Source organism: Onychomys torridus, chromosome 15 (genome assembly GCF_903995425.1).
Source record: "Onychomys torridus chromosome 15, mOncTor1.1, whole genome shotgun sequence".
Classification (NCBI taxonomy): Eukaryota; Metazoa; Chordata; class Mammalia; order Rodentia; family Cricetidae; genus Onychomys; species Onychomys torridus.
In genome coordinates, this window is record NC_050457.1 from 62145431 (window position 1) to 62217519 (window position 72089).

A 72089-nucleotide genomic window follows, 5' to 3' on the forward strand; every position below is an offset into this window, starting at 1 on the left:
TGACTGCTTATTCTTGGATTATGAATTGTGAAGTTTTAAAAATGCTGCTTTCCTCTAAACATAAAATGATTAATTTTCTCTTAAGTTGTTTATTTAAAATGTAAATCTGTGAGATCAATTTCATTCTAAGTTCATGTCTACATTCTCAGTGCCCAGTACGGCAACTGACACTGAAAACATACTAGATATTTACTATTGAAGGGCAATTTCAGATAAGATTTTGTTTGAGAAGATGCACCTGTAACTCATAGCCATCATTAAATTAATTTATTAAATTGATTTCATTGATAAAATAGCTACCATTCAAACGAGCAAGTAATATTCAATAAAATACATAATTAGATTAATGCAATGTATTTTTAATTAAATCGTCAAAGGATGTAATGAGATTTAGTGGAAGGATATACCCTGTTTATGACTGATAAATCTCAAACCTGTTTCAAAATAACTTACCATTCAAACCTATTCACTAAAAATAGAAGATGCACAAATCATAATATTTACATCTATAGTTTATTGAGTTATTTAAACACTAATTTTCTATGATGCACTCAAAGAGATTGAATGGGAAATTTAAATTCTGTTACTTGGATAATGACTAAATGAGTGTTCTCTATGTATATATTAAACATTTTAAATTGTTATGTTTATATAAAATTAAAAATCTCACTACATGTGTCAAACATACTACTTTGTAAATGTCCACTTTCATCTAAATGCCACAAATGATAGAATTTTATTTTGCTTACAATGAAATAAGAAGAATATGATTTTTTTCTTTTAGTTTTAATACCTTTACATAGCAATTTAATTATGAGAAACTGGTTACTACATTTCATTAATAAACATAAGTTAATTTAAATAAGGATGTTCAGATATTTGGTGTCTTGTATTTTGATTTCAGATCCAGAATGAATCATACTGGGTGACAGTTAGAACCCTCTGTGATCTTAACTGGCCTTGAATTATCTTTCACAGATGGTCAGGTTGTTAAGCAGATGGAAATTTCCTTGACCTTTAAAATCTTTGTTTTTCTCTTCATAATTACCTGTGGCTTAAAATGGATCAAGTTCTGCATTTTATATAATTGACTTTTATATTACTAACCTATATCCACTGTGCAATATTACTTATATGAAGAAGATACATAGTTGTAAATCAAAGGGTTTCATAAAATGAAATTTCTATTGCACAAGGAATTTTGCATTAGTTCAGCTTTCAATTAAAGGTGCTCATTTCCTAGAACAACATGTAGATGGACAAGATGTTTTTTTTCTTATCAAATTGGACTATACGTTTTCCTAGAACATGGTGTGAAAGAGAGGCTAAGGGTACTATTACAGAAGTAAAATGTCTATCTGCCGTAATGAAACAAAGGTTTTTGAATTAGGTTCTCTGATTTGATCTGACTGTTGAAAGTAAGCATTGTGCTCCCCAGCCTTAGTGCTTCATGAAATCCTGTGGACTACACTGGAACTGGTAGGCATGTTGTGTTTATAGACTAGCCATTGTACAGTGTTCACTGATTAATTTCATTCAAGTCCAAAATATGTTGTTAATTTGATAATCGTCATTAACAGTGGTATTTGCAACTTTCTCTTATGTATTAGAGTGTGCTACTTTCTTTACACTTACGTTAGAAAATAGCATAAACCGTGTATTTATACACAATGGAAGTTTAATTTTATGGCTTAGGAAGTTGGGAGTCCATGATCAAAGCACTAGCAGACTGGTGATGATAACTCACTTCCTGGTTCTTTAGAGTACTTTCTCTGTTCTCACAAGGTAAGGAAAGAACTGGTCTCTTCATCCAATTACTAGAGTATCATTTGAATAATGAGTGGTTAACTTTCATGATGTAGCCACTCAATACCACACCCTTCACTCTGCAGTCTGAATTTCACACCTGAAATTCCTACAAAGACAACATTTATAACAGACAAGAATTACAAGCAAAGGAGGATTATGGGAATCATTTATATCTTTACTAAAAGAAACTAGTAAGACAGCAGATGCCTCCTGATGTAAGCACAAATATCTCACAGATATACAAATGTCTTTGTTGCACAGATGCCTAATTCATTTTTTAAAGTAATAGTGACTCTACAATTCCCATAGTGTTCCCATAGGCTAAAAATAGCATGGAGAAATGGTCTATCACATACTAAGTTATGGTGAACATAGGGAATGATGCAATACAAGCCAGATAGAGCATTACCAGTACACATGAAACAATTCATTTAGATTGCATTTCATACTTGCAGTGTTTTCTTACATAATATATTTTTAGATTTTATATAAACAACACATCATTTGGTTTGTGATGCCATCTCCCCCAATGCTTTTTTTTCTTTTTCCTTTATTAAGAATTTTCTACTCACTCTACATAAACCACCCACAGATCCCCCTCCTCCCTCCTCCCACCCTCCCAGCCCTCTCTCCAAAGCCATCCCACATCCCCACATCCCCCAAATCAAGGTCTCCCACACTGAGCCTAGGCAGGTCCAAGCCCACTTTACGAAGGCTGTGCAAGGTGTCATGTCACAGGCACCGGATTCCAGAAGCCTGCCCATGTACCAGGGACAGATCCTGATCCCCCCTGCCTGGGTTTGAGCCAAACAATTTGAGCCAAACAACAGTCTTCCATATCCAGGGGGCCTAGTCCAGTCCCATGGGGGGTCCACAGCCACCAGTCCACAGTTCATGGGCTTCCACTAGTGTGGCCGGTCATCTCTGCACATCCTCCCATCATGATCTCAACATCCCTCTCCTGCAGGATCTCTCCTCTCTCTCATCAATTGGATTCCCATAGCTCAGCCTGGTCCCTGGCCGTGGATCTCTGCATCTGCCTCCATCAGTCACTAGACAAATACTCTATGATTGACAGCTAGGTTATTCGCTAAACCAGTCACCAGAGTAGACCAGTTCAGGCACCCTGTGGACCTCTGCCATCAGACCAAGGTGGGGTCATCCTTGTGGATTCCTGGGAGCCTCCCTAGCACCCTGCCTCTTCCTACTCCCATGATGTCCACATCTATCATGTTATCTTCCTCCCTGCCCTCCCACTGTGTCCCTGTTCAACCTTGACCCTCTCATTTTCCTACGTTCTCATCCCCCACTTCTCACCCTCTGCCACCCCCCCAAACCCAGTCCACTCATGTAGATTTCATCCACTTCTCCTTCACAGGATCATCCATGTGTCCCTCCTAGAGTCTTTCCCTGTTAGCTAGCCTCTCTGAAGCTGTGGGTTGCAGTCTGGCCATCCCTTCCCTCACATCTAGGATCCACTTATGAGTGAGTACATACTATGTTTGTCCTTCTGAGTCTGGGTTACCTCACTTGGGATGATATTTTCTAGTTACATCCATTTGTCTGAAATTTCATGATATCGTTGTTTTTGTTTTTGTTTTGTTTTGTTTTAAACTTCTGAGTACTCCATTGTGTATATGTGCCACATTTTCTTCATTCATTCTTCAGTCGAGGGGCATCTTGGTTGTATCCAGGTTCTTTCTATTATGAATAATGCTGATATGATAGTTGAGCATGCATCCTTGTGGTAAGATTGAGCATTCCTTGGGTATATGCCCAAGAGTGGTATAACTGGGTCTTGAGGAAGACAAAATGACAGCCTACAGAATTGGAAAAGATCTTCACCAACCCCATGTCTGACAGAGGACTCATATCCAAAATAGATAAAGAACTCAAAAAGCTAGACATCAAAATATTGAACAGTCCAATTAAAAAATGGGCTATAGAACTCAACAGAGAATTCTCAACAGAAGAAGCTCAAATGGCTGAAAGGCATTTAAGGAATTGCTCAACATCCTTAGTCATCAGGGAAATGAAATCATAACAACTCTAAGATACCATCTTACACCTTTCATAATGGCTAAGATCATAAACACGGAAGACCGATTATGTTGGAGAGGATGTAGAACAAGGGGAACATTCCTCCACTGTTGGTGGGAATGCACACTTGTACACCCGGTACTTCTGGAAACTAACAGCTTCCGTTTTGTGAAGTGGTATAAACTAGTTCCTGCCAAGACTTTCTCTCTCTCTCTCTCTCTCTCTCTCTCTCTCTCTCTCTCTCTGTCTCTCTCTCTCCTTCTCTCTCTCTTTCTCTCTCTCTCTTTCATACATATATACATTTGCATGAATAGACTAAACAGTAGGTGATTACTGAAACATATTTTCTTCTGTACTATTATCAACAATACTTTATAGGTCTAAATATATTGGAACTTCATAGGCCATTCTCTCACTGTTCATCTATCCATCTATTTGTCTATTATCTATCTATCTATCTATCTATCTATCTATCTATCTATCTATGTATCCATCCATCCATCCATCTATCTATCTATCTATCTATCTATCTATCTAATCTATCAATCATCTATCTGTCATCTATCTATCAGTTATATCCTCAGGCATACATACAAATTGGATTGTTTTATTTAGTTCTTTATTTTATGTATTCATGTTTTTCTTGACAGGCTTATGTAGCCCAGGAAGGCCTTGAACTGGCTATGTGTGTGAGGCAAACCTTGAACTTTTGATGCTCCTACTTCTATTTACTGTGTGTAGAGATTACAGGGATGTCCAAAAATATCTGTTTTATGACAGTAGGAAATGAACCAAAGATTTCTTGTTTGCTGTACAAGCATGATATCAACAGAGCTATAGCCTCGACTTTTGTATAATCTTCAAAATGTATCATACTTATTAAGAAGGCATAGTAAAGATTAATTATAAGTACGTTCATTCTCAGCATATGTATTCTAAATCATTACATGTTTGTTCACTCACTGTTTTATTATTTTCTTTTTTTCATTTACTATAATAATGTATTCCACAAAAGTGCATGTTTTGGACCATGATATAGACTTCAAACTCACCATTTAAAAAATACTCTCTACTCATTTATTTGTATGGCTTTAAAAGCTAGAATATGCCAATGACTTTCAAATTAAGGTAAAATAAATTACATTCAATTATATGTGCATATTTTTCTAAACATTTCTTCCTTAGCATAAGCATCAAAATGCCTAATCAATATGCCTATTTTACTTCTTCAGAAATGCAGAAATCTTTTATCCCCTTAATCCTGTTATAATATAAATTCTCATTCAAAATGGTAAAACAATATCACAATCTCCTTAACATCAATCAAAATGATGGTTTGTCCCCTTCTCTCATTTCAAATGCAAATAATCAGAGAGTGATTTTTCTCAAAGCCTCTTAGCCCCAATTTTATTTTAAGTTAAAACTATCCCACCTAAGTTCCATGGAAACTATCTTTGACCTGAAAGTCACATTTCCTTTGCCCGATTCCAATACCAACTTCTCTGCAGGATGACCAAAGTCACTTACTGAACTGTATATTTTCTGCAACAAATTTCCTAACTCCTGATTTAAATTGAAATGCCTGTGAAATCCCACCTCGTCTGTCTGCACAGTCCTCCTTCACCAGCATCCTTTATCAAAAACCTGTCTTTGTTCCTCTCATTTGTGATTTCCATTGGAACTAGTCATCTTCCCTGTGTTTCACAACAGCAGACTGTGCCTCTAAGTCTCTGTCATTGTCACGTTCCTATCACAAAAAGCAGCGACTCAAAAGTTGTGACTGTCTACCTATTCTGAAACGTTTAGTTAACTCTTTTTCTGGCCCATATTCCATTTTACTCCTTTATCTGAGATTAAGAGATTAACTCAATTGGATCATTGCTTATTTGGAAATTGTATTTTTTTTTTTAACCAAAGAATCCTTCCATAGATACCAGGGATTTTACCACTCCGAATATTATTTCATTTCTTCAGCATCCTCATTAATGTTATAAAGAAATTATGCACTTGAAAATATTTATGTTTATGAATGGAAAATAAGCCAATATTTCTCAGTATTTAAAAATCATAATTCATTTATTTCACAAAGGAATGTTTTAACTTAGTGTTATCTGAATATCTTTTTGACATTGCTTATTTATTACATTTTTATCTTCAAGTTATATCAAAACTATTATTTCAATATAGTATTTGCACAAATATATTTTTGTATTTATGAAACTAATGCTTGATGTGTATCTTATTGTGTAAACATTTTAACAATAAAATTATGAGAACAATACTTATTGATAATTATCTTTTATTTACTGTTTTCTGTGTATGCACCCAGAATGATTTTTCTTTATTTCAAGTGACTTTTGTCACAGTAAGTAAACCAGGATAAAAGAAAATTTATCATTACAAACAGATTATAGAATCTTCTCACAACAGTTATAAAATGTAAACTTATTTATGTAATTGTAATAAGCTACTTTATTAATTTGCACAATGCTGTTTATACATAAAAATAAGACAAAGATATAAATATACTATCTTAAAAAAACCAAAAGCTATTGTTTTTTGTTTAGTTTATATTTATTTTGTTTAGTGTGACTATAACATCTTATCTATTTGTACTTTCAAATCTGAATCCCTTAAAATGAGGACTGTGAATAGAGTATTGATTATGATTTTTTTAATATGACTAGAGGCTTCTTATTATTCATTTATCATCAAATTGTTTAGATGATGCTTGCATGAAATAAAATAAAATGAAACACTAAATATAGGTTAACACTGTGTTTGGATGTGAAAAAATATATTTTTGTAAAAAAAAATTACTTACCAAATCTTTCAAGTGTGACTTTGTAACAGTGTATGTAAGCTTTTCATTAGCTAAACTGTGGTCACATACATTATAGCATCCTAGTGAGAAATTTGGATTTACTGAATATGATCATCTACTCTTACTAGATATGAACCTAAGACTCTATTTGTAATTATCTGTTATAGTTAGTTCATGTTCATCCTCTACTATTATATGTGTAGTGCAACCTGCAGAAATAACTAAATAGATTCTATAGCAATGGGGCCTAGACTTTCTTCTGCTTAGTAGTCTTTAAAGCCATGTGTTGTATAAAATACACATTTATGTATTTAGAAAATATGTTTCATTGTGGTACATAAGAGAGGCTATGGAAAAGAGTACGCCTGAATAAACTAATAAAACTAAAAATATATTCATGTTACTAACTCTCCATTTTGCTTGTTTTATTTTTAACCCATTAAATTTTAAATTGCAATTAAAAAATAAGTTTATTGTCTTGGCTATGCTTTTCATATAAAAAAATCTTAAGATAGGTGAAAGCCAACTAAACCATCTGTTATGGAAACTGAACAAGGGTGGATAATCCCTTCTCTTTGGCAACACAAAACCTGAACCCATTGGTCATGCCTTCCTTTCCTCCCAATATGGAGACATTAAACCTTGAGTAAATGAAGCAAAAACATCATGACATTTAGAGTTTGGATAACAGGATCAACAATAAGGGGTATAATGTCCAATTCAGCAAGTCACAAGCACCTACTTAGGCATGGCTCCAACTGGACATCTTGATAGCTAGCAAGGATGATATAAGGTGCTAGTCTTGGCATTTCTGTACCTATGTTTTTATTTAATATTTCTCATGTTACATTTCCAGCAGTATTTGTCAGTCTTAAAGACAATACATTTCACTTTTAACTAAGATAACAACGATAATAACAATACCCACAAGTAGTGTTATGACAACTTTAGAATTATATCAGAATAATAGTAATAGACTAGAAAATGTAAAACTCTAATTGATTTTAATTGGCAAAAATCTGGCACTCCTCGATAGGCAGTTTGGAAGAAATAATGGACATCAACTGAAATAATATTCCAATTGTGGTCATTCTTTTGAGATCAATAACTTCCAAGTCATTGTAGCCCGTGAGCCTTAGGCATGGAGAACACTAGAAGATATTTTAATAATTTCTTTTTTCTAATGCTGTTTCTAATGCAGTACTACAGAATATCTAAAGGGCTACTTATAAAAAAAAAAACAAATTTGTTTTGGCTCATGTTTCTGTGGTTGAGGGCTGGCAACTTGTGATGGTATTCTTGATGGTTTCTCAAGGCAGTATAGGGGACAGTAAAGGAAACCAAAGCATCTGAGAGAATTTAAAAAACCAAAAGCAAACAAACAAACAAACAAAAAAACCCCATTGATTTCAATATCCCATATATTCTAAAAGTATCACAGTACTCCTTCATGTCATTAAAACACTAACTGTAGCAAACTAATGTAACAGGTATTCTCAAACTGCCAGTCCTGAAATCATAACACAGAGTCTTAGCATTAGTTATGATTGCTCAGCCTCATCGTATGCTTGTCCTACCAGCTCTTATAACTTAATTTAACCTGCTTCTCTTCATCTAAATTTTCACCTTTCCTTCATTCTGTATGTCCTGCTTTCATGCTTCCTCCCTATCTGTCTGTCTGGTAACTGCCTGGCTGGTCCCTGGCACCTCCCTTTTTTTTTCTCCCTCATTTTCTCTCTCTTCTCCCTAGCCTACTGTGGTATGATATCTTCTTTGTGTTCTGACAAATAAATCTTGCTTGGATATCAGAGGGCAGAGCTAGTCTTTTGTTAACCATAAAGGCCAGGCAGTGGTGGCACACACCTTTAATCCCAGCACTTGAAAGGAGGAAGCAGGAAGATCAGGAGATCAATGCCACCCTGGACTAGATGAGATTGAATCAGTCTAAAGGTGGAACAGAACCAAGCAAGCCAGTATGCAGCTGCCCTCCAGGGCCTTTGCATCAGCTCCTGTCTCTGGGGTCCTGCCATGTTTGAGTTACTGTCCTGACTTCCTTCAGTGATGAGCAGCAATGCTGAAATGTAAGCCAAATCTACCTTTTCCTCCCCAACTTGCTATTTGGTTATGGTATTTCATCACAACAACAGAAATCCTAAGACAAATTGGAGCCAGTGAATTGGGTTATTGCTGTGATAGACCTGACCATGTTTTGGTGAGGATTGTAGAGGATTTTGGAGCCTTGGACTAGAAGAGTCATTGAGTGTTGAGGGAACTCAGTGAGATGTTCTGTGGGAATGTTGAAGAGAAGAATATTGAAAGGAGTGCAGAAGATGGACACCTGGCTTGTGAAATTTCAGAGGGAAGTTTAAAGGCTCTATCAGGACCATATGTTTTTTCGAACTAAGATCTTGTGGTTCTGGTTAGCTGCAGCTGAAGAATCAGCTGTGGTTAACAAGAGAGCAGAACTGCTGAAGTGGAACCTTTATATCACTGGAAAAATTGATACCAGTCAGCTGGAGCTAAGAAATGAGCAGTGATGAAGAAGAGACCAGCATCACTGAGGTGAATCTTCTGGGAAATGTTTCCCGAGGGCACATAGAAGCTGTGTTCCAGAGGCAACCAAGGTTGTACCTCGTGCTTGTGGCTGAGCTTGGTAATGTGTGAGCATCACCAAGGTGGTACTGGCTTTGAAAGTGTGAAGGGGTCGTGGGGAGCAGCTGAGGCTTTACACCATGAAGAGAGTGTGTAAGAGTCTATTGGTGTAAGTGAAGCTCAGTTGCAGCAGAAGACCTCAGGGGTTTGGAGATGTCAGTATCATGGGGTGACCACCAACCATCAGCAGCAGCAGTGGAGTGGAGCCAGACAGAGCCTAGAAGACAAGCCGCATATACTGCAGAAGGCACTAAGAGAAGTGACCCAAGCCCTTTGGAGGAGTGTATCCCAGATACTGGATACCTTGGAATTTCATTTTGCTTTGATTTGATTGTGACTGTGCCCTAATTTTTTCCCCTCTTGAAGTAAGAAAGTATTTTATTAGAGCCCACAGTTGAGAGAAACTGAATTTTCAAAGGCTTGAGATTTTTAAAGACACTGGAGACATTTTAATGCATTTGGATTTGTAAAGACTATGGGACTTTTAGTGTTATTTAGGATCAGGGCAATAATTAAGAATGGAAGGGTTGTGGCTTAATAATGATGTGTCTGTGGGTCAAGTTGACAAGAGCTCAATTGTACTGGGTGGTTTTGTGTGTCAACCTGACACAAGCTAGAGTCATCAGAAAAGAAGGAGCCTCAGCTAAGGAAATGCCTTGATGAGATCCAGCTGTAAAGCATTTTCTCAATTAGTGACCAATGAGGGAGGGCCCAGCCCAGAGTAGATGGAGCCAAACCTGGGCTGCTGGTCTTGGGTTCTGGAAGAAGGTGGACTAAGCAAGCAGGGAAGCAAGTCAGTAAGCAACACCACGCCCATGGCCTCTGCATCACCTCCTGCTTGCAGGAGCCTGCCCTGTTTGAGTTTATGTTCCGACTTCCTTAAGTGATGAGCAGCAATGTGGAAGTTTAAGCCACATAAACCCTTTCCTCCCCAACTTGCTTTTTGGTCATGGTGTTTTGTCACAGCCGTAGAAACCTAAACTTAACTAAGACAAGGTCATGTCTAATCTCATCTCTAGTTGTTCATTTTTTATTACTTTTGAGAGGTACCCTATGTTTTCCAGGCTGTGTTGTATGATATTTTATATGTGTTCTGACCAATAAAGTTTGTCTGGAGATCAGAAGGCAGTGCTAGCCACTAATTAATCATAGAAGGTAGGTGGGAGGTGGTAGTGCACACCTTTGATCCCAGCACTTGGGAGGCTCACACTTTTAACCCCAGCACTGGGGAGGTGGAGACAGGAATATAAGGTAGGTGGAGGCAGAATCCGTCCCCCATATGGTCAAAGGATCCAGAGAGGTAAGAAGCCACTAATGGCTGCTCCTTTGCTTCTTTGATCTTTCAGCTTTTCCACCAATATCTGATTCCTGGTTTTATTTGATAAGACTAATTAGGATCACACTTCAAGGCTGTCCCTCAATTAGGGGCTTATGTGATCCTCCTGCCTCAGCTTCACAAGCAGCTAGGACTATAAAAATGTACCACTGAGTCTCATCCCACCTCTTAAGGTTTCAGAATTAAATTATAACACAAGTTTGGGAAGCAACAAAACATACTCAAGCTATTTCCCAACTGGGGCATGATTTGGAAGTGGTCAACAGTCTTAATCCATGGTGTTTCTGGTTTGTTTCTCTTTCCTGACTCAAATTAATGCTGGGATACTGAAGGTGTGATAGGATACAACAAAATAGGACTTTATAAACAAGTAAGTAGAGAACGTAGTATGTAATTAATCAGGCTAACACACTTTTATTTCCTGAACTGTTTATATCACTCTGCTATAAGTACTGACACACATTGCTACTCTATTAAGCAGATTTGTGAGTCTACTTTATGAAAGGCCTCTGAAGAATCATTGTTAAAAATATAAGATACTTCAGTGGCATTACTTGCTATGTACCTGGGAGACAAAGATTATATACCCTAAATTCTGTGAGCCTCAACAATAAAGTCTGAAATGATTTCTTTCAATTAGTAAATTAAAACATGGTGACATGTTTTACACTCTCAAAGCACTATCTGAAAAATAATGAAAAAAAAAAAAAGAATAATTAGGATCCAGAGACCCAGGAATACCCTTATATTGCTAAGAATGCAGGTAAGCTGCTGTATCTCTTCCTGCCTACAACAGCTAGAGCTATAGGCTGCAGAAAAATATCATAAGAACTCAGCTGGTTAGGGCAAAATCACTACCTGAAGGGATCAAGGAATTCCTTTAGAGGAAGCCAAATTCCAAGAAGTTTTTGGTGTTACTTGGCTTGTTATATATCAGCTGTCTTTTGTTATGAAAATCGTGTGTGCCTTCATAGTTTTCCCAAATGATTTTTCCCTAAGAAAGGCTAACAGTGTGGACTGATCACTCTCTGAACATACACATTCAAGGTATTTGGAGAAGAGCCTCAGGAAAGGCTTCCTCCCCACAGCTCATCTGTTTCTTGCCTTTCAGCACTGGAATCAGATATCTCCCTTAGCCACTTTCAAGAACTAACAGAAATAATAGTCCACATGCTAGTCTCCAGATTTAAGGTAAATTCCACAAGGAGACACCGCCTAGGTCAGGTGGACCTTAAGTAATAGCTTTACACAGTGTAGCTTGGACCCTCCTTTCTTACAGCCTTACTAACTTTATAGACCCCTAACTTCTTACCTAACCACTTCTCTGAATGTAGACTGAGCACATGGCTGGCCTTTTTCATATACTAAGTGGTCATTAGAACTCAGTTGACCCCTTCTTTTACTGCTCCCATTTTGTATTGTAAAAGAAAGCCTGACAATCACTGCCTGAGGAAACTCTTACCTGCCTTTATGACCTTGCAAGAATTCAGGCCTGGTGACCTGGCTGGAGGGGAGGACTGTGATTGTTTGGGTATATAACTGTAAAGCTAGAGACTGAATGAGGAATTGAAGTGAATGGGAATTAAAGTGAATGGACTAAAGAGCTTGGTGTGCTGAGATTCTATTTTCCTGAAAATAGTCCTCACCTTTTGTCATTTCTCTCCTGAGGCCCTGGGATATATAATATTAAGGCTAGTCCCTCTAATATTATACAAGAAGCTAGATGCAATTTAACTTATGACATAGGAGGCAAATGGTATGTGTTGGAGAACTCTGATGAATATATTTCTTTTGGAGAATAGCTGGGGGTTTTTGGTGCTTTTCGTAAACAGAAGTGAAAATCATTTATTTTTAGACACTGCTTTTGCCTGTTTGTACAGGAATAGCACCCATAGGCTCATATATTTGAATGTTTGGTCATTTGGTAGCCACATTAATTGATAGGAATTAGGAACTGTGGCCTTGTGAGTGGGAGTGTGTCATTGCATGTAGGCTATACGCTTTGAAATTCTAAAGCCAGGACCACTGTCTCTCTCTCTTTATGCTGCCTGCCAGTCTGGATGTAGAACTGTTAGCTTCTTCTTCAGCACCCTGACTGCCTATATGCTACCATGCTTCCCCGCAATGATAATGGACTGAACCTCTGGATATAAGCACGCCCCAATTAGATGTTTTCTTTTATGAGTATTGTCATGGTCCTGGTGTCTCTTCATAACAATAGAACAGTTACTAAGTACTACTTTGGGGTTGATTATGATCTCTGGCCATAAAAAATAAATAGAACAGAGAAACACTTCACAAAACCTTTTCTGTCCAGTGAGAACTCTGGTTAACTGTCATGCAAAATCAAACATTCAAGTATGCCTTGAACAACTTCATCACTTTGCACATGCCAGTTATCTAGTGGGTATGTGATACATCCCGAGGGGACTCATGAGCAGAATTCACAGTATGTGAAGGACAACAGCATTCCTGACTCTATGATGGATCCCTCTGCAGTTGGCTTCCCTTTATCCTAGCAAAGGTCAAGCAAGGAGAGCACAAACTATACAAGGTATGTCAATGACATGAAGATTAAATTTAAATATTCATTGGAAAGATAAGACATACAAATAAAGCACCAGGATTCCAGATATTGGCTGCAGTGGTATTTCACCTTTGGACATGCTCAAAATCCAGACCATTTGATATATCAAAATTTGGAGCTATTTGAATTGGAAGTTGGTGATGAATCGTGAACTGCAAAGATGAATTTATAATTGATAGCTTGTGGCCTAACTTTGAAACAACATAAAGAAGTAAAAACAAGTTAAAGATTGAAGCTTATTCACATAGGTGGAAGGAATTACAGAGAAGCCACACTCAACTCTAGGTAATTGAGGATATTTCAAATTGGGTTATTTTTCTCTTTTGGAAGGAAATTTGATTTCATATTTTAAAAGAACAACTTCTTATTTTTAAAGTTATTCCAGGATATAATTACTTGTATGTGAAACTGTATACCATAATGTTTAGGATATGATTATTCATAAGGCTAGAATAGTTAAAAGAGATTGCTGCATTCACATTTTGGGTTATCATTAGTGCTGTGACCTGAATCAAAGCACTTTACTCCTTTGTGACATTTTTTTCTGTGTCATAGAAAAGAATAGAGCTTAGTAAATTAGTGTCCATTTGGTAAATGAAAATGGCTAAGATATCTCTCATACACAATAAATCCTGAGTATTTTGTATGCCCTTTGCACACTTCCCTGTATGTGCTATGGTATTCTTTTTCCTCAGGTGAACAGTCTATAAAACGTATTTGGCATATTCTAGTAGAATGATTTGATTCATAATTTTAAAGTTTATTTCAAAGAGTTAAAATGTATGATGCAATAGAACTAATTTTTGAAATTTTTTCCCTGTTATGTTTCACTCATTGCATTATAAATGTAAAAGTACCTTTACTTTCAATTATAACCTTCAACCCTAGATTTTATTTCAATATCAGAGAACCATGGACTTTGGTTGACACTCCTTTTTCAAATGAATGCAGGGAGAATGCCCTAAAACTTCCCTATCTTCCCTTCAGTTTAGTACCATGTGGTATGTTGACTGTCCAGGTTTTTCTATATAGCCTACAGAAATTATGTCAAGTGCATCCAATGTTGACTTAACTTAAGCCTGCTTCTTGTGGCTGTAAAATCTTTGAGGCATCTTGTCTCTCAGAACTTTATTCTCTCCCGTGATATTCCTTGATAAAGAAGCTGTGATGTAGATGCATCCAGTGGGGTGGGATATTCAACAATCTGTTAACCTCTGAATTCCACCTCTTGGGTTGGTGCTTCCAGTGGAGATTGATAGTTTTGCTTCATCTTCTATTTTATTTTGTCATGTTCAGTTGTTCTCTTAGAGGAGTGTTCATTTCTATGAGAGACAGAAGGGGAGTAGATATGGCAGGAGGGGAGTTTGGGAGAAGAAGAAGGAGGGAAATTATATTAAGGAAACACTGTGTGAGAAAATAATCTATTATTAATAAAAGAAAAAACTGTAACTAATTGCTGTGGATGATTGATTGATAAAGAAAACACTGATTGGCCAGTCTAGGCAGGAAGTATAGGCCAGACAAAGAGAGAGGAGAAGTCTGGGAAGTAGAAGGCTGAGTAGAAGAGATGCCAGCCTGCTGTTCAGGGAGCAGCATGTAAAGACAGCAGGTAAAGCCACAGACCATGTTGTGACATATAGATTAACAAAAATGGGCTGAGTTTAAGTGTAAGAGCTAGACAGTGGTAGGACTGAGCTAATGGCCTAGCAGCATACAGAGATGAAAACTCCAAGAACACATCAAAACAATTATCCAACATGATCAAGTAGGCTTCATCCCAGACATGCAAGGGTGGTTCAACATACGAAAGTCCATCAATATAATATACCATATAAACAAACTCAAAGAAAAAAACCACATGATCATCTCACTAGATGCAGAAAAGGCATTTGACAGAATCCAACACCCCTTCATGATAAAGGTCTTGGAGCGATCAGGAATACAGGGAACATACCTAAACATAATAAAGGCATTCTACAGCAAGACAACAGCCAACATCAAATTAAGTGAAGAGAAACTCAAAGCAATACCACTAAAATCAGGAACAAGGCAAGGCTGTCCCCTCTCCCCCTACTTATTCAATATAGTGAAGTTCTAGCCAGAGCTATAAGACAACATAAAGAGATTAAGTGGATACAAGTTGGAAAGGAAGAATTCAAGCTCTACCTATTTGCAGATGACATGTTAGTATACATGAGTAACTCCAAAAATTCAACCAAGGAACTGATACAGCTAATAAAAACCTTCAGCAACATTGCAGGATACAAGATCAACTCAAAAAAATCAGTAGCCCTTCTATATACAGTAGACAAATAGGCTGAGAAGGAAATCAGAGATACATCACCCTTTACAATAGCCACAAATGATATAAAATACCTTGGGGTTACTCTAACTAAGCATGTGAAGGACCTATATGACAAGAACTTTAAGTCCCAGAAAAAAGAAATAAAGAAGATGTCAGAAAATGGAAAGACATGCTCATGGATAGGCAGGATTAACATAGTAAAAATGGCAATCTTACCAAAAGCAATCTACAGATTCAACGCAATTCCCATCAAAGTACCAACACAATTCTTCACAGATCTGGAAAGAATAATACTCAACTTCATATGGAAAAACAAAAAACACAGGATAGCCAAAAGAATCCTGTACAATAAAACAACCTCTGGAGGCATCACAATCCCCTACCTCAAGCTCTACTATAGAGCTACTGTAATAAAAACAACTTGGTCCTGGCATACAAACAGACATGTGGACCAATGGAATTGAATTGAAGACCCTGACATTAACCCGCACACCTATGAACATATAATTTTTGACAAAGAAGCCAAAACTGTACAATGGAAAAAAGAAAGCATCTTCAACAAATGGTGCTGGCATAACTGTATGTCAATGTGTAGAAGGCTGCAAATAGATCCTTATCTGTCACCATGCACAAAACTTAAATCCAAGTGGATCAAAGACCTCAACATAAATCCAGCTACTCTGAACCTGATAGTAGAGAAAGTAGGAAGTACTCTTGAACTCATTGGCACCAGAGATCACTTTCAAAATATAACGCCAGTAGCACAGACACTGAGAGAAACAATCAATCAATGGGACTTGTTGGAACTGAGAAGCTTTTGTAGAGCAAAGGACATGGTCAACAAGACAAAGCGACAGACTACAGAATGGGAAAAGTTCTTCACAAACCCCACATCTGACAGAGGGCTGATATCCAGAATATATAAAGAACTCAAGAAATTAGACACCAAAATGCCCAATAGTCTATAGAACTAAACAGAGAATTCTCCACAGAGGAAGTTCAAATGGCTGAACGACATTTAAGGAATTGCTCAACATCCCTAACTATCCGGGAAATGCAAATCAAAACGACTCTGAGATACCACCTTACAGCTGTCAGAATGGCTAAGATCAAAAACACAGAAGACAGCTTATGCTGGAGAGGACGTGGAGCAAGGGGAACTCTCCTCCACTGCTGGTGGGAATGTAAGCTTGTACAGCAGCTTTGGAAATTAATATGGCGCTTCCTTAGAAAATTGAGAATCCATCTCCTCCAAGACCCAGCTGAAGCACTCTTGGGCATATACCCAAGGAATGCTCAATCAAACCACAAGGGCATTTGCTCAGCTATGTTCGTATCAGCTTTGTTTGTAATAGCCAGAACCTGGAAACAACCTAGATGCCCTTCAACTGAAGAATGAATAAAGAAAATATGGTACATATACACAATGGAGTACTACTCAGCAGAAAAAAAAAATAACATCATGAGGTTTGCAGGCAAATGGATGGATCTAGAAAAAAATCATCCTGAATGAGGTAACCCAGACTCAGAAGGACAAACACTGTATGTACTCACTCATAGGAGGATACTAGATGTAAAACAAAGATGACTAGACTGCTACACAATTCCAGGGAGACTTCCTAGAAATCAGGACCCTAGGAAAAACCCAAGGATGACCCAATGACAGAGAAATGGATGAGATCTACATCAACAACCTGGACAACAGTGTGAGTAATGAAGGGCAAGATTTGAGGGAAAGAAAGCTTAGGGGAGCAGGAGATCCCAGCTGGATTAAGAACAGAAAGGGAGAATGAGGAATAACAGACCATGATAAATGAAGACCACATGAGAACAGGAATAGGCAGAGTTTTGGAGAGGTCCCCCAAAATACACAATGATAAATCCTCTATAGACTGCTGGCAATGGTCGAGAGAAAGCCTGATCTGACCTAGTCCTGTGATCAGATGGCTAAACACCCTCACTGTCTTGCTGGAACTCTCATCCATTAACTGATGGAAGTGGATGCAGAGTTCCTCAGCCGGGCCCTAGGTGGAGCTCCAGGTGTCCAACTGTCGAGAAAGAGGACTGTCAGCAAGAGTGTGAATTGTTGAAGCCCAAGATTGAAAAAAGCACAGGGACAAATAGCCAAACTAATGGAAGCACATGAATTATGAACCAAAGGCTATGGAGCCCCCAGCTGGATCAGGCCCTCTGGATAAGTGCGACAATTGAATAGCTTGAACTGCTTGGGAGGCACCCAGTCTGTGGGACCAGGATCTGTCCTTAGTGCATGAGCTGGCTGTTTGAAACCTTGGGCTTACACAGGGACACTTTGCTCAGTCTGGATGGAGGTGACAGGACCTGCCTGTACTGAATCCACCAGGTTTAAATGAATCCCCAGGGGTGCCTTTACCCTGGAGGACATGGGAATGGAGGGGAGGGGCTGGGGGGAAGGTGGGGGGGGGGGCAGGAGGGGAGAGGACAGGGGAACCCATGGCTGATGTGTAAAATTTAAAGCACATAATAATAAAGAAAAAAAAACTTGTGTGCTACAGTTGCCTGACTTATTTGTTTACTTATAATGGATGTTCTTTCTTTCTTTCTTTCTTTCTTTCTTTCTTTCTTTCTTTCTTTCTTTCTTTCTTTCCTTTCTTTTTTTTTTTTTTTTTTTTTCTGAGACAGGATTTCTCTGTGTAGCTTTATGCTTTTCCTGGAACTCACCCTGGATCTCAGGCTGGCCTCAAACTCACAAAGATCTGCCTGGCCTTGCCTCCCAAGTGCTGGGATTAAAGGTGTGTGCCTGCTTAAAGGCTGTTTTTTTTTTGTTGTTGTTGTTTTTTTTTTTTCTCTCTGATCTCCAGACAAGCTTTATTTATTAAAGCACAAATAAAATACATTTCAGCACAAATAAAATATCACCACTAATATTCTCCAATTTCCTTCCTTCTTTTAGTCTCTTATATTTTAAAAATGGAAATTGGTGTACTAAAACAGTATTATTGAATATGTATTCAAATATAGGTACTATTGTTTTATTTATTACTTTGTGAGCCATCTACCCAGTCCCTGGCTGATATTTTAAGACAAAACTACTTTAAGGACATAGAATAAGGAACATAACTGAAAAAACAACACACAATATTTCAAAATATTTTTCTTGCAATTTTACCTTAGGCAACTGTATGAAAGACTAAATAAAGACTAAATATTTATAATTTTCTTATGTAACAGGTGTTGTATTGGTGACTTTAAAAACAGTGTAACTATGAAATTCTAGTTTTAATTTTTAATTTTTAAATATATTTAAAATTTACTGTTTGAGGATTTTACATATGCATATAATGACTAAATGACATCCCCCCAACTACTGCTACTTCATGTGCTCTTTTATAAATTAATAAATTTCACTTACTGCTGTCAACATATACACAGGAGGAGCATGGGTATCCTATCAGGGTTCTATCCATGAAGAAAATTGCCTCTCTCTTTCCTCCAACACTGATCAGTTACCAATATCTCCACACCTAAGGGAGAGACTCTGTGAGTGTCCTACTTCACCTGCATTATTGCAGGAATTTGGTATCTTGATCTTGTCTAGGTCTTGTGGATGAAATCATATCCCATGTAGGTTAGTGTGTGCAATGGCACCTTCACTTCCAGCAAACACTACTTCATTACAGAAGTGGACATCTATCCCTGGCTCTTACCATTTCTGCCTCCCTTTCCATGATGATCCATTAGCCTTGTGGGTGGAAATGTGATATTGATGTCCCATTTAGAGCTTATAGCATTCCAAAATCTCTTAATTTCTGAATGTTCACCAGGTGTAAATTTCTGCATTAAACATCATCTACGCAAAAAGAAGTTTCTCCGATGGAGGATGAGAGACATACAATAAATGGGCATAAAGGTAAAAAAAAATTAGGGGCAGGTTATTATTATGTATGTTCAGCAGAAAACCATATTAAATTTTTCTCCTAGGGCATATGACAGTCAATGACCAGTGTTTGTCTCAGTTAATGACAATAAATATGTAGAAGGCCTTACATAAATTCTCTGAATGTCTACAAAATTGAGAATAAGCATTTAGAAAAGAAAGATAGGCACACCTGCATCCCCAAAGTGTAGAAGGTTGATATGGAGGATCAAGATTTCCAAGTCTAAATGATCTACTTAGTTACAGGTTGGGAGTGGAATAGTAGATTTTCCTTTCCATGAGCAATGAACTTAAAAGCATACCAACCTCACTTATAGCTATTATTTTCTGGTAGGGGAAGCTAATTTTTGAGACATTATTTAATGTGAAAAAAAATTGAAATTAATCTAAACTTCATAAGATTGATGGTGCAAATTTAATTATCTACTGGAATATGCATATTTCCATATTTGATGACATTTAATGTTATATGTTCAGACAAAAGAAAACATTTGCAAACAACAATTTACAAAAAGAAAAACTCCCCAACAAAAATATCTTAATTACATTAGATTCAATTTATAGTTTTTTTCATGAGTATTTCATTTACTTATTCCATTGTTTCAAAAAATCTTATGGAATTAAAATGAATTGAATGATTTTGTTTTAGTAGTTACAATCTCCCGATTTTATATTCATTCTTGTTTATTGAGTATCTTGTTGGTTTCCAGGAATATGAGAAATGTAACTTCTGAAAATTTATTTTGAATTTTAAAAGAAGTATTAATATTATTCTTTTTAAGTTTGCTAAAGTTTGCAGACATGCTTATTTTTAGAGAGATTCCTACCAATTACCTTTCTTGTATTTCAGAAATAAGCAATTTAGGAGTAAATGTATTCTAAACAGCATCTTCAGAGGGTGCACCTGAAATTACTGTCGATAGAATGTGCCCTGTGCAATTATTTTATTAACTTAGAAAACTGCTGTCCTTTACAAAAGAAGCACAAGATTTTTAAAAACCAAGTTTAAACATGGGAGAGTGGTTTTGCCCGTATCCTAGGATAATCATTGTACTTCTTCCTGTGCATAGAATGCTTCCAACTCCTCTTTCCACACACATTTGAATTATGTGCTGGGAGTTGCAACTCTCCTCTTGTACAGGTTTTATATTGTGGCTCTCACACCTTCTGACTTACTGGTTTGCTTTTGTTGTTGTTGTTTTTTATCAACTTTCAGATTTAAAGGTATTTGTATTAGCTTGGTGGTGGTGGCACAGGCCTTTAATCCCAGCACTTGGGAGGCAGAAGCAGGTGGATCTCTGTGAGTGTCCAGGACAGGCTCCAAAGCTGCAGAGAAACCCAGGCTTGAAAAACAACAACAAAAATGCATTAACATTTCAATAGTCTTATATAATTTGGCTTTATCTTCACAAGTAATTGCTTTTCTGTTTATGTTATTTTCACTGCTGAATCTGGAACTCACAGTGCGTGAGTCTTTATGCTTAGTTTTTCTTCAAAGTACAAAAAAATATATATCAATTATATTTGAATTAAGCATCTACATTAATTCAAATGACTCAAATAAATGTGATAGATAGTTTATTGTTTACCTCTCTTAGATGTGAACTCATTTGCATGTCATTAGTGAATTTAAAATTATATGTACACACACACACACATATACATGTATATCCTTGTACTTTATAGTTTGGGGACAACTTTTCAAACTGTTCTACATGACTTAATTAAAAATTCAGATACCTATCTAGGGAGAGACAGTAAACTGAAATAATTTACTACTTTGTGAATATAATCACTTGAAAAATAATTCTGATATTTTGATTTGGCCATCTTAGTAATAAGAGTACTATATTTCAGATGACTTTTAATATCTGGCTCTTACATTTTTTCTGCCTTCTTTTCTACTATGTTCTCTCAGTCTTGTACTGTTGGGATTAATATTGATCAATATCATACATAGGGCTGAGTACTCAGTCACTTATTCTTAGATCTTTGCTAAGTTCTGTGTCTTTCCATTGATTATTGTCTACTACCAAAAGAGTCTTCCTCAACAAAGCTTGAGATGAATACAGATCTATACACACAAATATTTAGAAAGTAAATTGACATTATGACCATTTAGTAAAATGACAATATTAAGTTTAACATCAGGACCTGTGACCTCTCCAGCCTATTGACCATACCAGACAAAAAGTCCACACCTGTGTATCAGCCCTCAAATCCAATCAGAAATCTCTAAGAAAACCCTACAACTGCCACGCCACTACTGTAGAAGTAATTACAACATGTGTGGCAGCTGGGAATTGTAGAGTTATATAAAAATAAGGGAATTGAGTGCTGGGCAAGACAATTGAGTTATTTTCTCTGCAAGGGTCTTCATAGGACATTTTTGAACCTTGCTAGTTCAAAGAACCTGTTCTTTGTTGGTTTGCAAAATATTGTTCTATGTCCTATGGTCAAATTGTGTTGTGTCTTTATTATAAGATCTTACTATAAATTATGGTGAGTAGCAATACCAACATGAAACAAGTGGGACTTTCTTGACCAATAAATTGTAGTGAGACAGTCTATGCTTTGTACTGAAATTGCCATTTAGTAACCCATGCCTATAATATCATAATTTTTACATTGAAGTTACAATTGAGGAAAGACGAGGTTTCTGTTAATTTGAAGTATATTAAAGGTAAATTGATTCAAGCATACAGTTTTTGAAATCTCTCAGTACCATATCCATTTCATCCTTTGAGTGAGACCTTTGCTCCAATCCACTCTAAGTGGTTCTTTTTCTCTTTGCCTCTAATAAAACTAGCTTTTAAGAATATCAACTGTGCTTTACGTCCCTATTTTTAGCATTAATTGTACAGAGAATAACATGACTTGCATTTATCTCTCTGGGCATCATTAATAATGATATGGTATGACTTTATAAACATGATGACACATTACTAATTTTCTAGCAATCTCAGCTACAATCTTTAACTCACTTTCAAACGTTTTGTAACTTTATTGGTAAACATCTAATAACTGTCATTGAAATTTTGTCTAATTAGGTAAATGAGGTTAAACAAATTACTCAAAAGTCATTTGTATGAAAAGAATGCTTTTTTATTCTTTATAATTGACCCAATTTCATTTATAGTTTTCATCCTTGGGATTGCAAAAGAGTAATGAAGCAGTAAACTTACTCAAAATTACCAATGCTCATCTTGAGAAATATTTCTAAGTATCATCTCTGCTCTCTTTGTACCACACAGGGGGTCATCTTTGTAGTTGCAAGAATCTACAGTTAAAACATAACGAAAATATGCCATAAATGTGTGAGCTGTGCTGTAGTTTGCAATCCATGCCTGTATTCTGTTTAGAATAAAGTTGAAAAATATATTGGAGACCAGACTGGACAACATAAAGAGTTCCAGGTTAGCAGAGCTAAGTAATAAGACACTGTCTTAACAAAATAAAAAAAAAAAAAGTACATTCTACATATCTTTTTCTTTTTGCTATGTGACTGAATTCCTTCAGTTCAGATCTCTGAGTCCTTACTCATAGAAGGTAGCTGCTTCATTCCAACTCTAAGTATTTGACACAGACACTGAATTTCTCACCATTTGCATTTCTCACTGTGGTCCTCTATCGGAAATTTCTTCTCCACTGTGCTTAAGCCAAGAAAGAAACAAACCCAGGACATAGCCACAAGTGTGCAATGCTACCACAAGCTCCTCAAAGAGGGGTTGGTGTTGGTTAATTATTAGCATCTACCATACTAATTTCTAATTATTTAGATCAGTTTTTTCCTAATATACAACAGCATTTTTTTCTGTTTATTATATGAAACTACATATATTGTCATGATGATACCAAAAAGTCCATTTGCATTTCTTGCCTCCAAAGTCCATGAAAACTTCCCACTAGACAGAAAAGCCATAACAGGAATCTGGAAACCTCACATGCTGCCTTAGTTACTTCTATATTGCTGTCATATAACACCATGATTAAGGTAACTGAAAGGAAAGGAGCTTTTTTTAAACTTTATTTACTATATTTGTGTTTTAATTTTACACATCAGCCATGGGTTCCCCTGTACTCCCCCCTCCTGCCCCTGACTCCACCTTCCCCCTATCCCCTGCCCTCCATTCCCATCTCCTCCAGGGCCAAGACTCCCCTGGGGATTCATTTAAATCTGGTGGATTCAGTATAGGCAGGTCCAGTCCCCTCTTTCGAGGCTGAGCAAGCCTTTGGTTCATAATTCAGGTGCTTCCATTTGTTTGGCTATTTCTCCCTTTGCCTCTCGAATCTTGGTCTCAACAATTCACACTCTTACAGTCCCTCCTCTTTCTCTACAATTGGACTGCTGGAACTCCACCTGGGGCCTGGCCAAGGATCTCTGCATCCACTTCCATCAGTTATTGGAAGAGAGTTCCAGCACGACAGTTAGAGTGTTTGGCCATCTGATCACCAGACTAGGTCAGATCAGGCTTTCTCTCGACCATTGCCAGCAGTCTACAGAGGATGTATCATTGTGGATTTTTGGGGACCTCTCCAGCACTCTGCCTATTTATGTTCTCATGTGGTCATCATTTATCATAGTCTGTTATTCCTTGTTCTCTCTTTCTGTTCTTAATCCAGCTGGGATCTCCTGCTCCCCTAAGCTTTCTTTCCCTCAAACCTTGCCCTTCATTACTCCCACTGTCATCCAGGTTGTTCATGTAGATCTCATCCATTTCTCTGTCATTGGGTGATCCCTGTGTCTTTCCTAGGGTCCTGTTTTCTATGTAGCCTCCCTGGAGTTGTGTAGCAGTCTAGTCATGACCCAGCTATAATACTCCTGGGCATATACCCAAGGAATGCTCAATCATACCACAAGGGTATTTGCTCAGCTATGTTCATATCAGCATTGTTTGTAATAGCCAGAACCTGGAAACAACCTAGATGCCCTTCAACTGAAGAATGGATAAAGAAAATATGGTACATATACACAATGGAGTACTACTCAGCAGAGAAAAACAATGATATCAAGAGGTTTGCAGGCAAATGGATGTATCTAGAAAAAAATCATCCTGAATGAGGTAACACAGACTCAGAAGGACCAATATGGTTTGTACTCACTCATAGGAGGATACTAGATGTAAAACAAATATGACTAGGCTTATATTTTCAATGCATTAGAGTCTTTGACCACCATGGAAGGGAACATGGCAGCAGGCAGGTAGTTATAGCACAGGAGCAGCATCTGAGAGCTTGAATCCTATGATATAACCATGAAGCCTAGAGAGCTCATTGATGTGGACTTTAAAACCTAAAGGCTTGTTCTCAGTGACGAACTTCCTCCTATGAGAACATACCACACAATCCTTCCCAAAGAGTTTCCATCACCTGGTGACCAAATATTCAATCACATATTTGTTTTTAGTAAAATAAATTTAATTGTGATAAGACACCATAATCAAGACAACTTAGAGAAGAGTTTACTTGATACTTAAATTTTCAGATGGTTAAAAAATGACAGGAAAGACAGTAGCAGACAATTAAGAATAGCATTGGAGCAATATCTGAGCACTTTCATCTTTAAATAAAATCATGAAGTAGCTCGAGCTAACAGAGAATAATGTGGGCTTTTGAAACCTCAAAGACTGCATCCAGCAACATTACTCCTTCAAGTCCAGACATCTTCATTCTTCCCAAATGATTCTACCAACTGGGTCCAAGTGTTCAAATATATGAGTGAGTAGGGACCATTTTCATTCATACCATTGTGTATATTTTCTTTCTATTTCCTTCCTTTTTTTTTTTTTTGCTCTAAAGTCACACAACCACAGCTAGTAGTTTTTCATCACTTCCAAGTGCATGAAATGCCAGATCCTCAGGTAATAATATGCTTACATTTCTTATCAATGGAGAAACAATACATTTTAATAATATTTCTGTTACATCTTCAATGAAAATCGTATTTTTAAAACCTTGATAGATTTACATTACTTGTCATTGCTTAAAACAATAACACTGTTTTATTTCTTTGGATACATATTCCTCAACTGGTGTGATTTAATTTTAACAAATTAACTGTTCAACACTTAACAAATGGATTGCATATGTCTGATTTTATGGGTATATATACATATATATACCCATAAAATACACACACACACACACATATATATATATTCTTTTATATCCTGTTATTTGAATAGCATGAATATTTCAAGTCTGATTTTGAATGTAAAATAGTCCCTTGGGATGTAATTAGTACTTAGAAGTATTTATCTACAATCTCTTCTAATTATGCGTACATGTTATTTAGTTATGGTCATTCCAGAACAAAAAAGAATCCCATGGGGAAGAACTATTTAAGGTGCTTAAAAAATAATTTCCATCATGGTGAAGTCTTGATAAATTAGTGCAAGAATGCGCTAATGAAGTAGATATGTTTGTATTTGTCTCAAGAACAACCTACATTCATTTTTACATACTCAAAATGAAAAAAGCCATCAACATGTAACATATTATGCTGTTATATTTATAGTTAATTCATTTGGTATGTTTTAGTATGTATTGTATCATTATTTTAAAAATTGTATACATGACCTATTCACTTGATTATTTTAACATTGTTATAAAGATAACTTTTTTATGCTATTAAGTGATTGTTACCAAGGCTGACAATCTGATTTCATTCTATGGGTCATATTAGGCAGAGAGAGAACCAGTTCTTACAAATTGTCCTCTGACTTCCACATTCATGCAGTGAAACCCTTGCTATGGTAAGAGGATGCAGACATGTGAAACATAGAAACAAAAGTAATATAACAATAAAATTAATAAAATAAATTTTATGTAAAATATTTTTATTATGTGTTAATGACTTCTGTTTAATACATACTCTAGTAACTCCTAAAATAGACATTTGATACAACTTATTATTTTGAAAGGACTCTCTTAAAATAGATTAGCCAATTTTTGTTAGAATATTCTGTTAAATAATTCTGTAATGAACTACCAAGTGGTAAATATTGTGGGAGTGCTAACTTAAATTTTGAAAAAATAAACTATGATATTTTGCCACAGTCAGTAATAAAATACTGAATAACTTAACAATAAAATAATATAATTGCAATTAAATATGAAAATCAAAAATTAAATTGTAATGTTAAATAGATGTAACATTATTTCATTGAGAATCAAAGAAAGTCCTGTAGTCACTGTAATATTAGTGTATTCTTTTAGTCAATATTAAGTCATAAGTCATGTAATATAATAGTAAAACATATTTTGACAAAGTTTTTGTTACATGATTTTATACAATAAACATTTTTACTTATAAAAATAAATATAATTCTCTTACAAGTTCTATTTTACCTGATAACTGTAGTGAGAACCAATAATATTGTTTAGTGATTGCTTTCACAGATTTATTCTCTTAAATGTAACACTTTTTTTTATTATCTATGACATTCTCTAGCTTTTCTTTTGGTTATTTTCTGCTTCTCCTTGATTGCAAAAACAAATATTTTTAACTTTTTTTTACTTGACTTGTGTCTTTCACATGATGCATCTGTATCCCATTTATTTCCCAGTATCTTCATATATGCCCTCTGCCCTTGAAACCTCCCCCCGCAAAAAAAATTAAATTAAATTCAGGTAAAAAAAAAAAAAGAACAAAAAGAAAGAAAAATCATTCTCATTGTGGAAGCTGTAATATGACACAGTGAATCATGTAGTAAACTCTTTTGTCAATACATCTTTACTTGAAAATGTTCAGAGTCTTTGGTCTGGTTTGAGACCTCTGGTTTCTGCTGCACTGTAGATCCTGGACCCTTACTGGAACTCCTCCTGGTTATCCTGTTGTGTCATGGAGATCCTGAAGCTTTGGGTCTACAAGACCAATCCCATCACTTGTTCTATCAGATCATAGATGGGGAGGATGTTCATAACCTTGATTCTGGGCCTGAGTAGTTAGAGGGTGAGTCAGCCCACTAGCTCTTTCTTATCCTCACCACCAGCGTGAGCTCTCTTGAGTTGCCCTGGCTAGTTCACCCCTTGCAGCAAGGAGCCAAGGACAGGGCCAGTTCTCCTGCTTTCACGTCCTTAGGGTTGCTGATCTCACACCTACATCTTCAGGGCCAGCTTTACTGTGTTGCCCAGGCATGGCTTAGGGGCCACTCTCCTGAGTGCTGCAGCTGATGAGGGTCAGGGAGAGATCACTCTTATGACCTCATGGCCAGTTCTCCCACCTGTCTCAGGCATTGATGGATGGGGGTGGGGTAGGAGAAGGGGTTGGAGAAAAGGCATCTCTTTCCCATCCATACTCCCACATGATAGATGAGTAACAGGGACAGTTCTCCCATCTCCCATACTTATATCTTTGGAGCTGGCTCAGGCACACCTCCACCAATGCAACTGGCATCTACTGCCCAGATGAGTTGCAGGACTTTCTTCAAAGTTTTTCAACTGGTAGGGGTAGGGGCAGCTCTCTGTCTCCTGTGACCTCAGGGCCAGCTCTCCCATATGTCTCAGGCATTGATCGGGGAGGGCATCTCTCCAGCCCATGCTGCCATACAACAGATGAGGGGCAGAGCCAGGTCTCCCATGTTCACCATCCCAGGGCTGGCTTACCTGTGCCCATCAACAGGGTCAGCTCAACTGTGCTGTCCAGACAAGAGGCAGGGCCCGCTTCCCAAGTATTGCATCTGGTTCAGGGGTCAGCTTCCTCATAGCGGGAGACAGTAGAGGTATCTTTCCCTTGTTCACACTACCACACTGCAGAGGAGGGAGGTGGTACCAAATATGCCCCTCTTATGCCCTTAAGACTGGCTCAACCACACCCCTGAGTACAGGATAAACTCTACTGTGCTTCCTAGGTAAAGATCAACACTACTGTCTGCCTAGGTGAGGTGGAGGGTCCGTTCTCTCCATTGCTACAACTTGTAAGGGTTTGAGTCAAGTTCCACACCTGTTGCAGGTGGTGAGGGGCAAGTGAGGGCATCTTTCCCATACCACATAGCAGACAGAACCTGCTCTCCCCTTTTCCCACTCTCATGGCCAACTTGCCCTTGCCTACAGGTTCATCTCTACTGTGCTGCCCAGGTGTAAGACTTTCTGTTCTGGGTGCTTCAGCCTGTGAGGAGCAGAACCAGTTCCCCCTAGACTTGAGTGAGGGGGCAGGGCCAACTCTGTAAAGGCCTTTGTTTGTGGCCTTTGGTGATATCAGGAGCCATAGACATCAAAACAGACTGCTGTTGCATCAGAGCCACTGACCCAGATATGCAGCCCAGGCCCAGATATCACCATGGCCCTGGGTGGCAATCATGCCACTCCGGTCAGCCCATTTTTCACCACTTTCAACTGTATTTTTTCCTTCTTCCTCACATTGAAAAGCTGTTGTCTGCTTTCTACCCACATGGGAAAATGGCCGCTTCTTGGAGAGCAATGTCAGGTAGGAGGAGGAAAGAAGCTTCTAATTTCCGTTCTTTCCGTATGACAAACATCACTCAAGAGAATGTTGCTGTATTATAAAAGTATAAAAGAGATATGTACAGGTAGAATGCAGGTATTTAAGTCCTCAAATTTAGCTCTATAAGACTGAAAATGAAATCATATTGTTAAAAATATTATCAATGAATTTTATGAACTAAGTATGCAAAACAGAATTTTCCCTTTCTCTTCCAGCATATTATAGAAATAAAACAAATACATAAAGTAAAACAAGAGAAATTTTCAGCTGAAAAATTTAGACTCATAATACATATTAAGAATTTGAAATTAATTGGTGTCTAGCAAATTAGTAAAGACAAATTCTTCTTAAGAAAAATATGCATATTAATCATGGCATTCAATTATATAATCAGCAAACTAAACTAATGAATGAATATGATTGCCTTATATTCATCTATAAGCATTCTGGTATACATGAATATAAGAACTTTTATAAAAGTACTTTGCAAATGAAATTCAGGACACTGAACACAGGGACATTATGGGGCTAGCTGAAACTATTTTATAGTTTCAAAGAGAAGGTAGAATTTAAATTGTGGCAGCATCATTCCATAGCTGACATGTCTAATGTCTTAATATATACTGGTTTCCAAGGCTGCTTTCAGGGTCACAATTATTTAAATGTAGATTTTAAAAGAATAAGTATTCATATCAATTGACTAAATAAATCACCATAAAGTGTTCAGTGGAATATACCTAGATAGCTGTCCAACAAGAGTGAGGTAGATTTAAGTCTTGAAAATGATTAACTGCCTAAATAGATAGTACATACAAACTATACATACATACATACATACATACATACATACATACATACATGCATTCATACATACATATATACAAAGTCTTATAACATCATTTGTTATAAAAATGATTTGTTTTTAGGAGTTTTAAATTTTGAAAGGGCTCAGATGAGCTTCTGTATAGGCAAGCAGTAGAACTACCTGCATTTGGAGCACATGTGCTCTCAACCAAGGCTCCAACCTCTCCAACACACACGTACACATACGTGTAAAATCTGTATTGTTCTTTAAGTTTTTAACTTAAGTTTTAGGACAACATATTTTCATCATATTCTTTCCCCTACCCCAAATTCTGTCATATCTCCACTGCCTATCAACCCAATTTCCTATCCTTTCTGTGTTAAAAACAAAACTAAAGGACAAACACACAGACACACACACACACACACACACACACACACACACACACTCTTCCACACACAATTTTGGCAGCCATTTTGTGTTGATCAACTACTACAGAGCATGAGGCCTGCCTCAGAGTATGAGAGATACATCTAGTGTCACTCCTTTGAAGAAAACTGATTTTCACTCTCTCAGCACATATTAATTGCAAATAGCTTCTTAATTAGAGGTTGGAATTTGTGCCCACTTCTCAGAGCTTGGATTTTGTTTGACTTGGAGTTCCATTGGCCTTGGGTATGCTGTCATAGTCTATAGAACTTCATGTGTGTATCAATCCGGTTGTAAAGGAAGATGCTATTTCCTTGAGTCACTCACTACCTCAGTCTCTTTTAATCTTTCTGCTTCCTTTTCTACATAGTACCCTGAGCCTTAGTGGGAAAGGTGTGGCAGATATCCCATTTAGGGATGAGTGCTCCAAAGTCTCTCATACTTTGTACTTTGTCCAATTGTGAGTGCTAACTTCCATCTACTGGAAGAAGAAGTTTCTCTGATAAGTGTAGAGAAATGCATTAAACCTGTGTCATCCAGTATAGATTAAAAGGGATTGATAAGCATAATTTTTGTGACTACTAGTCATTGTAGTTTTCAAATGAATGCAATTGCATTTTTCATAAGTAATGGAATGTTTTAAAATGCACTTTTATGTATTGTTTGAGAATTTCAATTTGTTTGGAGCAAACCCATACCTTATCCCACCCTCTCCATCCCTTCATATACTGTTACAGTTTCTTCCTCTTGAGCTTGGCTAAGGGATCATCATGACAGAAGGTGTATATTGGAAGAGTTACCAGTTGCAGAGGGCTGCTGTGAAAGTTGTTTTCAGATGTAACAGCCCTTCATTGCACATAAGGACTCACAGTGGCCATGGCTACCCACAGAAGACCTGTCATTCCAACCAATATTCAGAAATTAATGAAAAGCAGTGGACAAAGGTTTGTTTTTTACATGATATAGTATTATCACTCTCATGTACTTTATTTTTAACAACAAGTTTTGCGCATATAAATGAGACTTCATATTACAGGGGGATAAACTTAACTTCCTACAAAGAAAGGCCAAGTATCCAGCATTGACTAGTGAATTCTGTCAAAAATTAAGTAAAATCAGCACCAATGCCTCATAAATATTTTAAGACACATGAAAGAAATAGTTTCTGATGGTCTTAGATACTGCTCTGTAGTGAAATTACAATTATAAAACAGCAACAAAAATAATTTTATGGTTGGGTTCACCACAACATGAAGAACTATATTAAAGGGTCACAGTATTATGAATGTTGAGGAACACTGCATTGAAGGAAGGCAATTTTCAACAGTTTTCAGGGGACGTAGGGTTCTTATTCTGCAAGGGAATTATAATGAGAACACCGAAGGTCAGTATTAAGAAAATATTTAGAAAAATCCTGGATACACCAAGATTTAAGTTACTAAACCAAGGTCAGAGACATATAGAAGAAATTTCTGTAAACCAGTCAGAAGCTTGAGTCATTTAGAAAGTGGGAACCTCAACTAAGAATATGCCCTCCCCAGATTGGCCTGCAGGCAAACCTGGGGTGCATTTTCTTCCTAGTGATTGACGAAAGGGCTTAACTCATTGTCTGTGGTGTCACCCATGGACAAGTGATCCTGGGGCTACAGGAAAGCAACCTGAGAAAGCCACAGAAAGCAAGACAGTGAGCAGCACACCTCCATCCTTGAGTTCTGACCTGATTTTCCTCATTGACAGAGTATGACCTTAGCGTTGTGAATTGATATCAATCCTTCCTGTCCAAGTTGCTTTTGGTCGTGTTTATCATAGCAGTAGAAACCCTATGACAAGGATGTTCCTGTACACTATATGGCAACATTTTTTAACTGAGAAATTCTCAGGCTGTGCTCCAAAGTGGCTCTTACATCTACTTATATTCCCAGCAGTAAAAGGATATGACTGTTCTGATTCATAAAAAAAAAAGTAAAAATAAATAAAGAAAGAACAAAGAAATTTCAGATTATGGCTCAGTGGGGTTCATTCTTTGGATATAAATTACTTTAACAATCAAACCAATGAAAGCCATTGTGTCTATAAACTAAAGAAGAACACCCATAAACACAAACAAAAAAGCTTCAACAAAATATTAGGAAGTCATATCCTGTAATGTAGAGTAAAATTATATTCCCATATAAGAACAAAAGGCAATAAAAACACATTTGAATTTAACAAAATATATTTAAGAAAATTAAGAGTGTAATAGCATTAAACTCATATGACACTTGGTATAAATTTAACAAAAAGTCTAAGATATACACACTAGAAACTCTGAGACAACACTCAAAGAAATTAAGAAGATTTAAGTTGATGAAAAACTATCCTGTGTTCATGGACTGATGAGCTTAATGTGGTGAAAATCCCAATTTACTTCAAGCAAGCAAATTGATTTGGCAAGTTGCCATCCACATCATACATGTCTTTTTGTAGAAGTGAGAATGACAGAATGTGCAAAACAATCTTAAAATATTGCAGCATTCATGTTCTTCCCAACTTACAAACGTGTGAGAAAGCCAAATTACTAATGTGTGATACTGTCATAAGCATAGACATAGGCTTATTGAAAATGTCCAGAAATAAACCCACATAGAGAATAATTTTTGTCAAAGATACCAAAAGAATCAAACATGAAATGAGTAGGTTTTTTTTCTAAAATTTCATGAAGAACTGGATATGCAATGCAATCTCATGACTATGCATTGGATCTTTAAGTGATATATAGCTATTAAATATGGACTGCTAACCTAAATTGTAAATATAGGTAAACTATATGAATATTAGAAACAAAATATCAATTCTTTATGATTAAGACTTAGAAAATGCATTCTTACAAATACCACTAAAAAGATTAACAAAGTAAAATGAGGATTTGTGATCCTTTGTGCATTTTTTGTTCAGTATTGCCATTCATAAAGCCAAGGATGACCCCAGAATAAAAGAACTGTAAATGATACATGTAAGTAGGACCTTGAATATCCCATCTTTTTATTGTCAAGATGACATTTTTCCCAACTTGCCATTGAGAACTCAGTGCAACACAAATGCATTCCAACTCAAGTGGTGCTGAAGATATCACCAAACTCTCTAAACTTACTTGGAGAACCTGGGTGCTCAGAACAGCCATCACAGTATTGAGAACAAAATCAGAGGAATAACAACCGTTTTCCACATTTACTATAAGTCTATTGCACAAAAAGTATGTGTGCAGACTGTAAAACAGCAGAACAAGGAAACCAGATACCACATTTACAAATGGAGTCAGAAGATCTGTGACAAATTTGGAAAGGAAATCTAAGCCAGAAAAAAAAAAAATCTTTTCAACAGGGAAGATAGAGCAACTGATCATTCAGAGATAAACAAAGGGAATCTAGGAGCAGCCTTCAAAACCTTTCACCAAACTGAACAAAAAAAGATCGACAGACCAGAAGATATAAAGGGAAATTATAAAAACTCCTAACAGATATAACTGCAGACAGTCTAGATATCATCTTTGTCGATAACCTTTAAAACAAAATACCAGAGACATAGTGTCTGAGAGAATGACTGACAAATGGACTCAAGTTTCCCACATAGAAAGAACAGTGCATAATGAAAGGTGAGCCAAATTGGGTGGGGAAAGTAATATCTGGTAAAAAGCCATTTGCCTCTTTCTTTTTTTTTTAAGTTTAATTTAATTACTATTTTGATATTATTGAAAATAGATATTTTTCTCACATAATACATTTATATTATGGTTTTCCCTCCCTCTGCTCATCCCAGTTCCTCTGTACCTCTCCTCCTATCCAGATCCATCCCTCTCCACCTCTCCTCCCATCTGGATCCACCTCTTTTTGCCTCTTCTTAGAAAAGAACAAACTTCTAAGAGACAAAAACCAACATGACAAAATAAAATATAATAAGATAAAACAAAACTAACACATCAGAATAGATCAAAACAAACAAATAGAAGGAAAAATGAACCCAAGAAAAGGCACAAGAAATAGATATAGACACAGAGATCCATTCAATACACACACCCAGGAATTCTATAAAAACCTTAAACTGGAAGCTGTAATACATACCTAAGGATCCATGCAGGCCCTGTGCCTGCTGCCTCCGTTTCTGTGAGGTTATGTGTGCATCAATTATGTTGGTTTAGAGGGACATTGTTGTTTGGGTGTCCTCCATCCCCTCTAGCTCTAACACTCTTTCCAACCCCTCTTTTGCAGAGTTCCCTGAGACCTTCTGGTAGGGATTTCATGGAAATAACACCTACATAACTCATTGAACATGGAGAAGTTGAGCTTGTGCCTGCATAGAGCTTTCACACCTGTGTGCTAGTGTCTTTGGTACAGAGATGTTCTACACAATACTAAAAGAGAAAGATAAATACAAACCCAGCTACAGACACTTTGATCAATGCTGTCCTGCCTGCAAAAGATGCTACTGAAACATGGCACAAAACTTGTAGGAGTTAGCCGGGCAGTAGTGGCTCACACCTTCAATCCCAGCACTTGGGAGGCAGAGCCAGGCGGATCTTTGTGAGTTTGAGGCCAGCCTGGGCTACCAAGTTAGTTCCAGGGAAGGCACAAAGTTACACAGAGAAACCCTGTCTCGAAAAACCAAAACAACAACAACAACAACAAGAAACAAACAAACAAACAAAAAAACTTGTAGGAGTAACCAACATATATCTCATTTGAAATAAAGCCCATTCTTGCAGATGGGATCCATATCAGATATTGTTTGAGCAACCCAAGACTAGATAGCCCAGGGGCTTAAAGTAAAATTGAATATGTGAAGAGTTCTTAAAATTCAAATTTAAGGAAGCAAATTGTTCTGGATGGTTTATGTCAACTTGACGTAAAGTCATTTGAGAGGAGGGAACCTCAATTAAGAAAATGCCTCCATTAAAAGAGGCTGCAGGCAAACATATAGTTGTTTTTTTTTTCTTTTAATTAGTGACTGGTTTGGTAACACTGGTTCTATAAGAAAGCAGGCTGAGAAAATCACCAAGAGCAGGCATATGATAAGAAGCATCTTCCCATGGCCTCTCCTGCCTCAAGGTTTCTGTCATGTTTGAGTTCCTGCCCTTAATTCCTTCAATGATGAACTACAATGTGGAAGAGTAAACCAAATAAACCCCTTCCTCCTCAACTTACATTTGTTCGCCTTTTTTTCTCACAGTAATAGAAACCCTGTCTAAGACACAAATGCTCCTATTTGTACATAATCAAATGTTTGATGCCTTATTTTGGCTTTCAAGATAATTTTTGTCTATAACAGAGAGTTTGAAGCCAGACTGGGTGGTGATATGAGAATGACTCAAACAATAAAATATAAATAAATAATCAAGACAAAGCAAACAGCAAAGGAGATGCTGATTAGGAGAGAGGAAGGGGAGCTGCCGATCCATTAAACTGAAATGGATTTAGTTTAATCAGATCATCTGATTATATTGTGTTTGTATAAAAAGCTGAATTCTCAGTTATTAACTAAATGAAATAGACAGAGAAACTTTTGTGCATTTGCTCAATTTGTTCACAATATTTCTTAGGCCTTTAGTGACAACATTTGTTTTTTATCTTTAAACTTGTTTTCATCTAAACACTGAGGAAAATATTTAGCAACTGGAAATTGGTACCTGAGCAGAGCTTTGTGAAATTAAAGTATTGACAGGAATCCAAATGGGCAGAGACAAAAAATTTGACTAAAAGAGGAGGAGAGGTATGAAGAGAAATACATTCAGGATAGTATTAATTTGGACATTTTTGGATTATGTTAAATAGCCTAGCAGAAAATAAATTAGTAAAAACATAAATTGGAAATTAGTAAAAATATAAATTGAAAGGAAAACTGGGGATAGAGAATCAGGATCTAAGAGACAAAGAAAAAGAGGAAAAGGAGTTTTGGCAGGTGGAGAAGTGGGAAGAAGTGGAGAAAGAGAATAAATGATACCTGGGGGAATGTATCTATAATTCACCAATCAGAGATACTTGACAGCCATCTAAACTACTGCTTGGTGACACTTGTACATGAGTAAACTGTAGGAAACATACATCCCCAGACATTAGACACCACTGCTGTGTGTTAGCTCTACTTATCTTTGACAAACTGTGTCGTCTTGATTGTTAAGTAGAAGTTATTTCACTAATTCCTGGATCATATACTATTTCGAATTAACTGGGAAGATTAATATGAGTTAAATGTTTTGTTAATTTATATGTTTTAATAGTAACCCATCAAGTGAATTTTGCTAGAAGTTAATTTCAAATAATGGAAAAGATAGTAAAACAAGATTTCCATTGAATGTTCTCTAAACGAATGTCAATCCCACTTTGTGAAATCAATCACTATTATGCTAAAAATCCTAGTAAAGCCTTTGATAAAATAATTTGCTTTTATTTTATGGAACCTTATTATCTTAAGATAATAATGTGTGTATGTCAGGGGAGGCATAATGTCTAAACACAATATTATCCAACAGAGCAGCTAGCTGGTTAATAGAAACATTTCTAAAACTTACAGCCATATAGTATTTTCCCTTAGGCTATAAATAATGCATTCCTTTGGTGTTTAATCCAATGCAGACAAGAAGAGTAATGAGTTGACATCCATATGGAGAATATTAACTACATTTCTAGCTATTGTTGCATCTAGATCTTTAGGGCTTTATTTATAGATGGCAATAAAGTGAAAAAAGAAATTAATATATTGAATCGTAAGCTATAAACAAAATCATGTGTGGTAAAGGCATCAAAATATTTTATCTGTGCAAATGAGGCCTGGTCTGATTAATAGTGCTGGTCTGAAAGAAGTAGAGTTTAATTATGGAGAAGGTAGCCATAATTTCCTGTTCATGAATTTATCACATTGCAAGTAATTGAGATCCTGATGTTGAGTATTATTTAGGCAAGAAGGCATGGCATAGTATTTAAAGCCTCAGTGTGAAAAAGATGTGTTCCATTCTGAGATCTGCTGTTCTGTTTTCTGATCATACATTTTGTAAGAATATTAGTTATTTTTATATTTCATAGGAGGAACCTTTAGTGTCCTACTTTGATAGCGTCATTCGAAAAATAAAATTATATATCTTTCTAGAGGAATCCTCTGTGTTAAACCATTTTAGATTTAATAGTGTTTCCTCTTTCCATTAGATGGCAGATCTCAAGTTAACATGATCTTTTGTGCTCTTGACCTCCATAAGCCTTTCAGGATTGTCATAGGTGAGAAAAAACTTATTCAGTACTTACAAATGAATAATTTAAAGCATTCATAAGTAAATAAGCATAGAAGTTTGATCAGTGCTGTATGCTTTATAAGCACAAGAGAAAAGTTTCACTATTGCCAAAAACTCATTGCAAAGTTTATTCTGTTACTGAGGTAGACATTCCAGCAGAGGCAGTTATCCCCCTGCAGTCTGAATTACATTTTAGTTTCAGGTCAACATTTGGCTGCAGTTGTACTTCATGGCTTATGAGCTATTGTGACACTATATTAGGATCTGGGATAGTCTTCACAGCTTTATTCAGTTTCTCATACAAATGCTAGTTCAATCTCCTGCAGGGAGAAATCTATGTGGGTTGTGCTAAGGCAGAAAGTGAACTTAGTTTTAGCACTGCACTTGTAAGATAGCTTTGACACCATGACCAACACAAATTATAGAAGAAACCATTTACTCATGGCTTTCAGTTTCAGAGGGTGAGAACAAGACAATCACAGCCAGGAGCGTGGCAGCATGTAGGCAGGCATGGTGCTGGAGGAGTAGCTGAAAGCTTACCTTCAACAAACAGGACAGCACGCATGCGAGAGAAACACTGGGACCACATGAGCTTTTGAAAACTCAAAGCCCACCTTTGGTGACATATCTTCTTCAGTAAGAACATATCCCTAATCATTACCAAACAGTTCCACAAACTATGGACCAAGCGTTCTAATATGTAAGCCTATAAAGTTTTTTTCTCATTCAAACCATAGCACGCCACTCTCTCACCCCCAGATGCATATGGCCAGGCTGTAATGCAAAATGTGTTTAGTTGGACATCAAACATCTCCATAGTCTTACACAGCCTCATCATAATTTACAAGCCCAAAGTCTCTTCAGAGACTAAAGGGGAATTCTTAATTGTAATTCCCAGAAAAAATTAAAATGAGAAAACAATTTACATGTTTTCAACATACAATGGCACAGAATATATATTACCATTTCAGAAGAGAGGAATAGGGACATAATGAGAAAATACTGTATCAACACAAGACAGAAATCAGCAGGACAATCTCCATATCCTGTAGCTCTGTGTCTGATATAAAAGAGCTAAGACACCTCTCCCTGTAAAGCTTTTTTTGTCTGCAAAACACTTCACTTTCTTAGGTTGGTTACCCTTCCTGTCTTCAGCTCTCCCTTGCAGGTATAACATGGATCCAGAAAATCCAACATTCTGGGGCAACCAATGTTCCACTTTCACAGTTTCACATATGCCCACGTCCCCCTCCTTAACCTCCATGCATGGAATATGCTGTCCCATGCCTGGCCTCAGTGACTTCTCTTTACCACTAATGAAGTTTCTAAAACCACTTTACTACTTTATCTTTCTTGACTCTAACTTTTGCTTGTGCTTATGATGTTTTCTGCTTCCCTCCTGAGTTACATTTGAACAAGCTTTACTTTATTATTTCTCTTTAGGAACCAATAATTTCTTATATCTTTCAGCACAAACTTTGGCTCCAACATTAAATTTCCTGGAATTCGTTTTCTCCTCAAAGTGTCTGTTTTATAATTCTTTTGCCCTGCTTATCTCCCTCTTTTTCTTTCTTTCTTTCTTTCTTTCTTTCTTTCTTTCTTTCTTTCTTTCTCTCTCTCTCTCTCTCTCTCTCTCTCTCTCTCTCTCTCTCTTTCTTCCTTCCCTCCCTCCCTCCCTCCCTCCCTCCCTCCCTCCCCTCTCTCTCTTTCTTTCATTGCAAACTTCTAGCTGTGGTGCAATAGAGTTTATATTAAGCAATCTTGAAATATTCTGTGCCAATGAAATTATTCCAAACCTCTTCAGTTTAGTATCTGGTAGATCCTCAGGACAAAGTTAAAAAGTAGCCGCATTCTTTGCCAAATTATCACAAGAATGATTTTTAGCCTAGTTGACAATATTATTCCCATCAGAAAAAAATGATTGAACTGGGCCTCAGTAGTACAAATTGCTCTCAGCACTGCTCTTTTCCAAGCTCCCAATTGGATGGCCCACCAAGCCCAGCTTATGGTATTCAACCACTTTCTTAATCTAAAATCCAAGTCTTCCACATTCCTCCACACACCCTGTGTGATCCAGCCTGACACAGCAGCGGTAGCTCACATGCTGATACCTCTTGTCTCTTAGTTACCTTCCTACTTCTATGGAGGGCCCACATGAGCAAGTCAGCTTATAGAAGAAACCATTTACTGGGGGTTTCAGTTTCCAAAGAAGATGAAACCATGGCGATCATGACAGAGTGTTGCAGTAGGCAGGCAAGTAGCACTGGAACAATTGCTAAAAAGCTTACATCCTGATCCGCAAACAGGAATCAGGTTGGATGGGAAGGTCAACCCATTTCATGATGAATGAAAATGCCACAAGGAAACCTGATACTTTGTAAGCTAATTTAAAAAAAAAAATGAAAAGAGAGAGAAAGAAAGTAAGAGACAGAAATAAAGAGACAGAGAGGAGAAAGAACTGGCTTTTGAAACTTCAAAGATGACCCCTAGTGATATACCTCCTAATCCTTCTCCACCAGTGAGAGATCAATCATTCAAATGAATGAAAACAATTAGTGATTATTTTCATTCAAAGCACTCTGGGCTCTGAACAAGAAGTTGTAAATAAAACAGATAAATAAAAAAATGACAAGAAATATCTCAGAAAATAGTTAACACTCTTAGTAATTGGGGAAACACAAATTCACACTACTAAGATTTCATCTTACCCTAGTCAGAATGGCTGAAATTCATAAAATAACTCATAAAGGTTGGTGTGGATTGGAGACGGGTGGAGATGCAAACTAGTGCAGTCACTATGGTACTCAAAGTAATGAATTCTCAAAAAGCTAAGAATTAATCTAACGTGATCCACTTATCACACCCATGGCATAAGCACAAAGAACTTGATGTCCTACTGTAGGGATACTTGCTCAATTTGTTCATTGCCACTCTACTTGCAACAGCTAGGAAATTAAAGAAGCCTAGAAGTGCTTTAATTTATGAATGGATAAAAATAAAATTAAATTTAATATGTACATTTCATGTACAAATTCTTGAAGTTGGTGAGCAACATTGGAATTATCCTGTGTCATTATTCTATGTGAACTTTACATATGGTATTAACTTATACATGAAACCAATGGTCAAATAGATCACTTTTCTGGAAGAGATTGGATATTATCAAAGTATGCAAAACAAGGGAGATATTACATAACAACCCTAAAAACACATATAATATATTATGTATATATTATATAAATTTATTTATAAAATATTTGGAAGCAATGAAAAAAGAAAAAGACTTAAATTAGAACTATGAGTGACTGTGATGGGGTCAGAAGGAAAATAAAATTATTTGAGTATAGAAAACAGTAGATTAATCGTAGATGAGTGGATAGTCATGATCCATATATTAAATGTGCATTTTTGCATTTCACTTCCCATTTGTAACTTGAGTAGGCATTAAATGAAACAAGAATGAGTTAATGAGAAAATCAATTAAAAAGGGAATTACATTTGCATGAGGTTTAATTTCAGATTTCATCTTATGAAGCAATAATTAACAATTACTATAGAATGAATCATGAACAAATGCCACTTTGAAGCCAATGAAAGTTAACTATCCGTCTAGCTTTTTGGAACATTCAGTTGGATTTTTCTTTCTATTACGTGTGTGTGTGTGTGTGTGTGTGTGTGTGTGTGTGTGTGTGTGTGTGTATCTGTAGGACTGTGTATGTGTGCCTGAGAAGCAAATGATTTTGTGAGGTGTAATCATTGGGTGAAGAAAAAGTAACTGAAATAATAAAATCATACCACCATACTCAATATATTTTATCCAGCAAAAAATATAGGCAAAGGTAAGATTGCCCTAACACTGCTAGTTTTGGAGTCTTATCTCACTCTCAGACAAATGTAGCCCAATCTTACACACTAAGGTTTAAAGAATCTTTTGCTTATTCTTCTTTCCCTCTCTCTACATGACCATTTTTCCCATCCATTATCCAGAGTTTCAGGACTGGTCCTCCCTAATTAAAATTCTGTTCATAAATACCATCAGGATTTTTAAGAAGATATAATCTTTTAACTTTTGCCTTCATGTATATTTGATTCCACTTAAACAGGAGTACTTGCTCTCCTTAGGGTTTAAAGACTTAATTCACTTAATAGGAATCAATCTGTGATTTGGGAAAGTGGGAAAACAAAGGAGAAAATTAGTCCATCAATGACAGAATCCGAAAGGAAGTTATGCCAAGGGGTAAAGCAATTAGTGCCATTGTGTTGTCAGACTTCCCAGTATTGGGCTCACACATAAGAAAAGGTTTTGAAATTAAGGAGTCCTTCTGGAATAATTTCTGACAGAGCATACAGATTGGACTACCTTTTAAGATATTATTAGAAAGTGTGGAATGAACATAAAGTAAGAGCAAAATCTTATTTGGTTCATTTCATGGCTTAGAGAAACTTTCCAGATGATTATTGTCTGTTTAGCTATGGAAAGTATACAACAGCTACTCACTGAAGAACTGCAAAATAATTGGTCCTTTTCCAATGCTGTCATTAAATTCAACCACAGCTCAAAGGGTACAAATAAGTCTGGGTATTAAGGAAGACTAACATATTCTTAGATGAGCGACTATCTCTGGTTTTTCCTTGTTTGTGTTCTGCTATCTTACTTAATACAGAACAATAAAATAATAAATGGAAAACTCCCAAGACATTTTACACATTGTAGATTGTGTACTATGGTGACATCCAGACTTGCCTCGCTCTTTCTGCTCAGATAGGATGGAAGGATCTCTTGTTGTCCTTTCTATGCTAAGAACTCAACCACATATCAGACAATTATTAGGCACCTTGGTTACCATTTTTACTGTCATTACATTACATGGATTGTGTACAAGATTCCTTTGGAATCAAGTATGCTGAGAATGTGAAAAATAATCTTCCCCAGGGAAGAGCAATCCAAGTCGTTGTCTAATACCAAATAGTCAGCCTTAAAAATGTACATACATGAAACACTACACATATTGCATAAGTTGTATCTTGTGTTTAGAATATATATGTAAACATATACATTTACATACATGTGTGTGTGTGTGTGTATGTGTGTGTGTGTGTGTGTGTGTGTATCTGTGTGTCTGTGTGTAGAAATGATACAAGAACCAGGAAATTGAACTACAGCAAGGGGAGTATATGGGGAGGTTTGGAGGAAGGAAAGAAAAGGAGGAAATGATGTAATTATAATCTCAAAAAATACACATATTTGTTAGTCTCAAAACTGTTAGTAGTGTTGCTTGCAACCCGATATATCAAAAAGGGCCAAGGCTTGTGACTAGTACATGGAATTTGAGAATGTGGAAGGCCAATACAAGCAGACTGCAGTGAGTTCTAAACCAACATGTGCTGCAGAAATCCAGGCTTAATAGCCTTAACAACAACAACAACAACAACAGCAACAACAAATGAAAAGACAGAAAAAAATACTTCCCAAAGTTAAATGTAAAATATTATATTATGACAAATGCAGAGGTTATATTCCAATAACATTTACAACAATGTGCTTGCTGTTTTAACTGCCTCACTGTAGCAATGCTTTTATTAAAATGTCTATGTAATTTATTAATAAGAACCTATTCTAGGTTTATAAGTATATTTAAAAACAGCACAGGGTACATAGTACTATGCAACATTGATAGACTCACTCAGTGTCTCTGAACTTACTTCTTACAGCTAGTGGACCTAGAGATGCTGTTCTGGAGTGGACAGAACTAAGTGCCTCTGTAGCAGGAATGTTAAAATGTCTTATTAATAAAATCAAACCTGAGGCAAGTTATTGGGGTGAATGCTGGAAGATCAGAGAAGCAGAAGAAGCCACAGCTTCCTCACCTTGCCAGTTCCTCAGCTGGTCTTGTTTCCTCAGACTGCTAGCTTCTGAGTCCTCATCCAAAATGAATCTCAGCTGAACTGTGCTGCTCCAAAGCCTGAAAGCTTAACCAGCCAAATGCTAAACTAGCCAAATGCTTCTAGTTTCTGGTCTTCACACCTTATGTATCTTTCTACTTTCCGCCCTCTCTCCTTGGGATTAAAGACTGGATTTCTGGGATTAAAGGCATGTGTCACCATGCCTGGCTGTTTCTAATGTGGCCTTGAACTCAGAGATCCATAGGTATTTCTGTCTCTGGAATGCTAGGATTAAAGGCGTGTGCTACCACTGCCTATTCTCATGTTTAATATTGTGGGAGTCCTGTTCTCTGACCCCAGATAAGTTTATTTTGGGGAACACACAATATTTTGGGGAGCACAATACCACCACATGCCTCATTCAGCATTTCAAGCGGAATGCCTGCTTTCCAGTTGTCATAGAGACATGTCTGAACATGCAGATCAATCCACTGTGGGTACTTCATACCAGTATAGCCACAGAAATGAACTGATAAACTCAGAGACTACATACAAAATGACATCCTCATCCTTTACCATGTCCTGAAATGACTTCTTTCAATTACTATTTTATTCTGAAAAAGTATTTTAAATTTGCCTCTTCACTAAAAGCTAAACATGTAAGAGGAATGTTGTGTGTGTCACCTTTCTGATTTCTTCCTGAAAGAATGTAAACATTTCATCTTTTCATCAGACTCTAGAGAGAAGATTGATGAGTATCATACACTAACCACTTTAGTTGAAACATCTTCATGCTTATCAGCTTAATTATACATTCTTTGAAAAGATCTATCTTATATATGACACTTGAGCCAATCCCCCACTTAATCCATTTTATCTGACTAAGGAAAATTCAACAAGGGTCAATATAAATAATACATTGTCACATACATTAAATCATAGTAAGGAGTTGATTGGTATTGTATGACCAGTGAAAATGTTTTCAGATAAAACACAGTAGTGTGTTGAACTCAGCAGTTCACAAATGCTTAAAAATAAGTAATCAATTACATATATTTGATATAGAGAATAGATCACTCAATAAGAAATTTACATGTTCAAATAATTTAAGAAGATGGCTGGAGTTGTGTTAGAGGTGAGGAAGGTTGTGATTGCTTTGAACATTTATACTTGAAGAAGTGGTTCAGCAAATTTAGTTAAGAATTGAGTTGGGATGTAAAAAATGAATAATATTTCTTGACTTAATGTTCATATAAGGCTACATTTAGTTGTGAAAAATACTAAGTAGTGTAGCAGGAATCTTAACAGGTCTTATTAATAAAATCAAACCTGAAGCCAGGTATTGGGGTGAATGCTGGAAGATCAGAAAAACAGAACAAGCCACAGCTATCTCACCTCACCAGTTCCTCAGCTGATCCTGTTTCCTCAGACTGGAAGCATCTGAGTCCTCATTCAGAATGGATCTCAGCTGAACTGCTGCTCGAAAGCCTGGAAGTTTAACCAGCCAAATGCTTAACTAGCCAAATACTTCCAGTTTCTGATCCTCATACCTTATATACCTTTCTGTTTCTACCATCATTCCCTGGGATTAAAGGCGTGAGTCACCATGCTGGGCTGTATCCTTGAACAGATAGATTTCTGCCTCTGGAATGCTGGGATTAAAGGCGTGTGCTACCACTGCTTATCCTCATGTTTAATATTATGGCTGTTCTGTCTCTGACCCTAGATAAGTTTATTAGGGTGCACAATATTTTGGGGAACACAATACCACCACAAAGGAGAATACAAGTTCAATAGGTTGTAATTTGAAGGTAATGATGTGAGCTATGTTTTTCTACAGTGTTGTTATTCTAAAGAAAACAATGTATGTTTAAACAGATAAACGAACATTTTGTCTTCATAGAATTACTCAAGGTAGCTTCATTGCTTACCACAAGACATGAAACATTATCATGGAAGCATCTAGTTATGTTTATATATTTAATTACATGACCAAAGGTAAATTCAAGATTGAATTTCTCAGTCTGAATACATAGCTTGGTGGTTAACAGCAATTGCTGGTCTTGCAGAAGACCTGGATTCATTGCATGGAATCGGGCACATTCTTCTGGCCTCAGGTGATACTAGGCTAGTCATGCATTTTGTTCATAGACTAGGTGAAGAAGAAATACATATATAACTGAAAATAAATAAATATTTAAAAGCAATATATTCCATTAAACAATTAGCATTATCAATTTTATAAATTCACTACCAAATTGATTTTTTTAAATATTTCAATATGTAGGACCGAAAAGTAAAAGTCTTATACAGCCAGGTAAATTATTTTAATAGAAGAAGCAAGGCAAGCTCTCATTCTTTGTTTTTCTTGATCTTTTCCTATACTATTTTGCAAGCTGAATTGCTACAGTTACTTTGTTAAATCATCTATCTTGCAGCAAAAGGAGTATATTCTTAAGCAAAGTGAATTCTCCTGTACTTTTCTGAATATTGAAGTCATACATTACCATTTATTCATGAATAAATGTAAAATAGCATACATCTGACACATTTATAGCAGGTCATATTGAAAAAAATGCATATAAAGGGGAAGGATCATAAGAAGTAGTAAAGGAATGGAGAAGTATCAGGGAGGTATAAAGGGAGAGTATGTTTTGTTAAATCAGTCTTTAATATTGTCTTAACAATTATATTTCATCATGACTATGTGAGCACTGATTATATCCCAGGATGCAGTTAAACATTTCACAGAGTAATGTAAGAAAAGATGGAAAAAAATCTCCTTGTAAAATTAAAATCAGAAATATCAGTGGAAATGGTTTCTTCTTGCAAATTCCTTGCTTTGTACATCCTGATTTCATTTTGTTTTAAATTATAGTAGCTGTTGAGAATCCAGTGACATTCATGCTCAGCCTCTCAATTATACTTGATTTTAAATATCACTAACCCCAGTTTCTCCTTCTTTTATGTTGCACATTATAATATTTATACTCTATAAATTCAGTATGTAGAAAGTTATACATATACATATGTTTCTCTGATACCATCTACATTTCTTTTTCCTGTATAAAGGAAAAATAAATTTTCTTCCTGTTTATTTCAACAATAAAAACTCTGAGATTGTTTAAAATACTAATGGACACAAAAGAAGACTCATTTCATTGTAATTATTTTTGTTCTTTTCACATTGATTATTTTTGGAAAACTCTGAGACAGAGGGGATTACATGACTTTCTAGTGGATTTCATTTTTAATAGATTATAATTTGTGTGTTTCAACATTATATTTCATGCTTCATAATATGTCATGCTCACGAATAACAGTTAAATGTTTTTGACAAGCAGAGCTTCTCAAAGGTGACTGTGGAGAAGAATCTGTCCTGCCTGGACAATGAGCCAAGTGATGCTTAGAACAGCTCCTTTCTCCAGCTAAAGAGGATAGCCTGGATTGGATTTTCTATGAGTCGCTTTTTCTCATCACAAGGTAGTACATCTAAATCTAATTCACCACAGGCTCCAATATCCAGAGAAGGAGGACAGCTGCTACCTAAATCTAACTTCAAATTTCCTTGCTAACATATTATCCAGGCTGACAAACGTGTTCTCTTTTTGCTGACAAGAAGGAAAGCATCAAGAGGAAATGCATGCTGCTCTCCAGCAGAGTGCCATGACTGGTGTTACATGACTCTCATCAGACTGAGATTGATGAGACTTCCCACTTTTCTTCGCACAGTTCTTTAACATATATGCTTCTCCAAAAGAAGTTTTTTTTTTCTTTGTAAGATAGTATGTACAAAACCAATATCACATCCCAGCATGAAAAATAGAGGTGGGCACACAATCCTATTTCAAGATATGGAGCTATTGAAAATTATTGACCTCAGGAAAGCTGAGAACCAGTTTCCTTCTCCAAGAGTGGCCGCTGGTAAACCAACCTCTCTCCAGTGGAAGATCCCACATTGGAGAATATTGTAGCAGGAATCTTAAAGGTACTTGTTAATAAAAACAAATCTGAGGCCAGTTATGGGGGTGAATGCTGGAAGACCAGAGAAGCAGAACAAGCCACAGTTTCCTCACCTCACCAGTTCCTCAGCTGGTCTTGTTTCCTCAGACTGCAAGCTTCTGAATCCTCATCCCAATGGCTCTCAGCTGAATTGTGCTCGAAAGCCTGAACACTTAACCAACCAAATGCTTAACTAACTACATGCTTTACTCACTTAGTTCCTGGTCCTCACGCCTTATATACCTTTCTTTCTGCCCCCACTCCCTGGGATTAAAGGTTGGGTTTCTGGGATTAAAAGCATGGGTCACCATGCTTAGCTGTTTCTAAAGTGGCCTTGAACTCAGAGATCTGGCTAGCTCTGCCTCCCAAGTGCTGGGACTAAAGGCGTGCACCACCACTGCCCATCTTCTGTTATGGCTTACTCTTCCCATATTCTAGCCACCATTTTTGGCTTTGTTCTAGTGCCTGTCTGTTCTCTGACCCCAGATATGTTTATTTCGGGGAACACACAATATTTCAGGGAACACAATACCTACCACAGAATATTTGACAAATATTCTTAAAGGAGTTTTGTTGTTGTTTTGGTTTGGTTGGTTTGTTCTGGCACAGGACTGAGTGGAAGTAAAAGGGATGGATTGAGGGACATTTAGAGATGAGTAAGAGCATCAAAATATATTTTATGAAACTCAAATAATATTATTTTAAAAGTTTAATTTTCCTTAATATGTGCTATTGAAAGACTTTCTTCTTTCATTTTTCTTCTCTTTAGTGAAAATAAAGAAGATTTTCCATATAAACATTAGAAGCATGTTTTAAATATGTCAGTTGATTTAGTAAAAATGCATGAACATTGATGGTAAAGAGATAAGTTAATGACTGAAGTTCTTGCTGAGTTTAGAAATGATGCAAAGCCAGACAAACAGCACACGTCTATAGTCCCATTGGTTCTACAGTCGGTAGTGAGGGAGGGTAATATGGGTTACCTTGACAATGAAGTTTCTCTTTGCCCCTAGCTTAAATGCGATGGATCCAGTCAACCACAGACTTAGACCTGTTTCCCGAAATTTTGTCTGTGTTGTGGACTGATGTCCAAGGTAGTGGGGCATTGGTTCAAGAGGCAGCGTTCACCTTCAACTGGTAAGAATGGATCATGGAGTTTCCTGGCTGACTCCAGAGGAGAAAAAGGGAGGCCCTCAGAATAGGTAGAGGCCGACCGGGGAGTTGCATGGCTCTGTTGAGCAGGGAAGTGGACAGTGAGTGATGTGTCGTGGATGCCTGCCGTTCTCTCAGGTTTATATGCTTAATATGTACCCCCAAGTTTTATTTTTTACCAAACAATGAGAGAAAGCAAAATACCGACCCCCTAATCCTGCAGCAAAATTAAATTTTTCCTCACTTAAAAGTTGCTCATCTGACATATTTTGCCATATCATTTTAAAATGTGTGATATAGGAGGAATCAGGAGCAGTTAAGAATAGACATTACTGAATGATAACCTTTCTCTCTTCTGGATGTGTTGCAGTGCCACATTTTGCTTCTACATAAAAAGAATATGGCAAGACTGCCTTTGCAGAAGAACTTATTTTTTATGAATATTTACCATCTGCAAAAGTAGCAGAGTATTACAGCTGTTAACAAAAACGAATGACATTCACACCGAAGGAAAGTAGCAAAATATCTCTTCCCCGGGCTTGGTTCCATGAGTCATATTATGATGCTGGTCCACAGGCATGTTAATGATGATTTTAGAAGAGCACCTTTCTTCTCTAAGGCTAAGGCCCACATGGCCATTGTGGAATCTGTTCATAGGTAAAGGTTCCTTGTGCAGTTAACAATGAAGATTAAATGCAGTTTTGTACTTACACCAAATGAGCATTTGCAGATAACTGCTGTTTGTTCTACTCATGTTTGGAGGTAGCATAAAGCATTTTATCATTTATGTTTCTGTTACAAAATTATATACAAGATCATAAGGAGAACATTGTTTGAACTCTTTTAAATGTATCTTAATAAAAGGACATATAATTTTTTAAAAAAAGGCATCATTGGGTCCAGGTACTGTCTCAGCCATTAGAGCACTTGTTCTTGCAAGGGACCTGGGTTCAACTCCAGGAACCATCATTATGGCACACAACTGTCTGTAGTTGCATTTCCAAGAAATCTGATTCCCTCTTCCAACTTCTGCAGGTATCAGGTATGCACATGGTACATTGATGAGCATTCAGGCAAATCACTCATACACAGGAAATAAAAATAAACATTTTTTTAAAGAGACATAACTTACCTAGTATATTCCTGATATTTTCATACCATTAATTATTTCTTAATTGGGTGGACGGGGGAAAATACAGTTTGTCTTCCTGTTCTCTTTTACTTTTCTGACTTTGACTCAGAAGGTTGACAGGGACTTTGTTAATAACAAACTGTGATGAATTCTAGAGCTTCTAATCTTGTTGTGTCATTTCCAATTAAAATTAAATCCCATGCTATTTTGGATTGTCTCAATAATTAAGTATAATGAAGTCGTTGAATGTTTAACATATTTATACAAGGACCATTTGTGTCCAATAAAGTAGAATGTGTAAATATGACCTACAGTCTTCAATATTTATTTAATGAAGTGTCTCATTAATCACGAATACTTGGGAAGGAAGAGCACAAAAAAACATGTAATAATAAATACTGTCAGGAGTAGTTTGAATGAGAGTGGTCTCCACAGTTCATATATTTGAATACTTTCTCTCCAGTTACTGGAAGTGTTTGAAAAAGTTTAAGAGATGTGGTCTGATTAGAAGGGGTTACTAGGGGGTGTGCTTTCAGGTTTCAAGAGCCCACTCCATTTCCAGTCAGCTGCTCTCTCTCTCTCTCTCTCTCTCTCTCTCTCTCTCTCTCTCCATCCTCTATTGCCCCAAGCTTGTGGATAAGATGTGAGCTCTCAGCTACTGCTCCAGCATCATGCCTGTGCTCCTGCCTGTTTCCAACCTCCCTCCTGTAAATGCATTGAACTTTAATCCTCTGGAACTAAGAACCCCAGTTAAATGTTTTCATTTATATACTGTCTTGGTAATGATGTTTTGTTTCAGCAATAAAAAAAAAGTACCTAAGACAGTGAAGATGAGTTGGGCATTCAATGTGAAACTGATATTGCAGCTTCCACTAGAGGAGTCATGTTCAATGAGTGCCTATCAACGCTTCCTTGAGGACAGAACTTTGATCTTTTTGCAGAAGTCCACACAGGATAATATATTGAGAACATGTGGTTCTTTCCTCTATAGTTTAATTATAGCAGTCATTAATGTAAATGATACTAACCTTAAACAGGTACTTCAATAAATGCACGGCCTGTGAAGCTAAACTGAACCCAGTGACCATAAAAAAAAAAAAAATGTACTTTGTGTCAGGATTTGTGATCATATTGTTGAATTTGCACCTTATCACTGGGAATTACATTTATTTTTCTTTTTATGCAAGGTTCTGCAACATCCATAGCTAGTCAACTTTGGAAACCTTAGACTTTGTTTTATATTGTATTATTTTGGGAAATTACAATATCTGATTACATTCAGGTTACAACTCCAATATACTGCAAAATTATTTTCCTTTTAGATGTTGCTAAGATATGAAACTTATTGTAGCAACATATGTGTATCAGGGTCTAACAAGGGTTGTAAATTTATACAAAGAGCAATTTATTTTGGAATTAAATTGAGTATTTGGTGGAAGAATTTGGGGAGATATGAAAGTCTAGAAGAGGAATGTATAGGAAATTTTAAACTTCATAAAACAGTCCCTCAGAAGTACTGGTGCATCTGAGACATATATATGTGTGTGTGTGTGTGTGTGTGTGTGTGTGTGTGTGTGTATGTGTGTGTGTGTGTGTAATGTCAAATCCTATTACTAACATTTAGAAATCAAGCATGTTGTCTACAAAGTGCTTACACAATGCAATTTAAAGTTATTCAAGTTAGATTTGAAATAATGCCCATGATTCATTCAATGGTAGGATTCGAATAGTTAGATAACATATCTATTTCTTTTTCCAATTTTATAACCTTGTCTTAGCATGTTATTAAGTTAGAATATTGCCTGTTGAATAAATTAAAATACTTAAAATTTCTAGGATTCATTTTATGGTAATGTACAATGAGAATAACAAGGTCCAATTTTTAATATTGATGTAAGCATTAAAAATCAATAAGAGGATTATTACAAAAGTGCCCATTAAAAATTGTTGAATAACTTATAATCTCATAATGATTGCCTTTTAAGAAATCTACTCAGTGTGTATTTAATGAATACTATGCCACAGCATTTTTCTAAACACTGAAAAATTAAGAATGTAAAGTCACACAATTTATGCTATTATAATTATTGAGAAACATAAAAATAGTGTGGAGTATTACCTAAAGAAATTAAGCTTAAATGCTTCCTGATAAACCAGTAACATATTAGAATTTTGGTGTATTACTTATCAGGTCTGAATTTTGTGTCTTTTTATGTTTGTTGAATTCTGTGAAAATACTTACTCACTCTTCTTGTTACAAGAATCATACTGCTCAAAGGAAATATTCAAAAGCATTATCTTTTGCTCTGTGGAAGAAAATGTAAATCTCTTATTAAAATGGACTTAATGGCACTCAACATATTCCATATTTAAATCCTAAGGAAAGTAGCTGGTTACAAGACAACTCCAGTTCATTGCCTGCACGATGCACATACTGTTTCTTTGAAGTGCAGACACAGGCTGCTTCTCAAATGCTCTGCCCAAGCACTGCAGCCAGCTTAACAGCCTGAAACTAAAATAAAGAGAAGCCAAAGAACATTCTAGGGAATAGATAGCTTTATTTTATCAACACAAAGTAAGCAAGCAAACTATACCCCATCAAATTTTACCACCCCAAGGAAGAATTCTCCATACCTCAATTAATTTTAATGGAAAAGGTGACTACTTGAGACAAAAGATTGCACAAAACTTTGTGAGCAAGTGATGGCACTTCACAACACCTTCATAAATACCTCTCAAAGAAGAGTCCATGTATCATTTGAAAGTATATGTCAGTGTAGTTTCATCTAAACCAAATGGCATTTTCAAAAACTTTTATATCTTTATTTAATGGTTTCTTCCAGCACTGTAAGTATTAATAGATTATCAAATTGAAAGATGTTTGCTCTGACCTTCACATAGCTCCATTTCTCCAGAGGTTTAATGTCTCTTACCACGTAAGAGAAGAACATTAGGTGATTTCTCACTTCTCTATGATTCTATACTGCCTTTGTCACAGACAAATGATAAATCAGTTGGTATATAAAACTTTAAATAGTGAAAACAGAATGCTTCCTGCATTTTTTGACATCTTAGTTCACAATCCTCTATGAGAACATATAGATATCTTAGTTCTACATGCAGGTCCTCAGAGAAATTTGTTCATTTGTTATTAAATTAGTGGAGAAAAAAGAAATACAATTGAACAAACGAAAGTATATATATATATATATATATATATATATATATACACAATATATATATATATATATACACACACATATTACATATATGTGAATTTATACAAACAGCTCATAATATGGCTCAGATTTTTAACATGGAAAATATTGTAAAATGAGAAATGTAGGAGAGAAGGGGGGAGATATGCTGACAATTTTTTAAATGAAATTCTAATAACTGTCTGAACAAGAGATGAACAAGGACAAAACTAGTCAGGGAAAAGATTATGAGGTCTCAACACTACATAAGGAATTATAGGTAACTAAGGAATGCTGAGCCAGAACAGGGAGAATAGTCTTCTGCAGGGAAGAGCATATCAATTCGTTTGCTAATACCAAATGGTGAGTCCTGGAGTCATACATAGGAGGAACATTATACAGACGGAAGAGGTTATATGTATGTGTACACATAAGCATACATGCATGTAGTAACAATTAATGAAAATGGAGGTCAGGAAAGTGAAAGAGAGAAAGGACATGTGGGAGAGCTTCAGAGGAGGAAAGGGAAGGGACAAATGATGTAACCACTATAATATCAAAAAATAAAAGATGCTCTAGTCCAGTAGAGCATGAAAAATGTGACTAAGTAAATGCACACCCAATCCCAGGATTCAAGATGTAGATAAGATCAAGAAGTATATGAGAAAAAAAATCTGCCAGGAAAAAAACTGAGTAAATTGTCAAGCAATTTAAATTAATATAAGAATAGACAAGAAAGAAAACATAAAATTCAAGGAGAGCAGCAGCATAGTAAGAAAGTTTAACAGGAAGGAAAGTCAATGGTGGAGGAATGTTCGTCAAAAGAGGGGATGGTGTTTAATGGAGGAAGGATTAGGATGCAATAAAGGAGAGCAGTTGGGGAACAGGGCTTCTTGGGGCAGAATTATGCTCTGTAATTTACTGTAGTTTCCAACAGTCTCAGTGGCTTGTCTTCTTTATTAAGACATTAATAGTAATTTGAGCCTTCAGTGCCTTCATGAGTACACCATACCTAAAACATCGCTATGTACAAGATAAAGGAGAAAAGAGTTGTTTGCTTGTTTATGTATTTGTTGCTAACGGCACCATTCTAGTATTATTTCTGTTACTGTGAAAACAAACAAACAAACAAAACAAAACAAAGTGACCAGAAAACACTGGGGAAGAAAAAGCTCATTTGGCTTACAAGACCAGGCAGGGTACAATCCATTGCTGAGAAGGAGTCAAGGAGTTTTAGGTTGAGTGGTGAGTAAATGTTCTTCATAGGAGGAGTTATCAATATAAAAATAAAACCACGTTCATTTGGATTCGAAAGTGTGCTGCCTGAATCCCTGACATTTTAGTGCAGTACATAGAAAGCAGTGGGAGTCTACGTTTTTTATTTAGCGTATTTTGGTTGTTTCTGTAACTAAACTATTATCTGGGCAATCTGAAACAGTGTGAACTTTTCTCTGAGTCATGATAAAAACTTCATGTTTTTAAGTCCCTATTTTCTTCCATTCTTCCTACTGCAAGCAAAATGGAGAATATGGGACAACTTTTAAATTCCATCACAGGGCATGTTAGACATGACACCCTTTATCAACTCTCTCTTATGGAAGAGACCAATAAACTTCCATATCTAAATCATGCTATCTCCAAACTCTTTAATACTTATATTAACTCCTAACTCACAAGCAACAGAACCTAGGAGGATTTGCTTTTAAAGTGCTAAGAAAACTTTTCAACACAAATAGAAAGGAATTTGATAATATACATCAACAGCCGTAGTAGAAATTTTCTTCAAACGTTCTCCCTTTAGGAAGCAGTATTGAAATAAAAGTTAACAAACAAAAGTCTCACACAACTGAAGCAATGTATGTGATAGAAAATAAGAAAATCCAGTGTCTGCTCAACCACGGAGTGTCTAAGTTGTGTTTTGCAGCTTGTGTGGAGGTACAAGGGACAGCTGTCATCTCTGCATAAACAACTCTGCTTCCCTTTAGTAGGAAGGCCTTCCTTTGGGGATTTGACCTTCCCCCACGGTTTCTCCTGTGTTAGCATATATTTGGTCCTTAAATGTTCCTCAGGAGCATTGTTGGGAAAGAGCTGCTTAATTAGAGTACAAAACAAACATATTCTGATTCTTTTATTCTTCTCTTATACATTACATCCCCATGGCAGTTTTCCCTCCTTCTGCTCCTCTCAGTCTCTTCCCCCACCTCTCCACTCCATTCCCCTAAATCCACTCCTCTACTTCTTCTTCTTCTTCTTCTTCTTCTTCTTCTTCTTCTTCTTCTTCTTCTTCTTCTTCTTCTTCTTCTTCTTCTTCTTCTTCTTCTCCTCCTCCTCCTCCTCCTCCTCCTCCTCCTCCTCCTCCTCCTCCTCCTCCCCCTCCTCCTCCTTCTTCTTCTTCTTTCCTTCAAAAAAACAGCAATACTCCCAGGCATTTCCACAGAACATGGTCTAACAGTTACAATAAATCTAGGCACAAGACCTCCTAATCAAGGCATTCTATGAACTCTGAAGTGTGACTTATTTTCTAGCTTTGTTTTCTTCTTTTTGAGAAATAGGTTCTTCGCGCATATAACCCATGCAGACCATAGTTTCCCCTCTTTACACTCTTCCCAGTCCACCCTCCCTCTAACTTTCCTGCTCCCCCAGACCCATCCCCCTCTCCCCTCTATTTTCCTACAAAAAAAAAAAAAAAAAAAAAAAAAAGAGAGAGAGCAGGCAGGCCTTCAAGAGACAATAGCCAAACAGGGCAAACAAAATGCAACAAGACAAAGCAAAAGCCTTCCTTCATAAAGAGACTGGACAAGGCAACCCAACAGGAGGAAAAGAGTCCCAAGACACTCAAAAGACTCAGAAACACACAAGCTTCCACTGTTAGGAGTCTCAGACAAACACAAGCTAACGGCTATAACATAGATGCAGAGGATCTGGTGCAGACACATGCAAGTTCTGTGCTTGCTTCTTCAGTCTCTGTGAGCCCTTGTGTGCCAGCTTAGTTGATTCAGAGGGCCATGTTCTCTTTCCTGCTCTTCTCTGGGGCTCCCAGATCTCCTAGGGAATGGAATCAAAACCCCCTTACACATCTCCTAGGGGAGGGAATTAAAGGATACCTCCAAATTAGACTCTCTGCATAGTGTCTGGCTGACCGTGGTTCTCTTAGTAACTCTACAAGCTAACATTCCTGATGTATTCCAGGCTCATTGTCTCACACTTTCCTCACTTAAGTACTTAAATAATTGACTACTGCTGTGGAACAATCCTTTTCTACACTATATGATTTTAATTACATCATTGCCTGCTTTCCTTTCCTCCCTCCAAACCCTCCTTCCCATATACCCCTCCTTGTGCACTTTCAAATCATATATTTTCCCCATTAATTATTGTTAGAAGCATATATACATGTCTGTGACTAACTGAGTGTTCGTGTGTGTGTGTGTGTGTGTGTGTGTGTGTGTGTGTATGTGTGTATACATATGTATTCATAAATACAACTTGCTCATTCTATATAATGTTACTTCTATGTAAGTTTTCAAAACTGATGATCTTTTGATATTGGATAACCAATTGGTATGCTCTTCCCTGGGGAAAACTAGTTTTCCCCAACTCAGCATTTCTAAGGTGTCTATTATTCTCTGGGCAGTTCTATTGCCATGCCATTATTCAGCTCATGTTTAGTCAGTTGTGTTGGTGTATCTTTTGATATTGCTAGGAGACACCATCTCACTGGGAACTTTCTTTGAAAATTGTCTATTTCAAAATGTGATATTTTGCATAAATATGCATCAAATAGAGAAACACATATTTTTATTTGTATTTTTCTTTCAACTGAAATTCTAATTAAAGAAAAGAAAAAAACATTGATGGTATTAGCCCTCAAGTCAGTTTATCAGAGACTGAAAAAGAACTATTTCTCTTTAAAGGCAGAGTCAAGGGCTCAAGTAGTGGCTGAGTAACTAAGAACACATCAGACTCTTGAGGAGGATGCCAGTTTCCCAGCAGGCATCTGGGATGCTTATAGCTGTCTTTAAGGGCAGCTCCAGAGGAGCAGATGGCCTCCTCTAGCCTCTGCAAGGACCTAAACACACCTGCACAAATCCTCCTACCCAGAAACATAAAATCATACACAAAACTGAAAACAGAAAGATAGGTATTTTAAAAACAGGTTTAAGTTACTTGGGGGGAAATATAATTACCATAGAATGTTAAAATGTACAGGTTTAATTACATCCAATGGAGACAAATTAAATTTTAGTACCAGAGAGAATACCTATTCTTAAATTCATTGGAAGATATTTTTAAAAACATTCCAGAAAACATTGTTGTAATCATATATCTTTATCAAAATACTATCATTATAAAATGTTATTTTCCTCCTTAACATATCTGAAATATGGATGTATTTTAACATTTATTTTATCTTGTTAATGTCAGCAATGAAATAGTAATAACTAAGATGTTATTTCCTGACTCTATATAGATATGCTGTAACTGTTCAAGTCATTATCTTACGGTTTTAATTATTTGCATTACTGCCAGTACATGAATGAAGTTAATTTACTCTCATTGATACTAAAATTTGCCAATATAATTTAGAATTGTAAAATTTATAAAGCAATGAATTAGAGGAAACAATACTAAATGGAAAAATAGTGGATAACATTGACATTATGTTAAAAAGAGTCAAAAAATAAAATCATTATTTCAGTGCACATTTTATGGGAAATAAAAATATAAAATGCACACTTTTAAATGAATCTGGTTTACAAAGATCTGGCTTGTTGCTTAATTCAAAATGCAAAAGAGCACCCATGAAGTCAGGAAGTCATGTCAACTGTTCTGTTTCCAAGGTGGACTCTAACTGAAGAAAGTATTTGAACCAAAACCAAATTGGATGTATTTTGTTCTTTGTTAGTTGCATAATAAAGGTGCCAACAATTAAAATGTTTTTTTCCACTGGCTGAAAAATAGCAATATAAATTTTAAGACATAGAAGTGAAAGAAAATTTTCAAATTTGCTTAATTGTAAAACCTAATTATGTCCTAGTTTCCAATCTCCCTGGCAGTTTGGGTTATCATTAAATCAAAGGTTTACACTATTTCACAGTTGTTGTGTGCACAGCTGCATCCACACAAACATATACATATGAATTCTCTGTTTATGGATAGATGCTTATTTTCTTATATGCACACAATTCACTCAATTTTATATTCTCAGGTGATTATTTTGTGCATGATATTTAAGAATAATTTCCAAAGAAAGATATGAATATATTTTACCTTTAAGATAGCCTAGCATAAAATTGGAATATTGTTCAATATTAGAAAGCCACTTCTTTTGTATTTATTTCAAAGACATTGCTAATGCCATAAACATCCACAGTGCACTAACTATATCATGCAGTAATTGAAACATTTCAGATCAATAAAGCAGAATGCAATCATTCTGCTTTTTTTACTTAACATTTAATAAAAATTCAAAATGTAATTTAATCCTACACTCCTTCAAATGGATGACCTCTTTTTTCACTGTTATTTCACATATATATATATATATATATATATATATATATATATATATATATATAGTGTGTGTGTGTGTGTGTGTGTGTGTGTATGTATGTATGAATATTTTTTTAACTGAAAATAGTTTCTCTCTAATCCTCCTAGTTCCTTTCTACCCATCCCCTTTATACCTCTATCAAAAACACAGGTTTCTAAGGGATAATAGAAAAATTAAATATAGTATAATAAAATAAGACCAAAACAAAAACATCAGAATAGGATAAAACAACAAACAAGGAGAAGAGCCCAAGAAAGGCATAAGAAACAGATACAAACACAAAGATCCACTCCTTTGCACACTCAGACATCTCATGAAAACACTAAACTGGAAGCCATAGTATATAAACAAAAGACCTCAAGAATAAAAAGAGAAAAATACATGTGATAGTTTGAATGTAATTGGCCCCCATAATCTCATAGAGAGTGACACTATCTGAGGGCTGGCTTGATAGGAGTTGAATAGCCTTGTTGGAGGAAGTGTGTCAATGTGAGGGTGGGCTTTGATGTTTCCTATATGCCATTGTCTTGGTTGACATCCTGTTGCCTGAAAGATGTAGGACTCTCAACCACTACTCTATAACCATGTCTGCCTGCATGACTCCCACCATGATGATAAGGCACTGACACTGAAATTGTGAGTCCCCTCAATTAAATGTTTTCCTTATAAGAGTTGCCATGGCCATGGTGTCTCTTCACACCAATAGAAATCCTAACTAAGACAATATGTATGTAGTGATATTTTATTTGTGCTGAAATGTGGTAGCATTTTATTTCTGCTTTAATAAATAAAGCTTGCATGGAAATCAGAGGATAAGCTAAGCCATTATAAATAAACACAAGGATGCAATGTTTGCACACACCTTTAATCCTATCACTTGACAGATAGGGATCTCTCTGGATGTCTGTGACTTCAAGGCCACACTAGAACAAGAGCCAAGTGTGGTGGCACATGCCTTGAATTCCAACACTAGTTAACCATGGATGTCTGGAGGTCTGTACAGACAGACAGGAAGCGACAGAGCTTGGCAGGAAGAAGAAGTGATGAAGCTAGATGGAGAGAGCAAATCAGATGGTAGAACAGCAAGGCACAAAGGGCTGGGTAGAGAGAAAGTTGCTCTCTTTGGGAACTGCAGAGTTGGTGAGGTAAGGTTGGCTGGTGGCTTTCCCTATTTCCCTCATCTCTCTCAGGCTTTACCCCTTTATCTGGCTCTGTGGTTTTTATTTAATAAGACTATGTAGAAATTCATCTTCATGTATATGTAAATGAAATGAAATAAAAATATGGTAAAATGAAAAAAATAAATATGAAGTCCTGAGATTACATTGAGTTTAGTTTCTGTTGGCCACCCACTGCTGTGGCCTACTTTTAAGAGTTGTTTGCTTCCCCAATAAGACTATCTTGGAGAAAACTCAGTTTTCATTTATAAATGGTTGTCAATTGGAGACAGATTCTGGGTTAAAGGTGGGGCATGTATTTCCTTCTTTCAGCCCTAGGTCCCCATCTGGTACAGACCACCAGTGAGGGACCTCTGCATGCTGTCTCAGCCTCTGTGAGTTCACTGGCATTGGTCCTATTATTTAGAGGGCTTTAATATTTCCTTAGTGTCTTCCATCCTCTCTGGCTCTTAAAATCCTTCTGACTCTGCTTCTGCAGGGTTTTTGAGCCCTGAGGGAAAGAATTTGATGGAAACATTAAATTTAGTGTTTCAAGTTCTCTCATTCTCTGCATAATAATTGTCTGTGGGTCTCAATGTTTATTTCCATCTATTGCAAGAAGAAGCTATTCTAATGATATCTGAGCAAGGTGATAATCTATGAATATGACAGATGATATTAGGAGTCATTTTATTGCTACATTTTATTTTGCAAGCAGTAGTATTTGGTTTTACCCTAGATCCTTTGAGTATCTAATCTCAGGTTCTTGATCACCCAGTCAGTGTTGGGCATGGGTTCCATATTCTGGAGTGGGCATTAAGTCAAATTAAATATTGATGGATTACTCCCACAAGCTTTGTGCAACCATTGCCCTAGCATATATTGCAGACAAGACACCATTGTAGATCATAGGGTTTATGCTAGGGTTGTTGTTTAGTCATGTGGAGTACCTTCCAGTATCTAAAATGCTAGAATGTAGGGGAGAAGTAGGCACTAGCTCAACTTGTTCAATGAGTTGTGTACATGTTCTCTTCAGCAATGCAGCCTTGTCATCAGTTTGTGGAGAGCAATTTATTGTCATAGCAACAGCCTGGATTTTTTTCCACGGAATCCCTTTGTCCAACAATTTAATTATATGCAACTTAATCTTAGTACTGGGCTGTTCATTGGGTAACAAGTGATATCTAGTTGGGTATCTGTCTTCTAGGTTATTTGGCAATTTTATTTAGATTCCTTTCTTATATGTATAAAATAATGTTTATATATGTGTATATACACACACACATATATACACATAACATGTGAATATATATATATATACACATATATATGTATATATAATGAAGCTTCTATTGTATTAGTTTTCCATACTACTCCTCAAATGGCCCTTAATTTTGGCACCCCCTCCCTTGTCCCCTCTTCCCTCCCACTACACATTTAATCTACGTATTCCAGCCTCCCAGCCCCATCAATCCATAACTACCTGCACTGTTTACCTTTCCTAGGGAGATCTATCTGTCCTTCCCAGTCCATAGTTTATCACTGACTTAACAGCTACTATCTCCAAATAAGTGAATAAATACCACTTCTGGGTCTGGGTTGCCATATTAGTTAGTGTTTCTATTACTGTGAAGAGACACCATGACCATGCCAACTCTTTTCTTTTTCTTTTTCTTTTTACTTTATTTGATTATTTAAAATATTTACATATCAGCCATAGGTTAGACATGGTGTTAGAGAAGGAGCTGAGAGTTCTTACATCATGACTCACAGGCAACAGGAAGTGTTCTGTCTCACTGGAAGTGGCTTGAGAATATCTGAGACCTCAAAGTCCACCTCTACAGTAACATACTTTCTCTACAACCACACTTACTCCAACACAGCCACAGCTCCCAATAGTGCCACTCACTTTGGTGGCAATTTTTCTTCAAACCACCACAGTTATATCATTCAGGATGAATTTTTGTAGTTCTATCTATTGACCTGTGTATTTCATGATTTTATTTTTTTATTAAGAAAAATTTTCCATTCATTTTACGTACCAAAGATCCTCCTCTGTAGATGTATCCGGCTTGTTAAATAAGAAACACAGAACCAATTGCAGAGTTAAAAACCACGAGGTCAGAGCAAAAGTGGAAAACCTTACCCTTCACTGCTTCTGCGGTTCTTCCTCTCCGCAAGAGACCTACTTCTCTGAGTCCTGTCTATTCAAAAACTTTCTGTTCTCCTCTCTCATTGGTTGTAAACCCAGCCACATGACCTCCTCGTCACTGCCTGTTTGTACAGACCTCCAGGTCTTCTATGGTTGCTATTGAGATTAAAGGCGTGTGTCTGCCATGCTGGCTGTGTCTTGAACACACAGAGATCAGCCTAGCTCTGCCTCCCAAGTGCTGGGATTAAAGGCGTGCCCCACTACTGCTCAGCTTCTGCTCTGGCTTGCTCTGACCTCAAGGCAACTTTATTGACATACAAATAAAATCACATTTCAATACAAATAAAATATCACTATACTCCTCCTTCCTCCTCCTGCCCCTGAAAGCTCCCGCTCTCAAACCACCCCTGACTCCTCCCCATAAAAAGGCAAGGCCTCCCATGGGGAGGCACATCCAACAGAGGTAAGTCCAAGCCCCTCCCCCTGCCTCAAGTCTTCGCCAAGGTGTTCCATTACAGGTAGTGGGCTCCAAAACCCTGCTCATGCAGCAGGAATGGATTCTGATCCTACCACAAGACAACTCCCCAAGTAGATCAAGCTACACAACTGTTTCACTATACAGAGGGTCTAGTCCAGTTCCATGCAGGCTCCACAGCCATTGATCCAATTTTCATGAATTCCTACTAGTTTGGTTTGGTCATCTCTGCAGGTATCCCCATTGTGATCCTGATGCACTTGTTTATAGAATCCCTCTTCTCTCTCTTTGACTGGACTCCTGGAGCTCTGCCTGGTGTTGGGCTATGGATCTCTGCATCTGCTTCCATCAGTCACTGGAGAAAGGCTCTGTGATGACAGTTAGGGCATTCACCAATCTGGTCACTGGGATAAGCCAATTCAGTTCAGGCACCCTCTCCACTATTTCTAGCAGTCCAAGCTGGAGTCATCCTTGGTGATCCCTGGTAACTTCCCCAGCACATGTTTTCTCTCTATCTTCCTCTATCACGGTATCTCTTTCATTGCTTTCCCAATCCATCCCTGTTCTAGTTTGACCATCTCTTTCCCTTATGTTCTCATCCCCTACCCTCCATTGTCCACCACTCATCCCCAGTTATTCATGATGATTTCATAACAAGGAAGACCCAAAGAGGCACACATGGATCACCCTAGGAAGGGAAAATATATGATTTTATTTTTGTAACAGCTGATTAATACTCCATTGTTGAAATACACCACATTTTCTTATCTATTTATCTATTGAGGAACATCTAAGTTGTTTCTAGTTTTGGGCTAGAAATTACAAATTTTAGCAGCAATGAGGATGATTGTACAAAATTCTCTGTGGTAGCATGAAATATCTTTTGTGCATATTCCCAATAATGGTATAGCTGGATCTTGAGGTAAATTGATTCTCATCTTCTTGTGGAACTGATACATTGATTTTTATAGCAGCTGTACTTTCTTTTAATTTCTCTGGTAATCGGAAAAATTTAAAGTATATATAACAATACTCATTAATATTTGAAAATCTACTAACTATAGTCACCTGTGATAACATAGATTATATCAATTGATTGTTGACTATACAATAAATGGAAATTTCTTATTTTCATATTACATGAAAATACTTTACCTTTGATTATTTACTTCATTATCAGAAACAAAATGTTGAGTATTTTTCATGCATGGTATATCTAGGACATACATTTATGCATGAACATTCAGAGCTGAATTTGGATTTAGTTCTGTTTCTCCCCAATCCCATGTCAGAAGTGACTGCAACTGTGAGTTGAGGAATGATTTGCTCCTTTGAAATATTCTGGGTCTCATTAGATGTTGTGGATTGCTCTATCTTGACACTCCTTGGGAAAGAGGGTGAGAAGACATGGCATCAGTGTTATAGACACTGGGAGTCAGGTGAGAAGCAAACAGTGAACTCATTTATCCAGGCTATGGATCAAGCCTAAGTACTCCTTCCCGATTTCCCATTGGTAGCTGGAGACCCTCTTAGCTGTGTTGTCTCTTTCTCATTGGTCCCAGCTTTCTGATGGTCATGCATTACCAATCATCAGGGTCAGCAGCAGATTCCAAGTTGGTTCAGTGGGAAGTAGCTAGAATTCATGCCTATGCACACTACCCAGAACAAGGCAGCTGGGGTTTTATCAGGCTAGCTGGCTGTGCTCCTCCTATAATCAATGAATTGATCTCAATAATATGTGGCCATTTTAATAACTGATAGCCTTTATTCTTTCCTCATTCAAAAATATCTTGCATATTTTTCTTTAGCCTTTTAATACAATTTGAAACGTTATTCATATGTTTTCAATTTATATGTCATTACAAAATGAAAAAATCAAATCCAGTCACTCTGGTTCAGCCTCTCTGAACATCTTAAGAGCTAAGTTTCAGCTCTCCATCATATTCCCTTGTTCTAATCTGCTTTCCTACCAGCTACTTACATGTATATTAAGTGGACTCTTGTGGTTATTGTTAGAAGTCAAGGTTGTCTTGAACCTGGATAAGAAAACACTTTGATTTTATTGATCTTTTAATTTATTGAATAAAGCTCTATTGATCTTTTATTGAAAAATGCTTTTTTTCTTTAAATTAGAACTTAGGCAATATTCATAGTAGTACTGACTTTCCTTGTAAGATTTTCACCAATATGAATGGTAACATTTTGTTAAATACCAATTTGGAACACCATTACATGCAAATTCTAGTCGCTATTAGATATATCATTAAACCTTTGTCTTCTTTATCTTACTAAATCTGGAATAGCTTGCATAACTCACAAACAATGGTTTATTTTACCCTGTGTTATGTTTTATATGAGGAAACATCATTCTGATAGGTAATTTACATATTTCAATAACATGACTTTTAGTTATCTCTCTGTGTGTATGTTGATGTGGTTTAACATTTGTTGAAAGAGACTAGCAGGTGAATAATACATCATCAATTCAGTCTAAAATCTATCAGTTAATCTGTTAATGAGTTCTCTGGCACCACTGACACCCATGCTGAGGCAACATATGAGCTTCAGGGAACCAAACCGACTGAACGATGCACTTCTCTCAGCTACATTTCATCATTGATTGTTTTCATTTTATTTTCCAGTTCTAAATTGACAAAGCAGCTTCCCCCTAGAACCCAGGCAGTGTCGAGACAAACAAGAAAGAGCATGGCAACTCAGCATCTTCCTTTACCTGATTCCTAATCAGCATCAGGCCCTTCATGACATAGAAGTAACAATGAACCCCAGTGACGACATTGGATGGGGAACTTGGCTTCTGTGAACTAGTCATGTCTTATATGGGCCAGTTTATGGCCTGCTACATTCCAGTAAGTAGAAAGCCTGAAAATGTGGGGAATAGTTCAGTGGTAGAGACCTTAACTACCATGTCTGAAGAGCTAGGTTAAGTTTTCAGCATTAGAACAATCCTGGAAAAGAATTGGTCTTAGTGGGAATATGATAATTGACCAATTGATACATTCATTCACTTAGCAATTATGTGTCTTATTAATTTGAGACTATAAAAAATTCTGGTGGCAGGGTGATAAAGATAACAGTTATGTATTCTGTATTTTAAGACATGCACTGTCATGAAAAACGTTTAATAAATGGATACTATAGTTCATCATGAATAGAAGATTAAATTACACTGACAGAAAGGAACTCAGTGGCTGTATTCAAGAGTTTCAAAAACAGTGTGTTGAAATTCAGCACTTGATTAGATTTTCCCTACTAATAAGAAATGTTCAGGATGATTTTCAGAATTCCTCTTCACTATTTAGAGTATTAGAACACAGATAAGGAAGATACTTATTACTCACAATAGATACAAGGTTTATGTGAACATATTTGTAGAAATGAGTTTCAGATTGGAATTACACTGCTTAGATGGACCTCATTTGGTCTTTGGCTTTAGTGGCTCTTCACTGTTGTTACTTTTGTTGATTGTTTGATCCAACTTGGCTTTGCTATTTCCCTAGGTAGGTCAGGCTGCCAAAAACCCCAGTTAGCCTCCAACATGGTAGAATAGCAAGGATATGCCAGAATGTGTGTCTTTTAGTTGGTGAGTTTATGAAGTACCATTGAAAAAAATGTTAATTGCAGAATTTGAAGTTCTTCAAGCATTTGTAGTATTTCTAATAATAACAAGATTCATAGGGGAAAGCAGTCTAATGACCATATCTCAGATCTTTATTTCTAATGTATTTTACCAACTATCTTAATAGAGAGTACTCCTTATGGGCTTCTATAAATAGGTAATTTACTATAGGAATAAACTGTGATTAGGGATTTAAATATCATGATTCAGACAAACAATATATGTAACAGCAGTTACTCATTCTTAGGAATGAATGTCTACAGCCTCTAAAAATTCATATGAATAGTCAGAATTGCTAATGTGTTTGTCTTAAGCAGTAGGTCATTGGGAGGTGGCTATTGGAGATTTTATGCCTGTATTTGTGTCTTCAACAACCACAATATAGAATTGCTTTCAGTACTCCTGTATTGGATGAACATATACAACAGAAATTCTAGAATTAATTAATGATGTCAACTTGCTTCCCTTCCCCGAATCATTCTAAGTACTTGCATCCCTTTACAAAATCATTTCAACTAGTAGAATCAATACAAAGGAGAGAGAGAGATGTGGGGACAGGCTGGAGAGTTCATAAGTTAGAGTATTAAGTGAATGTGATGATACTATTGCCCCAAAATATTGTGCACCCTAATAAACTTATCTGGAGTCAGAGAACAGAACAGCCACTAGATATAGAGGCCAGAAAATGGTGGCACACATGCCTTTAATCCTAGCATTCCAGAGGCAGAGATCCACCTGGATCTCTGTGAGTTCAAAGCCACACAGGAAACAGATAGGTGTGGTAACAAGAGCCTTTAATCCCAGGAAGTGATGGCAGGAAGCAGAAAGGTATTTAAGGTGTGAGGATGAGGAACTAGGCCTGGTTAAGCTTTCAGGCTTTTGAGCAGCACAGTTCAGCTGGGAGGCATCCAGTCTGAGGAAACAGGATCAGCTGAGGAATTGGAAAGGTGAGGTAGCTGGGGCTTGTTCTGCTTCTCTGATCTTTCAGCATCCACCCCAATGCCTGGCTCATGTAAGACCTTTTAAGATTCGTGCTACAATTGAACAATGACCATCAACCTGAAGCCATTAGTCAAGAAATCTAGCCAATACCTCTCTGTAGCACTTAATTGTATAATGTCAAATTTGAACCATAAGGGGTACCTTACCTGATTCTTACTTCTTGTACATACACACATTAGAAAGTATGACCAACTAAGATATCTAGCTATACCCTATTGATCAAATGGAAGACAAACTCTCCTTTCAGTTAACTGTTCAAGAGTCCAGGTGCCAAGAGCCTCCCATCAGGATATATCTAGGTCCTTCTTTCTTTGCACTGTGCAGCTCTCTCACCCATTTGTCTTTACTCTGTTTCTTCACTAGCTACAACAAGTTCTGAATGAATGCCATTTATTATTTACATTTCAGATTATATCATTAGTCTTTTGTCAGATTACAGTAATTCTTTGCAATAAAGCCAGAAAAACTATTGACAAAGTTACTGAGTGGATGAAGTTCTACCAAATAAATCACAATGGCTTCAGGCTAGTCCAATAGATCCCTGAACTGTGGTTGAACTTCCACAGGGGGGAAAAATGTACCAAGCTAATTTATATGTAAATGTGCATAGGTTAAAAAATAGTAACTTTGTCTACATAATACTTTAAAAATTTCATCTTCATAGAAGTTGTTAAATGTATTTACAAGTTTAAATTTCTATTTAATTCTCTATTTTCTTATTCTGAAATGCATTTTGTAAAGGCAGAAACAACAAAAACAACCAGAACAATAGTAAATAGTTTGCATTCAGGCAGACCTAGGACAAATCTTATCTTAACTATTTATTAGATATGGAATACAAAGAAAATTAATCTGAGTTTATTCTTCTGTGAAATAGAGTTAGTAGTAGATACCATTTAATGTGTCTGTAATTCTCAAATATTCAAAAAGATAACATCTCACAGCTCATCAGAAAACTTTGGTAGAGTTATCTTGTGCACAAAGATGTTTTTTGAGTATTTCTTTTCAAATACTAATTTATTTTAAAATTTTTATGAAATATTGATTCATTGTAAGTCTCTTGGACTTTTGGCTGTTACACGTTTGGTTAATTAAAAAGTTTTATGTATTCATAACATCTATGTAGTAGTCCATGAAATGGTTTCTTATGTAACATTGCCATATTTATCACAGCATTCTTGAGGATACAGTGATACAAATGCTCATTTGTTTTGTCAACTAACAGTGTGAGGGTTGTTTGGGGGGTAAAGTTTAATACAGTGTCTTTGATTATGTAGAATCAATAATCTAAGACTGGACCCCTAGCCTGCAGTGTAAATATTTTGAAGGCAGTGGCCTTTAGCAAACTAATCAGTTGGTACTTCGGTCTTGTTTCCTTATCATGGTAGTGATATGTTTTAGAGAATTTTCAAGCATTTGAAGGAACATTTATTGATATTCATGTTTGGAAGATTGGAAACTTCCATGAATATACTGAAAGAAATATTGGCATGAAAATCATTAGGAAGTAGAATTCCTATTGGGTACAAGAGGAAAAAGTGTGGAAACTAAGTTATGGACTTATGAATGTTTGTCTAATAATTTATTTTGAAAATAACTACCATTTATTCCTCTTTAAGCCTAAAATTTGTGTGAAAATGACAACTACTTCATAAACTAAGGCAAAATTTATAAATACTACCCACAGAGAATGCATAGTGAACATTTATACGGTAAGAGAAACTTTGTTTCATTTAGATAATGAGCCTAGAATCATGAATCTAACCTTCTGGGTGTCTAAGAAACCTTCCAGTTTTGCCAGACATAGTGGCATGCCCCTTTAATCCCAACACTCTTAGGAGACAGAGGCAGGTGAATTTCTGTGAGTTAGAGGCCAGCCTGTTCTACAAAATAAATTCCAGGACAGCCAAGGCTACACAACGAAACCCTGCCTCAATAAATAAATAAATAAATAAATAAATAAATAAATAAATAAATAAATAAATAAATAAATAAATAACAAATAATAAAAATAAAACAAACAAAAAAACAACATGAAATACTAAACCACACCTCCCTGCAATAAATAGATAGATAGATAACTAAACAAACAAATAAGAGAAAAGAAAAAAAGGAGAAACTTTCCAGATTTCAGCTTCAGAATTACTGTGCTAGACAGAGGAGAATCTTCGAATAATGGATGATTAAGAGTCTGTCACGAGTTCATTATGAAACTTCTCCCTTGAGATCATGCGTGATTTTAGGGATTGGTCACAGATGATGTCAGTTATGTTGAAGGTGTTTGGATGGTTGGACATACATTGCTAATTGGAGAAAGCAAATCATTGGTAGTTCTTTGGGTACACATCACTCAAGATAGTTTCCTGGCTCATTTCTGATTCCTCTTTTTCACTATCGAAGATGTCTTAATCTATCATTCTTCCTCCACCATGGCAGAGTGAAAATTCTGAACCTATGAAACCCCAAACACTTCCTCTTTTAAGAGACCTATAGTGAGATATTTTGTTCATCAACTAAAAATTAACCTATAATTTTCTTTTTCTAAAGAAGTGATGTCATTGGTATGGCTAAACCTAATCTTCATTATGTGGTATTTAGGCCCGTGGCACTGGTTTGTGGAAGGCATCTGGAAGGCTTTCCTGATGCTGGCTAGAGAGCAGCTAGAATGTTGTTAGTTGATAATAATGCTGAATCTGCTGAAAATGCATGAGACCAGAATTCTGACAGAAAGGTTAACATTAAAGGTTGTACATGGTCACAATAACTCCATTAGGAATTGAAATAGAGGGGATTTGTGTTATATAAGGATAAAAAAATAAAGCTGTCTATATTGTCTCAAGGTCTTAAAGGGCTATTAGGGGCTAGACTTAAAGGTGATGGGCAAATTAATTTGGAGGGGGAAAAAGTAGTAGTTAGGCTTGAAGTAGTGTTGTTGGTGTCATCTTTAATCTCTGTTTACAATGTAAATCAGACACAAAAGTCAGAGAAGCAGGGTCTTTCAAATGTGCAAATTGCCTATAAGATGATAAGGAGGATGTGTTAAAGACTGGTGCATAATAAAGGAGGATAAACCTCGTACTTGGAAGATAGAAAATTGGCCAGAAGACACCAAGTACAGGATCCAAAGACTAACATTGTAAATCCATTTGAAAGACTTCACCTTGGGAAGAAAGCTTCTGGGATACTCTGGTCACACAGGCAGCCTTAGAAACTGCATCCCTGAAACTGAAGCTACAGGGGTTTGTGAGCCACTTTACAAGGACACTGGGGACAGAACTCAGGTCCTCCTACAGAGCAGACAGTGCCTTTATAAAGAGCTCATTTTGCAGAATTTTAGGAACATCGTTAAACTAAAGAAAATTGTGAATGTTCTCTGGCATCAAATCCATTTTATTAAATTAGTTTTAAAGTATCCTAATGTAGGTTATAAAATCCAAATATGAAAAGGAAACTTTCTTTCACCATTTATGTTCTCTTCAATAGGTATGGCTGTAGAGATATAACTAACAAAATTTCATAGTTCTTTGAATTGGGGTATTTTTTGGACTGCATTCTGGCATCACTCAGATTACATTTTGCCAGTGTGTCAACATTCATTTCTTAAATGAAAAGTGAAGAAACATGACCTCTGGAACATTGCCAGTGTTCTCTCCTCTCAAGATGTGCATAGGAACACAAGTAACTACATTTGGTGGGATAGGAAAAACACACACATACACACAAGACACAAAGTTGTTATGGGAGTATGCAGTGGTGTGGATCTTCAGGGACAGTTGGAGGGGAAAGTGAGGCATGGGTGGGATAATAATATATTATAAAATATATGATGGGTCTTGATTGAAAAAAAAAGCAAGGTGAGAAAGTAATGGAAAGCAAACCAGTAAAAAAACATTCCTTTAGAGACTCTACCTCAATTCTGACCTCCAGTTTCTTCATTGAGATCTTACTGTGGCTTCTCTTGATGATGGATTTATAACCAGGAAACTAAAATCAACCCTTTCTTCTCCCGTGCTGCTTTTATTCAGTATTGTGTCACAACAACAGGAAAACAAGCTAGAACAATGTTTTAGTCATGGAAGTAATCATGTCATGCTTAGTGGGATGACACTCATTATTATTAGCAGTTTGTAATTCTCTGTCTTTAACATATGAAGCTAACGCAACATAGTGAGGCAGAATGATGATGATTGACTTGCCTTTAATATTTCCTTCTAGAGTTGTTTTGTTTGATTGTTCATGATTGAAGAAATCACAGAAGGAAGCAGGTACAACCACTGGAACACAGCTAAAATGAATAAAGTAGATCTAGTGCTCAGGATTGACTATAAGTTCTCATGGTTCTTGTCAGCATTAGTGTTATAGCCTGGATCCTTTAGTAGACCATGTGTACATGCACACAAACAGCTCAAAGCTGTAGGCTGGAGAGGTGGCTCAGTAGTTAAAAGCACTTGGAGGAATTCAGTTTCTAGCACTATCTAAGGCTGGTCATAACTGCCTATAGCTCCATGTCCAATGGATCAAACATCCTCATCTGGAATTGGTGAGAATTTACATGCTCATGTACATAAACAACACTAAAACAAGTACATATTTTTGTTTCAAAAGACATTGAAGTCAGCCTGGGCTACATGAAAACTCTGTGAAAAATAATATAAAATAAGAAAGAATATTATAAAAGAAGGGAGGGAGAGGGGTGAAGAGAGGGAGAGATGGAGAGTGGAGGGAGAAGGGGAAGAAAATTAGAAGAAAGAAAATAGGAAAGAAAGAAAAGATGCCCTGAGTATATCAGCCATATCATTGATGTAAATTTTATATTTAAGCTTATATTCTTACTTTCTGTTTTAAAATATTTGTGGCCATTCTACAGGATGTTTTTATACCAGATTAATACATGAATTCTAAGTATGTGCTTAACAATTGGATATAGTATGCATATTTTTTATATATGTGGAAACAAATACACCAAGAAAGAGCAAAGCCATGTATTATCCACACTGTTTCATACCGTTTTTGGTATATATTTTATTCACTGATTTTTTAAAATACATTTTTAATTAAATTATAATTATATTATTTTCCCATTTCTTTTCCTCTCTCTGGACCTCTCAGATGTCCTCTTCAAGCCTTCTGATACCCCACTCTGAAATCAATATAAATTTATGTAGCTTCCTTTCTGCCTTTCCGATTATTGCTACACTATATATATATATATATATATATATATATATATATATATACAACCTCATGTGTCAAATTTTGTGGTTTGACAATATGGTGTTTCAGGGCTTAACACTTTTTGTTGGATAACTAACAAGTGGACTCATATCCAGGATGGGCTAATTC